Source organism: Vitis riparia, chromosome 14 (assembly GCF_004353265.1).
Source record: "Vitis riparia cultivar Riparia Gloire de Montpellier isolate 1030 chromosome 14, EGFV_Vit.rip_1.0, whole genome shotgun sequence".
Taxonomy (NCBI): domain Eukaryota; kingdom Viridiplantae; phylum Streptophyta; class Magnoliopsida; order Vitales; family Vitaceae; genus Vitis; species Vitis riparia.
The window spans coordinates 26,054,105-26,126,193 of record NC_048444.1 but is presented as its reverse complement, the minus strand read 5'-3'; the positions used below and the strand labels follow the sequence as shown (position 1 = coordinate 26,126,193).

Below are 72,089 nucleotides of genomic sequence, written 5' to 3'. Positions count from 1 at the left end.
AACAGTAATATGGTAATCCAACGGTCATATTGCTCACAATTTTTTATCCAATGGCCAAATTTGATTTTCAACAGTAAATTAATGTTCCAACGGCTCTTTTGGCCCAAATTTCTTCTATAAATAGCCCAAATTTCATCCATTTCATCCATATTGGTTTCATTCTTCATTTGCTCTCTCATTACTCCAATTTTTATTAAGGTTGCTCAATTATTCAATCATTTTAAGGTATGTTTGTTTTAAATTGTAATTAATTTTGTTTGCAATTGTAATTAATTCATGTATTTTCAATTAATTAGTATGTTTGCAATATGAATGGTTTAATGCTATTTTTATATTCAATTGTAATTAATTTTTATATTTTTATTGAATTAACTCAGGTTAATTTGATTATTTAATTATAAATTGATATGTTTATTTTAGATGATTATTTGTGATTTATTTTCACATTTAAAATTAAATTAAACTAGTTAACTTAGCTAAATTATTTAATTAATTTAATTAACATGAACTAGTATATTTTGAATATGAAATATGTTTATTTAATGTGTACAAATTATTGATATTTAATGAAATGAAGTATTTTATGTGACTTTATAATGAGAACAATTACAAAATTAATATTTTTTATAGATCGACATGATATAATTACATTTAATATCGTAAATTATATCATATGTATATAAAAAATTTCAATAAAACAACTTTAAAATGTCTATTATACTTCTAATTATATTATTATAAGAGTTTCCTTACATTTTCATGAGTTTTTAACAATTTTAAGCCTATTGATATTTTTTTCCAAAATATCCGCTGATATATCTCTAATATATCCATAAAATCGGAGTACCTATATATCCGTGATTACCGATATTTTCATCATTGGGTCTAATCGATAGCATTAAATTTAACAATACAAAATTTTTATTAAGTATAGAGACAACAAAATATTGCCTTAAGTGCTAGAACACTCTCCTTGAGCATTCTTAAAAAATCTCCTTTTTTGGCCCATTAAATCTATGCATTAAAGTGAAACCAATATATGCCATTTTTGTTGTCATTATTCAATCAAACGTACTCAATTATACTTACCTAAACAACACTAAGTCAAAATCGATGATTTTGAGTCTTTGAAAGTTAGTGTAAACCCTAAGAAGCACGGAAAGTGAATCTAGTAATACATAGAATAAAATTATGAACCTAAATTAGTTAATTAGCTAACAATTTATCTTATTGAAAATTTTATGACAAAATATTAAATATGATAAAAGATAACGAATCTAAGCTGGTTAATCACCTTGAGGTGAAGGGGGGAGGAGGGGTTAATTGAGTGATGGTTAATTTTGCAAACTATTAAAATAAATTAAAGCAATTAACCATATCACTAGATAAAGATTAAATTATAGGTACAAAAAGGGAAATACAAATGCTATTTATAGTGGTTCAATCCAAACACCATTCTATGTCCACTTTTTTCAAGCTTCAATTCATGGAGGGTTTCACTAGCTTCAAAGGCTTCAACCCGAGACTTCAATATCTACAATTAAATTTCAAGATTAGAATGGACCTTCACAAATCACCTCAAGTTACAAAATTCACTCGAACAATAATCTAGCAAATTTAGAAGTAAGAATGAAGAACACTCAATCCTAGTGAAACAAATTAATTAATTTGTCTGGTGCACAATACTTTGCAAGTGAAAGAATGAATGCACTTGAGAGCTTTGAAAGAGGGTAAACAATTAAATACTAAGGGTCTCTTGTAGATATATGCTCTTAAAAATCACAACTTGAGTTCAACTAGTTGATCAACCAATTTGACCAAATATTGACTAGTTGGTGGGGACTAAGAGTTCAACAAAATTAAGCAACCCAGATTGAGCAACCAATTCAACCAATCTTTGATCAATCAAGGTCATGCTCTAACCATTTAAAACCAACTTATGGAGCTCTAGGTGAACAAAGGGGCAGCTTGATCGATTCCCTACTCCTCAACCTATTAATGCATTTTTGTAGATTTGAGATCATATCAAGATCAGGAACCCCTAAGAAGGCTTCCAAATCAACTTATAAACCCTTTAAATATGTTTTTTTTTTTTTTTTTATAAAAAAAATTAGGTTAGGGTTTATCAAAAAACATGAAATCATTCAATTTTAAAAACATATTTAATTTAAAACTATATATAAGAGGATCATTTTAAATTGTTAAGTGCACGAATAATTTTAATTGACTCAAGTGCATCAACAAGAATAATCTTATATTGGTTGATAGTGTCTAAGTCTTTATTAAATTTGATCATCCATAGAATTAACTTGAATTACCTTTAATTTATTGAAAACATGAAAAAATTAATCTTGATTGAATCAACTTATAAACCCTTTAAATATGTTTTTTTTTTATAAAAAAAAATTAGGTTAGGGTTTTTTAAAAAACATGAAATCATTCAATTTTAAAAACATATTTTATTTAAAACTATAAGAGGATCATTTTAAATTGTTAAGTGCATGAATAATTTTAATTGACTCAAGTGCATCAACAAGAACAATCTTATATTGGTTGATAGTGTCTAAGTCTTTATTAAATTTGATCATCCATAGAATTAACTTGAATTACCTTCAATTTATTGAAAACATGAAAAAATTAATCTTGATTGAATCATTAGTACGATTAAATCTGTTGTGTTATCGTTAAAACTCGATTACGAGAAACTTTGAGCTAACAATCTCCCCCATTTTTATGATAACAAACCTGGCTATCTAGGGAAGAAACTCCCTTTAATTACATGCATAATCAATAATGAAAGTAATTAATTGAAAATTGATAATGACCTAATTAAGCACAAAGCAATAAATAATAGCCATTGTAAAATCAAAATGAAGTATGCATATGTAAACCAAAATATCCATCAATATGGCATCCAATCTATAAGTCCAAAACATGATCCAAAAAGATAATCATAATTAATCAAAAGATGCCAATAACAATATCCAAAAGTAAGCTAAACATGTCTAAACTATGATAAGCACATACAAAATATATACCTAGATATGCTTTTAAATGTATCTACCCCTTTGGCAACATCAAAATAAGGGGGAAAAGATTATGGCTCAAGGCTGAGGAGGCGGGAAGACATGCTAGGTTTGGATACAAACGGAGACGTCCTCAAGTTTGCCCTGAAGCAGATCAAATTGCCCCTGGAAGTGAGTGGTCATGACATCCTAGTACTAATCATACATGTCTCCAAAGATGAAAAATGATGGTTACTCACCAATGAAATCTCCTCAAGCCATGTCCCAAGTGAGCCAACAATGTTGCTGATCAGAAGTAGGTAGAGCAAATATTTGAGAATATATGGAGGGGGGTTTTGAAACCTTTAAGTGATGAGATATTCCAATTGCTTCTCCAATTGACAACCACTACAACTCTCTTCTTCCTTTTATAAATAGCCATTTTGGGAAAATGAAAAGAAGAAAAATGAAGTATAATAGAGCAGGAAAATCGAGTAGATATAGGAATAAGTATTCTTCATTTCTTCCTCCAGAATTATAATCTTATATTTTCTAATTGTGTTTTAATGTTTAATTTTCAATTTTATCCTTTTGTTTGGTACCATGAGCGTGTGATTTTTTGGTTTTAGGTGAAGTGAGCTTAGTGCCGCACGAGCTTAGGAAACGACTAAGTCCGTGACATTGGGCTCGTGTTCCATTCATTAAACCTAAGGCAAATTGGGGTAAGGACCAACACCTTCATTGCTACCATCATGCATGTGTGGCCATTGCATGATCATAGTTGGTGAAGTGATGACTAAGGTGTAGAGTCCTAATGAGACTTGATCAATCTTGTGCCATAGGATTAACCGTGGGGTTGAGAACTCTTATAGTGACACCAATCATAAACATAGGTTACAAACTTCGTAAACACAAAGCTTGACCTAAAATTTGTATCTGGTGTCTTGAAGGGGAAATGAGCAGAGAGTATGAAAGCTCTATAGTGTGGCACCTATCCAAGATAGGTTCATAAGGAAAAAGGCCTAAAGCAAACACAAACCTTAACCATTGTCTGTTTGTTTAATTTCCTGATTATTCAGCTCCTAGACCTTAAAATTCACAATAAAAAAAAATACTAAAAAAAACTTCTCTTCTAACTCCTTAAACTAGCTAGTTTCTCATTCACTTTTTTTGGGTTCGACTAGCCAAATACTTGTAAAGCATTGTCAATTAAAGTCCTTACACTTGGGACACTAGTCAACAATAAGAATACAACTATGAGACGCATGCATTTTTTGATGCCATTTCCATGTGGAAGTGATGCCAACCAATTCAAGAAGCGTTTTCGATCTCTTTCGTTTTTAGTTCAACCTCTTCTAGTTTTAGAAGTTGAGTGTTTGAATTTTTATGGCTAAAATGGACTTTGAAGACTACCTAGGTTGCTTTCATGCATGTAGGTCATTTTCCATCATGGACCAGTTGACCAATTTCAAAGAAAACGAGGTTAAAAAGTTTCACCAATGTTAGGTTAGAAGATTAGGATGAGAATGTTGTTTCATTCTTCTTTGATGGATTATCATTTGAACAAACTATTTTTTTAATCTAAATTGTAGAGGCCGACTTTATAACATCGAATCATATGAGGTCCTTGATTTCCTTGAATGCATGGTCGAAAATTAATATTTTCGGGAACCAAACATACCTTTAATCTTTAAATGGAAGCTCACTAGGTTTGGCTCCGGCGACCGCTTCTGTATGTCCTGGACTTTAGCTCTTCAAATTTCTGATCCAACAGATCCTGCATGGATGTATGCACTCCCAGCAATGAGACGAGACTTTTTTGGTGCAAGGCTAGGGCTTTCCTACCACTTCTGTTTCCTGCCTTTTTGCTTGAGGGAATTCTTATTGGATGACTTTTTTGGTGCAAGGCTAGCTAGTCTTAGTTTGCTGCTATTGTGGGCTGGTATTTGACTTGGATGGAATGTGGTTGACCTAGTTGAATTCTAATATATTCATTTTCTTTTTCTATCGGTTTGATCTTTTGGGTCAATGCAGTTGAAGATTCTGCATACACTATTCATTCAACCAGGCTTCATTCTCCTTTTTGTTACACAATATTATTATTTTGGTATTCATATATCAAGTAAAGTTTTTTTTTTTTTTAATTTTGTCGATGTCTTAAATTTGGAAATTTATCTGTCTATAATGAAAGAGCCGAATAAACCAAAGTTTCATGCTTGGTTTTGACATAAGAACGTAAAAATGATGAAGTATCGACTATAATTCTTTGTATGCAAGCAAACAAGCAACAACTTTCGAGTTAGCTCATGATCTATGACCACCTTATCCTTGCTCTAAACATTTGGAAACGTTTTTTATCTTCTAGAAAAGGAATTTCATACATATTCCAATTAATTTGCCAAGTTGAAAATTCCATTCGTCAGCAAGATTTTCAAACCCAGGAAGCAGCGTGGTAGATCCAGAATGAGGTCAAAACAAAGCAACAATGATGCTTTCACATGATACCAAGTGACCGTTACCAAAAACCCTGAACAAAGACAAAGAAAAAAAAAAATAGTAATAATGGATGTAGTCACCTACCAATGGCCAAGAAATTTAGAATGGGTGCTCTATCATTTTTAAAATTTTTTTTTTTGGGTTGTTAAAAACTTGACTTTGAAGAGAAAAAAAGCCAAATAATGTTGTATGATAGCTATGGTTACACATAGTCAATCAATTCCTCTAGAAGCTTTGACTTTTCAATTTTTTTTTTTTTTTTTCAAATTGGCTTTGTGGTGGAGAACTATAAATGAACTTCAATTACTACAACAACCAAAAAATTTCAAACTTTGTGGTCAAACTTTGTGGCATGTAGGCAACCTACCATCAAAAGTGATGGTAACCCCCATTTAGTGCTAGGATGTTAAAGCCCAAAGGGCCATTTGGACATGTGCATGCCCACATGCCTACTTTCCTATTTGAATGGAAAATGATGTGTTTGTTCATCTCTTCCTTCGATAAATACTATCTATAAATACTATCATATATATATATATATATATATATATTATATTTATTTAATGCTTTTATACTTAACAAAAATAATGAAAAAACAACAATTTTGTTGATTTAGGTGTTATTTATTTTTTTGATTTAATTTTAAATAGAACTTAAAACTAAATGATGCTTAATAATGTTAAGTATTAAATTGTTTGTTTTTTAATATTTTATTTGTATTAAGCATTAAAAAGTAAAGAAAATTTAATAAATTATTTTTAGTATTTAGAAAAAGTAAAATATTTTGCTTTTTTTTTTCTATTTAGTTAAAAAAATTAAGAAATAAGTAATAAATTAATAAAAAGTAAAAAAAAAACAAACAATTTGAAATCTTAAAAATAAGTTGTAAAGCAAATAACACTTTAATCTTTGAACCATGTTAATTATATAACTGTTGAAGTAGAGAAATGATTATTGAGAAACAATGACTTAACTTTTCCATTGATTAAGAATGAATATATATATATACAAAATTTAAAACACAAAAATAAGAAACAATTTTAGAATTAGGGGATTACAACAAAAATAGGAAATAATCCTAAAATTAGCCCAAAATACAAAAATAGGAAACAATTCTAAAATTAGGGAATTACAATAAAAATAGAAAGTTACAACTAATTATAAGAATTTGAAAATAGAAAAAAAAATCTATTGTAATGAATTCTCTAATAATAACAATTGTATGTCGTAAAGCAAAGGTATTACAGATTATAAGTTTAATGGTTTACAATAAGAAAAAAAGAAGAATTATTTTATTAATTCCAGTTATTTATGAGGTGTTTAATAAAACTTAATACTTATTACTTAATAATTTAAGTTGATTTTAAGTTAAATTGTATTTAAGTTACTGACTTAAAATTTATTACTTAATTCTTACTTTAAGCATTAAAGTTGTTTAATAAAATTTATTTTAATTGATCAAATTGGTCTATTTATTTTCATAAATTATAATTAGGGCAAAGAGAGTTGAGTAACAATGGAAATCGTGAAGTAGCAAAAGAAATCATAGAGGTAATTAAAGTAAATAAGGATAAAAAGGTAAAATGAAGATGTGAACTTAAAAATAAATTAATTGTTTTATTTATTACTTAAAGTCGTGTTTTTACTTTAAGTCATACCATTAAATTATTTTATCAAGCATATTTGATTTACTTAATAACTTGAATTACGTTATGAGTAAAATGAAGATATGAACTTAAAAATAAGTTAATTGTTTTACTTATTACTTAAATTTTTTTTTTTACTTTTTAAGTCATACCATTAAATTATTTTATCAAACATATTTGATTTACTTAATAACTTGAATTAAGTTATGAAATCAATTTAAGTTATTAAGTTGGTTTACCACTTAGTATATTAATTGAATAATAAGTGTTTTAAAGTAATTAAATGTTTCATAGGAGAGAGCAGGAATGAAAACTCTTTTTTATTTTTTAAAAGTAAAGAAAATGAAAACAATTGGGGCATGCTTTTGACAGTAGATTTTCAAAAATAGATATAATTATTAGACAATATTGAAAAAGTAATAATATAAATATTTAAAAGCTAAAAAAGAAATAACGATGCTGAAAAATAATTATTTCTTTTTCACTGCCAAATCTATATTATTACACCATATTGAAAAATTAAAAACATAAATATTTAAAGGGTGAAAAATGAAAATTCTTTTTTTTCTTCTTCATTGCCAAATCCACTCTGGCCTTTTTTCCCACTTGCATGTTTATATTAAATATTGAAAATCATATATTTTTTTTTAAATGACGAATTTTGGAAAAAAGTTAGGTGAGTAGTATATATATAAGAAAATATTATTTTAATATTTTTTTTCCTTAAGTCATATCTGGCGTTTTTGGAAAGTGTCAATGAAAGAAAAAATGTATGATTTTTTTTTCCATATTTAAATACCATTGATAATGGTAAGGAAAAAAAATGGTAATGAAAATGATTAGGGGAACGAATTAAAAAATTTTCCTTCCTGCAAAACTTTTTCTTTTTTCAGGGACAAGTAAATCAAAGAAAATTTGCTTGAAACTTTTCAATAACCAAATATAGTCATAATATTTCTAATACAACAACAAGAACTACCCCTTCCTTCCTAGATTTTACATGAACAGGCATTATAATGTGTGGAATAGGATAACGGATTAGACAATAGTAAAGAAAACTTAGAGACAATATTTTTCATAATAGTAAATGATGGATGACCTAGTCTAGAGTGCCACTCGGATGAAGTGGTCTTAATACTGGAAAATGCAAGCAACGGTGAAAAGGTAATAGAAGGGAATGTAGTTGACCACTCATATACGCCATCCTTAGGGTCACCCATCAAAAGGATTGCCCCCGTGTTTAGATTCTTTACCTGAAAAGCAGAGGGTGGGAATTTAATAGAAACATGGTTATTTGTGCAAAGTTGATAAATTGAAATTAAGTTCTTTTGCATGGAAGGGACGCAAATGATGTTTTGTAAAGTAAAAGTACGAGAGGAAGTAGGTATGGTGGTAGAACCGGTATGTGTGATGGGAAGGGTCGATCCATCGCCAATCATGATATCATCAAATCCTTAATGCGAGGCTATGAAGAGAGAGATTGTTCAAGTCAGACGTAACGTGGTGAGATGCTCCACTATCCAATAACCAAGTAGGAGTAGTGTTGTTACTGAGAATAACATGATTGGCTCGTGGTTGCCAGGGTGTGGAGGGACAATATCCCTGAGTGCTTGGAGGACGAGATGTCGGGGATTGTTGATTAGTGACAAGTTAAAACATCGGGCATCGCTTGACAGTGTATCCTTGAATACCGTATGCTTGACAACGACCCAAATAAGGTTTGGGTTGACGTTGATCATGAGGAGAAAACGCAGTGGTAGGGCCTGGTTGTTGTGGAGTGGTGGCTGGTGGACGCCAATTTGGACGATTCCGAAAGGCTGTGGGATTTTCCGTTCCTGGTAGTGATAGAGGAGATGGTTGAGCGATTTGAAGAGATGCTTATTTGTTCAGAAGTTTCTCATGGAGCTTAACAAAAGAAATTGATGTGTCACGGGCATTAATTGAATCAATGACGGATTTGTACTCATCACTCAGTCCTTCAAGAACCTGATCAATAAGATTCTTATCATCAACTGGCTTCCCCAAAAGGGCAAGTTCATCGGCATGAGTTTTTATCGTCTGCATATATTCACTAATTGATTTTGAGCCCTTGGTACACTGCTTTAATTGTTCCTTCAATTGTTTAATATGACCACGAGATGGTTTGGCATGGGTATTGGCTAAGGTTTGCCATGCATAAAGGGAAGTGGTGGTGCGGGCAATAAGCGGTTGTAGTGAAACGGAGATAACACCAAGGAGAGCGTTAAAAATGAGACGATCCTGACACTTCCAGGTTGTGTACACCAGATTTCGGGATTCAACACCAGTGACGGTGACGGTGGGTGGTGGTGGAATATGAGCGCCATCAATGAAGTGATGAAGATCATAACCTTTAAGAAGATATTGGATTTGAAGGCTCCATGTGAGATAATTGGTGGATGACAATTTGGTGATATTGGAGAGATTGATTGTAAGGAGGGGATGTTGAGGATCTTGGGAGTTTTGGGTGGTGATGGGATCGTTGGTGGAAGAGAAGGATGCACCGGAAGCCATTGAGGAGAAGGGAAAAAAAAATAAAAAAGGAAGAAAATACGCCTAAAAAGATTAGGCTCTTGATACCATGTTGAAGTAGAGAGAAGATTATTGAGAAACAATGACTTAGCGTTTCCATTGATTAAGAATGAATATATATACATAAAACCTAAAACACAAAAATAGGAAACAATCTACCTAAAACACAAAAATAGGAAACAATCCTAGAATTAGCCCAAAACACAAAAATAGGAAACAATAATAGAATTAGGGAATTACAACAAAAATAGGAAGTTACAACTAATTACAAGAATTTGAAAATAGAAAGAAAATCTATTATAACGAATTCTCTAATAATAATAATTGTCGTAAAGCAAAGGTCTTATAGATGATAAGTTTAATGGTTTATAGTAAGAAAAAAAAAAGAATTATTTTATTAATTTCACTTATTTATGAAGTGTTTAATAAAACTTAATACTTATTACTTAATAATTTAAGTTGATTTTAAGTTAAATTATATTTAAGTTATTAACTTAAAATTCATTATTTAATTCTTACTTTAAGTATTAAAGTTGTTCAATAAAATTTATTTTAAATGATCAAATTGACATATTTATTTTCATAAATTATAATTAGGGCAAAGGGAGTTGAGTAATAATGGAAATTGTGAAGTATTAAAAGAAATCATAGAGGTAATTAAAGTAAATAAGGATAAAAAGGTAAAATGAAGATGTGAACTTAAAAATAAATTAATTGTTTTATTTATTACTTAAAGTTGTGTTTTTACTTTAAATCATATCATTAAATTATTTTATCAAGCATATTTGATTTACTTAATAACTTGAATTAAGTTATGAGTAAATTGAAGATGTAAACTTAAAAATAAGTTAATTGTTTTACTTATTACTTAAAATTGTTTTTTACTTTTTAAGTCATACCATTAAATTATTTTATCAAACATATTTGATTTACTTAATAACTTGAATTAAGTTATGAAATAAATTTAAGTTATTAAGTTGGTTTATCACTTAGTATATTAACTGAATAATAAGTGTTTTAAAGTAATTAAATGTTTCACAAGAGAGAGCAGGAATGAAAACTCTTTTTTATTTTTTAAAAGTAAAGAAAATGAAAACAATTGGGGCATGCTTTTGACAGTAGATTTTCAAAAATAGATATAATTATTAGACAATATTGAAAAAGTAATAATATAAATATTTAAAAGCTAAAAAAGAAATAACGATGCTGAAAAATAATTATTTCTTTTTCACTGCCAAATCTATATTATTACACCATATTGAAAAATTAAAAACATAAATATTTAAAGGGTGAAAAATGAAAAATTCTTTTTTTTCTTTTTCATTGCCAAATCCACTCTGGCCTTTTTTCCCACTTGCATGTTTATATTAAATATTGAAAACCATATTTTTTTTTAAAAAAAAATAACGAATTTTGGAAAAAGGTTAGGTGAGTAGTATATATATAAGAAAATATTATTTTAATTTTTTTTTTCCTTAAGTCATATTTGGCGTTTTTGGAAAGTGTCGATGAAAGAAAAAATGTATGATTTTTTTTTTTTCATATTTAAATACCATTGATAATGGCAAGGAAAAAAATGGTAATGAAAATGATTAGGGGAACGAATTAACAAATTTTCCTTCCTACAAAACTTTTTCATTTTTCGGAGATAAGCAAATCAAAGAAAATTTGCTAGAAACTTTTCAATAACCAAATATAGTCTTAATATTTATAATACAACAACAAGAACTTAACAGAATAAGAGATTGGAAAATTCAGATATCTTATTGAAGGGATCGATGCAATATATACAGCTAAAATCATAACAGAGTTGCCTAGTCTTAAGCCTATATACATGGAAATATTAAGCTGGAAAAGAGAATATACAAAAGAGATAAAGTTTGTTATAACAGCTGTAGAGAACAAGTCAATTGAGGATGTGTCTATCTGATATGCCCCCTCAAGATGGAGCTCGACATGAGAGGCCAATCTTGTCCCGAAGAAACAGAAAACGAGCTCTGGGAAGTGACTTGGTGAGAAGATCAGCAAGTTGATCTGTGGAGGATACATGAGCAACTCTGAGAATGCCTTTCTGAACTTGATCACGAATGAAGTGGAAGTCGAGAGCAACATGTTTCATTCTGGAGTGAAAAACAGGATTAGAACACACCTGAGTTGCCCCGACATTATCACAGTAAATGACTGGGCAAGTAGGTAGTTGAATACCAAGATCACACAGCAAGGAGGACACCCAATTTAGCTCAGCAGCTGTATTTGCAACAGATCGATATTCAGCTTCGGTAGATGAACGGGCAATGGTTTTCTGCTTTTTGGAGCTCCAAGAGATAGGATTGCGACCAAGATAAACAATATAAGCACCTGTGGAAGAGAAGTCATCTGGGTCGCCCGCCCAATCAGCATCAGAGTAGGCATGTAAGGCATCAGAGAATGCATGTAAGGATAGAGGAGAATCACAATAAATCTGAAGGCTATGATCAGGAGTACCACAAAGATAACGAAGTAGACGCTTAACAAGTGTCCAGTGCTCAGTTGTGGGCGTGTGCATAAACTGAGATAGCTTGTTTACAGCAAATGCTATGTCAAGTCTTGTGAGAAGCAGAAATTGGAGACTTCCAACAACTGCTCGAAATTCCGTAGGATCAGACAGTTTATCCCCTGAATGCAGTGAGATTTTTGTACCTGGTGGAAGAGGAGTTTGAACTGGTTTAGCCTCAGACATGTGAGTTCGAGCAAGAAGATCAAGTAAGTATCGACGTTGAGAAAGCAGGAAGCCTTGCGAATTGGGAATAATTTCAACGCCAAGAAAATAAGAAAGTTTGCCAAGATCCTTAAGAGAGAACTTGTTGGCGAGCAGATGAATATACCGATTTACCAAGTGTTCATCATCCCCAGTAATAATAAGATCATCAACATAGACCAGAAAGTAAACAAGGTGTTCCCGGAATTTAAGAACAAAGAGTGATGTATCAGCATGGGAGTTTGTGAACCCAGATTGAAGGAGAAAGGATCTGAGTTCTTGATACCACGCTCGGGGAGCCTGCTTTAGACCATAAATAGCTTTCTTGAGCTTACAAACATGTGATGGGGAGTCTTGATCAATGAAACCTGGTGGCTGAGTCATATACACATGCTCAGTGAGAGTACCTTGTAGGAAGGCGTTATTAACATCTAGTTGACGAAGTGTCCAGCCATTACTGACAGCAACACTGAGAACAAGTCTGATGGTGGTAGGCTTGACTACCGGACTGAAGGTATCATAATAATCAATGCCTGGGCGTTGATGGAAACCTTTTGCAACCAAACGAGCCTTGAACCTGTCAATAGAGCCATCAGAATTACGTTTAGTACGAAAAATCCATTTACAACCCACAACATTTTGACTAGGATTGGAAGACACTAGTTCCCATGTCCCATTCCGAACAAGAGCATCATATTCTTCAGACATGGCCTTGCGCCATTTTGGATCTTTAAGAGCTTGGGTTGGTGTGGTGGGTTCAAGATCAAGAGGTTTGGACAATTGGATGTGAAGATTGAGCTTTTGAATAGGTTTGCGAATGTTGTTTTTGGCTCTAGTTTGCATAGAATGGTTTGAGTTTGTGGTGTGGTGGTTTGGTTGAGTGGTGGGTGGCAAGGAGTTGGTGGAGGGCAGCTGATGTGGTTGGCTTTGGTTGTTGGCGGGGCTGAGATGAGAAGTAACAGGTGCAGAAGCTTCACATTGGAGTTGCTGTTGAGGATGAACTGTAGATGGTGGTACGAGTGCTGATGTTGTGGTGTTGATAGGAATTAGTGGGGGTATCCAAGTAGAAACAGAGATGGAGTCAGGTCGTGGAGCTTGTGGAAGAGAAGATTTAAAAGGAAAAATTGATTCAACAAATCTAACATGCCTAGATACAAAAATTTTTGATATGGATGGATCATAGCAGAAATAGGCACTTTGAGTTAGAGAGTACCCGAGAAAAATACATGGCTTAGAACGAGAGTCAAGTTTATGGCTAGAATAGGGGCGAAGCCAAGGATAGCATAGACAACCAAATATTTTGAGCTTTGAGTAATTGGGAGGAGTACCAAAGATTTTTTCATAAGGGGATAAGAGATTTAATGTTGGAGTTGGCATCCGATTAATCAAGTAAACGGCTGTGGCAAAGGCATTAGACCAATAAGGCAAAGGAATAGAAGCATGAGAGAGAAGGGTGAGACCTGTTTCAACAATGTGGAGATGGCGCCGCTCAGAGAAGCCATTGTGTTCGGGGGTGTGAGGTGGAGTAGTGAGATGAGAGATACCATGAAAAACAAGAAAGTTAGAGAGAGAAATGTATTCACCACCATTATCAGAGTACAAGGTATGGATTTTTTGATTGAAGTGTTTTTCTACAATGGCTTTAAATCTTATGAATATGTCTTTGACTTGGGATTTTTGTTTTAGAGGATAAAACCAGATATATTTAGTAAAATGATCAACAAAAATTACATAATACTTAAAGCCATCATAAGAAATAATAGGTGATGTCCATACATCTGAATAGAGTATTTGAAGAGGACGACTAGAATTAATGGTAGAATTGGAAAATGAGAGTTTATGACTCTTATTGCAATGACATGCGTTACAAGAAAAATGTAAAAGGCTAGAAGATGATAAAGCAAGATTATTTGTAGAGATGACATGCTTTAAAATAGGAAAGGCAGGGTGTCCCAATCGGTGATGCCATTCTGATGAGCTGGTTTTGGCACTGGAAAAGGCAAGTAGAGGTGATGATACCGGCCACTCATACACACCATCCTTAGTTTTGCCCGTCAAAAGCGTTGCTCCTGTGCGAAGATCCTTTACAAGAAAAGAAGATGGTAAGAATGTAATTGAAACATTGTTGGAGATACAAAGTTTGGAAATTGAAATCAAATTTTTTTTCATGCTAGGAACACAAAGAACATTGGTTAAGGAAAATTGAGCATTGGAAGTGTGGAGAGAGAGGGAACCGGTATGTGTTATGGGAAGTCCTGTGCCATCACCAATCATAATGTCGTCAGAGCCATTGTATGGTGCATGAATAGAGAGATTGCTCAAGTCGGAGGTGACATGATGAGAAGCACCACTATCCAATAGCCATGTTGGGGTGTTGGAGGTATTAGCAGCAAAGTGAGCTTTTGGTTGCCAGGAGGAGTTTGGCGTTGCTGTACTGGTGTTGGTGGATGTCTCAATTGGTATTAATCTGAAAGAGGGACAGCGCTTTGCTGTATGTCCTTGAATTCTGCAGATTTGGCAGTAGCCAAGATAAGGCTTTGGAGAGCTGCGATCTGAACGTAAACTGTTAGCGCCAGTGGGTGTAGGGAATCGATTACCAGAGGTGGGCGACGGGCGCCAGCCCGTAGTGCTATTGCCAGGATTGGAGGGTGGACGCCAGCCTGTGTTGTTTCCGGAGGAAGAATTAGAGTATGGCAGGTTTCGTGACCCAGAGTAGGCACGATTGGCAGGATTAGCAGAGGCAGGGAAGTAGGATTGTTCAGTCTTTGTGGTGCTTTGAAGAGAAGCTTCAAAGTTGAGAAGCTTTTCATGAAGTTCATCAAAGGAGATTGGAGTATCTCTAGCTTGAACTGCCCGCACCAATTCTTTGTAGTCTTCACCAAGTCCCTCAAGAATCTTTTCTGAGAGATCTTCATCATCAACAACTGCTCCTAGGATGGCAAGTTCATCAACCCGAGCCTTGATGGTCTGAAGGAATTCAGAGACACCCATGGATCCCTTCGTGATTTGTTTTAATTGATTTTTCACCTGCTTGATTCTTCCACGCGATGGTTTGGCATATGTATTGGCCAATATTGTCCAGGCTTCCCTTGCTGTTTTTGCTCGAGCAATAAATGGAATTATGGTGGGGGACAGAGAACCAAGAATGGCATTGAGAAGGAGTTGGTCCTGCCTGATCCAGAGTGTATGTGCTGGATTTGGTGTAGTGGTTCCTGGAAGAATTGTTGTTGGACAAGGATGTGATCCGTCAATGAATCCTAGAAGATCATACCCAATAAAGAGAGTCTGAAATTGTAGTTTCCAAGATACATAGTTGGTGGAGGTAAGCTTTAATGGAGTTTGAGCTGCAACATTGATGCTGATCAATGTGCTATGAGGATCGTTTGTGTGATGAATGGTGGTGTTGGCCCTGGTAGTCATTAGAAGAAAAAAAATAAAAATTTAAGCTAATGCTCTGATACCATAACAGAATAAGAGATTGGAAAATTCAGATATCTTATTGAAGGGATCGATGCAATATATACAGCTAAAATCATAACAGAGTTGCCTAGTCTTAAGCCTATATACATGGAAATATTAAGCTGGAAAAGAGAATATACAAAAGAGATAAAGTTTGTTATAACAGCTGTAGAGAACAAGTCAATTGAGGATGTGTCTATCTGATAGAACTACCCCTTCCTTCCGAGATTTTATATTATGATTGAATAATATTATTACCTGATTTGAAAGTCCTTGATTACTTTGACTAAACTAATATTATTAGTAAAATAATTAAGTCACAATTTATTAATTGATAGTAACATCATTTCTTTGTTTGTGCAATGAACCTATCGATTTCCATGGCTTCTAGAATTTACTATTGGTTTGCCCATAAATCTCATTTTTATTGGATGTGACATTGGTAAAGCTATTATTATGGACCCATGACAATAAACAATTAATAAAATTAAGAATTTTCGCACTTGATGACATTTTTACATACTATAAAATGTTTAAAGGTCAAATTTGCAACCATTTAATCAAAAGAAAAAGAGCAAATCACCCATCATAAGAAAGCTTATGAATAAGCTTTAAGGACTATAATTGTAATTATTTCCCATTCTTGCATTTAGTGTTGATTGTTGTGCCAACATAAGTGTCAATGTAAACATATTAAAGGTGAAACATAAATATAAAACAAACTATGTATAAGATACATGAGGTTTGAATGCAGTTCGAACAATCATGCATATTTTCATAAATGATAGAGAATATTTCATTATATGATAAAGAATATTATAGAGGATAAAAAATTAGATATATTTACCAAGCCCTTTTGTATTTCCACTTTGAATTGTGAACTCTTTTATTTTGTGTCTCATTTTCCTCCTATCTACACCCTAGTGAGCCTTCTAACTCCATGTGGTGTCTCTCTCTTTTACTTCGTGTCTCTATTTCCTCGCATTTACATCCTAGTGAGCCCTCTAACTCCATCGGGCGTCTTTCGCTTTTTCTCACATCTCTATCCTATTTTTCTTTCATAATTTTTTCTCTCATAACCTAAAATATTTATAGAAATATTTTCATTAACTTTTCTTATTCTATAAGGAATTTAATTACAAAGTTAAGAAATATTCTATATAATATTCCTTTTATAGAAAAAAAAGTATGCCCAGAATAGGAATCTGAGATACTTTCCCAATAGTTATTGTTGTCAATGACAATTACCTTATCTTGGCATCACTTATGGTTTAATGAAAAAACATAGCATATGGTAACACAAAAATGGAAGTTGCCCTATATATATATATATATATATGGAATGGAAGTAGGCCCAAGAAGAGAAAGTTTGAAAATTTTGGGCTTGTACATGAGGCCCAAAGTTCTCAAGACATGAAGAGCCCAGTCAGTTTCCACAACCCTAAGCTTGGCTTTAGCCCATTCCAACTAACAAGAACCATTCATTCGATCCTTGCATTATTAGTCAGTGGAGGAGCAAGAAATTATTTTAAAGAGGGGCAAAGAGTGATGAAAGGCTTATTTCAGAGGGAGCAAAATTTAATAAAGTTGCAAAATCCAGCTCAATGATAAGCATATTTTGCCTCTTATGAGAAAAATCGAGCCGTTTGTAATATTTTTTAGTGGGTAAATGCTCTCTAGCCTTATTTGGCTTGCCCTTGCCTACTACCATCTCCTAAACATGCTACCAATCGAAAGTAGGGTTGCACTTTGGATGGGTCTAACTTTCTAAACCCGTATCAAACCTAGAGTTCGAATTGATGTGAGCAATGATTGAATGGGCTAGGAATGAGTTTGGGTTGGAAAAATACTAATTCAAAAATAATAGGATTGGTTTGGGTTGAAGCCATGGGCAACTCCTCGAAACCATAACTTATATATTATCATGCATTTATTATTTTAAAATTATATTATTTAAAAATATAAAAATATAAAAGGATATATAATAAAAGAAATCTATGTTTATAAATTTTTAATTATAATATATTAATGAGTTTATCATGTTTATTTAATATTAAAATTTGAGTTTGGTGGTTGTCATTTATGTCAAAGTGGCAACTAAAGATATGTTTTATGATTTTAAGACTCATTAATCACATATTCATAACATGCTTTATATTTTATAATTACTTTTATAATTTTAAAATAATTATTTTATTTATTAGAATTCGATTTGTTTTAAGGCTTGGTGTGGATTAGGGATTCTTAATCCGACTTCTGATTAGATTTGCAAGGATTGCATCTTTTGATTGATATGGATGAAATTTTCAATCCTCCCAAATTGCACCTCTAATTGCATGCATACGATTCAAAATATTATTATTATTTTACATTAAAAAAAATATCGTCCATATTTTATTAATTACCTCTTTTATAACGTCTCCATGTAGACACAACACACATTGGAGGAATAGCTTTTGCTTTCCTTTTACTCAAAGGTTGCTTTATTTAATAGAAGGAATGGTGCAAAAAGGTTGTAATTATAAGGGATGATGGGCAACAACCCCACATTAGATCTTGCTTTTGCTTTTGCTTTTGCTTTATGAATTATGATTTAGAAAACACATCTCTATTCCAATGTCAACTTCAACTTGGGGTCCATAAAAACAAGACATAAGTGCCCCAGTGAACCTCTCTCAAGGGTACCCTATCTCTAGGCCTATATTGTTTGGAGTTTTGTTTTAATGACAGAGGCATCATCATTAGGGTCATAGTCATTATGATCAATTGGTAATTAGTGGACTTCATTGGGCCCATCTTTTCACTTTTACCCTTAAATACTTGTGAACTCTTTCCTAAATCTATTGGTTAACAGAAGGGGGCTTCCTAAATAGATGAATGGGCCCTAGGCCCATACATTGATACTGTTTGTTTCCCAAGAAAAAAATAGGGACCTACTGCTGTTTTCCTCTTTTTGTATTTGGTGGTAATTGAGGGGTTGGGCTATTTTGGACTGGGCCATTACAGTATATGATAAGGACCCGACCCGATCATATTTCAAGTCCATTTGTTGCGACACTTGGGAAATGGTAGCTCAAGAAATGATCCCTAGATGGACATGTAAAAAACTTTAAAATTGGTGTGTGAAAGACCCCAACATAAGCCGAATGATGAAAAAAACCCCCATTAAGTGGGTGCACTATGAGATGATTAAGTCTTATTACGAGTCTTGAGATGGTTAAGTTTGTAATAGTGTGTTTTGAATCATCATATAAAAAATAATAAATTTTAATTTAATATAATTGATTGATTTTCAGATGAAATAATTAAAACATTTAATCCAATAACTGCTATCATATTCATATTTTATATTGTGAAAAAGGGTAAAATAAAATTGTCATATTAAATAAGTAAGATAAAATTATAATATATTTGAAAGGGTTGAAACTTTATATTATAGATTTTTTTTAAAAAGTAAAAAATATTTATATTTTTCAAAATTATCATGTGAAGAGAGAAAGTTGCTTAGGGTTTGTTTGATAATTATTTTTTAAATTAGTTTTTTGGTTCTCGAAAAAAATTAAAATCAGGAAAACATGTTTAACAACTAAAAATTGTTTTTTTGTTATTAAGAACATAGAATATTTATTTTTAGAGAATATTTTTTAATTATTTTAAATTGTTGTCACTTGTTTTTTTATAACTGTTTAAAAAAATAATTATATAAATATATAGAATGATTAAAAATAAAATATTAAACCTTTAAATTATTTTTAAAATATATTTAAAAATATTAAAAATAAGTTAAAAATATTTTAAGTTTTTAAATAGACTTTTGTTCTTAAAAAACATATTTAAATAGCAGTTTTAAAAAATTATTTTTAAAAACAGTTACCAAATATAACCTTATTTTATTTATTTTATTTTATTTTTTTTCTTTTCTTTATTTTGGAGTACCACCTTTTTAAATTGGAGGTATAACCAAGAAATGGACAAAAAAAAAAAAAAAAAAAAATGCAAAGAAATCTTCACTTAAAAAATGTATGTTAACAAAGGATGTCGGCAACTCCAAAAGTACATAAGAATAGATCAAAGTAGTATTTGAAAAAGCATCACACATGCATTGATAGTTAAGTGAAAGACAAGAAGATTACAATATTTTTCTCACACAATTCTTTCAAAGAATTGAACCCTTCACCCTATATCTTCTTACAAACTAAGAATGACATGATGATAGGGAATTAGGGACTACGTCTAATCACTTCAAAATGACAACTACCATGACACACATATCAACCAATTGATTTGTTTCACCTATCTTTATCTTTTCAAAAAAATAAAAAAAAATAAAAAATAAAAAAATTTAAAACTATAATTTATAAACATAATTATTAACATAAAATATAATTTATAATAAAATAAGAGACATTTTATGATGTCGGTATCTTAAAATAAAAGTAAAAAAGACATTTCATAAAAAAACAAAAAATGATGAACACGTTCATAAGATGTTATTTTATCAATTATGGCTTGTCGTGGGATTTACTCTCACTTATACATGGAGTAATTTTTTTTTAATAATAATAATAATAAACAACAAATTGTTAAAGGTCAAACCCTTAATCCTTCAAAAATTGGGATTATGATATTATGCTAATTACTAATAGATAAATTAGGGAGTGATAAGCCAAAAAAATTAAGAGATGGGAAAGTTTGAATTCAACTACCAATCTTACAAAAATCAGGACCCTAATATCATGTCAAACTCTCAAATCGATTTGGAAGTATAATTTATTTAACATCAATTTAACAAATAAATAAACAATAAAATTTAATCTTATCATCTTCTAGGAATTATACCTATGGCATATCAATCAATTCAAAAGTTTAAGCTCTACTTTATATAATTGTTTCATCAAATTAAGTTGAGTCAAAAACTTAATATTAGATCGGTATCTTTTTAATTGTCTGAATCATCCTGACTTGTCTAATAATTAACAAGTGGTCAAAGGCCAACCTCCTAATCTTTCAAAAACTGAAATTATGATATCATATTAATTACTAATAGATAAATTAGTATATAACGCACCAATAGGAATGATGTTACAAAAATCAAAACCCTAATGTCATGTCAAATCCCAAAATGAATCCAAAATTAGGTGTAATTTATTTGATAATGAGCCCATGATCTTCAAAAAATCAAAATGAGAATTTTGCCCAAATCCGCCATCATACAATCAATATCTCTTTCATTTTCACCACCCCATGAGTCCACGACCCATCGCTCTCACACATAAATTCCAAAAAAAACTTGCACGGCTCAATGAAAGCAACCTTTACCGTCGAACGAATCGAAACCACCGTGGAGATAAAAGGCGGTTTTATTGTGGGGGTGGTGGCCGCCGCTGTTTCGAGAAAACAAAGAAATAGCTGCACTGGAGGCCGGGTTGAGGTCTACATCATGTACGCCACGTGTATGGCTCAGAATTGTCCCATTTGGTGCTTGTCCAAATGCATCAAGCCAAAATCCTTTATGTCAAATCCAACAGTTGATCATCAGTAAATATTGAATTGAATGATTTATTTATTTCTGTGTTTGAACTTTAAATACATTTTTTTCTTAAGGAAAAGAGTGTGTGAATGAGATTAAAAAGGACGTTGATGATGAGTTTTTTTGCATGCATGCATGCATGCACATGGGATCTTCAGAATCTTGACTTGTGATTTGCTGTCATGTTTTTTTATTTATTTAATTATTTGAACATGTTTATCACTTAGGGTTTTGAAAATATTTTATAGTCAAACCATGGGTACTTCAACACTGTTTGCACCTTTTTTTTTTGTTAAATAGTTTTCTCTTCATTAAAATTTAAAATATAAAAATATATCTATTATTTTTAAAAATAAAAAATATAATATTTACAGATAATATTTTTAGTTATTTTTATTTATTTTTTAAAGAATATTATAAGAAATAATTATATAAACAAGTTAAATGATTTAAAATAAAACATTATATATAAAAATTATTTTTTAAAAAAATAATAAAATAAGTTAAAAATATTTTAGATTTTCAAATAGATTTTTATTCTACAAAAATTAGAAAACAGTTATCAAATAAGCATTTAGTAATTGAAAATAGATTCATTACTTTATGAATGTTTTTAATTTTGAGAATCAATTAAAAATTGCTATTATATTTTAAAAATAAATTTATAATTTGACAAAAAGACCAAATTTAAATTTTTTTTTATATATTTGGTTGTTCTTCTTTATAAATATTTTGAAAATAAATAAAAAAAATCTTGAAAATAATTTTAAAATCACTTTTTTAATGCTAAAACTTATCAAATACCTTTCTTTCAAAGAAAGAAAGAAGTTTCTTTTCTTTATATTGAAAAAAAATCTTCCTAAAGATAACATAGGGAAGTCGATTCTACCTTCTTTTCTTGATAAATAGTACGAATTTTTGGCTTTTAGTTTTGAAAACTTGTCTTTTTAGATGTAGTACTTCAATTTTCTTGATCAATTTCAATAAAGGTCTCACTTTTCGCTTAAAGGCAAAATTTCTCAAAGAAAATCATTGAATCTTGTAATAATTTATTTGACCATCAATATAAAAAATCTCCATAATAAAAAATAAGTAAAATATGTTTGATAATCAAAAAAATTATTTTTTGTTTTTTGTTTTTAAGAAAAAAAATATAATATTTTCAGAAAACATTTTTTAGTTGTTTTGATTTGTTTTTTAATGACTATTTTAAAAAATAATTATATAAATATTTTGAATGATAAAAAATAAAGCACTAGACATAAAATTTATTTTTAAAAGATATTTAAAAATATTAAAACCATGATAAAAACATTTCAGTTTTCAAACAGATTTTTGTTTTATAAAATATTATAAAACGATTTTCAAAAACTATACTCAAAAACAGTTTTTAAAAAATAATTATCAAATAGGTCCTTAATTTCTCTATAAAGCATATGATATTCAGAATTAACCTAAATCCTCTCATGGGATAAGAAAGAAATGAAGAGGTGACTAATAAAAAAATTATATTAAATTGGGGGAAATGAATCTTTACCATTTAACAAAATCCCAAAAGCTTATCCTTCCAAGAATAATGAAAAATAAATAAATAATTATGTGTCTCATGTAAAAAAAACTATACTAATCAATTCAAGTGGCTACAAAAGACAGCATGGACCCTCATAAGTTGATCATTTTGTTCTGAAGGAATCAGCCATATATTTAACCAAGGTCCACAAATTCACAAGATTGGGTTCAATGACAGACATCTATTTATAGTAATCGATGTGGGAACTTGCAAATCTAGCGAGAAATCCAATGAATAAAAACAATGGTTAAGACAATAATGGTCACAAATTAAGATCAGGATTGTTTAACTAATCGACCGTATGTTACTGCAAATGTGTTGCAGATGGATAACGTAATTTAATGATGGAAGGGAACCCAAAATTAATTAATTAACTTAATGATTTGTTATGAAGAATATATGAGGAATTTTAGGAAATATTTTGAGAAGAAAAAGATAGAGAAGTAGGAAATTCAATGGAGAGATCGAGATGTCTCTTGTCACATTTTGTAGTACATTATTTTGGTTAAGAAACAATATTTTTGGTCTTATTAAACCCGAGATTTACGCGGTTAATTGAATCTTAATTGCAAGCTATAGCAATTCCACTGACCCTAATTTTAGCACAAGAAGTTCAGTTGAATGATTTTATTCTTGAATGCATCCTGGTAGGTGGTACAAGCTTGTACACTGGACACAGTGTCGGCACGTGTACAGGGTTGGAAGCAATGAGTAGCTTTTAACATGTTGACAATATTAGATAATAATGGCTGTCAAAGAAAAAGGATGGGAGTGAAGAATAACACTGGAGAGAGCAAAGCCTTGAGGAGAATGTGATTGGTAGTGGGATGAACTTTATGCTGTCGTTGATTCAAAAATAATTAAGCAAAGGTATGTGGGGTAGGGTGGCGTGAGAGATGTGGGGAGGTTGATGCATAGATTTGATATAGCTTTTGGACGACAATGATTTTGCCCATTAAGTAGTTAGGATGATAAATCTTAGAAAAAGAGTCTGAAAATTTTGCCTTTTTGAAATGGGTGAATAGGCTTCAGCATCGACATATAAAGGCTTGGTTCAATGCTAGTGTAGTTTGTTGAATAAGTATTTTAATATGCATACTGTCACCATTTTCTGTGCTGCAATACAAGCTGTGAAAGAGAGAGAGAGAGAGAGAGAGAGAGAGAGAGAGAGAATAAAGTATGGATTTTGAGACCCCACATCAACTTGTTCCCACATGAGGAAAGGATTCACTGCAATACGCTCTTTATATCTCTCTCTCTGGCGCTCTCTCTCTCTCTCTCTCTCTCTCTCTCTCTCTCTCTCTCTCTCTCTCTCTCAAACATTTCTGAGCTTTTCTGGGTTTTCACATGTAGTAGGTATAAAAGAAAGGACTCTCTCTAAAGACCACATACCAAGATGGCAGGGCAGAAAGGGAATGCATGATATATTTAATGATACATCCATTTTTCTCAAAACATGAGAGAGAGAGAGAGAGAGAGGTGCAGTATATTGTACATACATCTGCACTATATACATTTTGTTTATATTATGTCCTTGTATCATAATCACGGGGGAAAAAAAAAATACACCCTAAGAATTGGGGAAATGGAATTTTCATGGCTGCTTTTGTGGTTGACCACTTGCCATCAAGACTAGGGTTTGACATGTAAGAGATCCAACAGAACAAATTGAAAACCAAAATGAATGATTGTAGCAATTTCTTTGCTCCCACCTGACAAAAACAATAAACACATCAAACATCCATGCAAGAGGAGGCCTCATGCCTCAACTTGTTGTAACCATAAAGTTGAAAAAAAGGCAATCTGGTATGCTATATATGGACCTTCCTTTCTCTTCCATTCTATGTAGTTTCATTTTCAACGTTTGTACTTGGAAGAATGTCATGTAATTTCATCTTTTATGTATTGGTTAAGAAAATTACCAAAACATCTATTCATGGAAATATCAATAATTTACTTTGAATGATTGATTAACCGATGATTGATTATATATATCTATCCAGATCTGTTGAATTCGCAGATGATGAGACTGAGACAATATTTCCACTGTCCTCCAGGTTCTAAGTGTGAATTCTATTACCACATTGATATGGGAATTCTGTCTCTGATCATCAAGTACTACTGTTTGTCTTTTGCTTTTGTAGTGTCTGTTAATTCCTTTCATATTTATTTTTCCCATAGCAACTTGCAGATTCCACTTTGTAACGATCCTGCAGCACATTTTTGAGCCACACCTTAGCGTCACAAACAAGGTTGATTCATTCATAGCAGTACTAGCCAATCAATGATTAAAAAATATGTTCCCTTAATTAGGGACATGGTAATCTCTTATGGTCGTGATATTTGATAAGACTACCAAAGAAATTGCCTCCAGCTTGCTCTTTCTTCATGTTTTAGGGGCCAGGAGTGACCTATCTTAGAGTCAATATCCTTTCTTCATTAAAATAACGAGAAAATTACGGATGGATTGATTAGCTACTCCTACTTATGAACGTGTGCGTTACGGGTATTAGCAGTACTATGATTGTGAGTGCTAGGAAATGAGACTTTTTCAGATATGAACCGAGCTTTGGATACCTTCGATCAATGGTGGAAATGGAGATGGAATGACAAATTGCAAACTAGTCAAGTCTCAAGTCTCAATTCCCTCCATAACTGCTAGCTAGCTAGTTGTGATAGAAAATTGTGGCACTGTAACTAGCCTTTTGAAATTTTAATTTGACTTAAAAAATTGGAACTGTAGATATACTCGTGGCTTGAGATTTGACTATGGCTAGGTGATGAGCAGCTAGCTGTTCTACTTATCAACCTAGGTAGTGGAACAATTCCCTTGTAGGTAAAATTCTTACATGCTACATGGTGGGAACACATATTGCTTATAGTGTGGGATTGTTACAATTAATAAATAATTTGGTAGCTAGGCAAGGTGGTGTATTTAAAACATACATTGAACTTGTAGAGATGAATGGTGAGCTGTGACACATAAGAACCTTAATGAGCCAAGTCGACGATTTCAAGAAGGGGACAAAGCCTAAAGTAGACCAGAGGGATATTGTGTCCACCATCGTCGGCAACAACAAAATCTAAATCCTTGAAATCTATTTGTTTCCATCTGCACCTTGACCCGAAAATGACAAAAGTTCTTGTATGCTTTGCATGATACGATCAATCCAAAATTTCTCCATCTTCAAACCCTACGCCGATTGATGGACGACGGGCCACCTGCACCAGTGCCTCACCCAATCCAAAGAGACCGTGCCACACGTTTCAACCTCACACCACACGCAAACCCCTTATGTCATTTAGCGCGTCATTAGTGTGATGAAAAGACACACATCGACTTGGATTAATACAAAAAGCTAACTTCTCATTCTTACTAATTGTTAGCTTTTTAATTTTAATGAGTTGGTCTAATGAAAATGGGCGATGTAACTACATCAATCCCTACCAATAAAAATCACAATTAGACTCTTTACAAATAACAGAAGTTTTCAGTGTCTCCTAGCAGTGATTCAAAGTCAAGTTGCTAAGCATCCGGCCATTTTTTTTAAAGTTGGTAGGGGAGGGGTTGGGGCAATTTTCGAATCAGGTTGCTCATGGTGGGGGAGGGGGGGTGGTTAGGGCAAATCTTGGAAGTGTTCTGAAGACCAACCGGCCTAATGCCTAACAATGCGCCTAGCCCTAACCACTGCAAGTCACGAATCTTTTGAAGCCATGAAGTGCCCGATATCCTTGGATCCTCCATGAAAAAATGCAGATATGGCTGTGGTATGATCAACTAGGTCAACTGCGGATTAATTACGACATATCCTCTTTGTTCCAGTTCAAAAATCAACCTTTTTTCTCAAACAATAATCCTTATTATATATGTAAAGAACACCAAAATACAACTGCATTTGTGCATGGCCACAATCCACATGAGTTTTGGACAGATTGGATGTAGAGCTTACTACAATTATTCACAGGCTGCAGCCCTGATCGACCAGCAACATGCTATCAATATTCCCTAAATACAATTAGAATATCACCCTAGAGCTTATCATTTGACAAATGATATTGCACAGCAGTCTCTTTGTTTGATCCCTTCGATAAATCTTATTCGTTCAGATGTTAATTTTGAGACATGCATGCAAAATTTGACCAACTCTCTAGCTATTTCACCTTTTTTTAGTGCTAATTTCTACCATTTAACATCCAAGATATTGAGTTGACAAGCTTTTGATCAATTGATTCATTCCACAATTCTGAAATTCTTTTGCCCTAGTTTATATATCCAGTCTATGTACCAATATTCCCTCTAAAAGATGTTTATTACTGTCTTTAATCAGGGTTTACTTTTCTCTCTAATTTTGATCCATGGATGTAATCATGCGTGGACTATTTTTAGTTTTATGTTTAGGGAATAAGGCTAGTTTCCCAAAATTATCTTCTAGGCATTCTAGAATGGGGACCATATCAACAACATACATGAAATGGTAGCAAAAAATGTCACTAGCTACAGTGTTCTGATTAGATCTAATTTTCAAAGAGTAATTAATTACTAAAATCATATTAGTTGTGACATGGATGCTCTTAGTTTCCTACGAAGAAGGTCTAGAACATAACTAAATCTAGAAAAGGAAAGGTCAATCCAAAATGAGTTGTACTCTATGGTTAATAAAGACTTAATCGTCATCGTATCTCTTTAACAATGATATTTTTGATACATTCAAACTAGTGCCAGTTGGGTCTAATTTTTCTTTAATGACTTTAGATTAGTTGGTGAGAAATGATAACATTTTTCAATAAGAAATTAATTAATGCATGGCCCCTTCCACGCCTGTAAATAGCTCTAACTGGTCACTTACTCATATATAGCAATAATTTATTCAAACTAATTAAAGTTTTATTAGTGAAAAATAAATAAAATTTGATGTTAGTATTATCATAAGAAACGAAAATAAGAGGTAGAGCTGACAATAATTCGAATTTGAGTTGAACATATATAGTTTGTGAGGTGCTCAGCTTACAATAAAGGGATAAAATTTTGGTAATCTCTTTTAAGAGAAAAATTTATGTGGCTCTGGCTATGTTCTTTTTGTTATTAATTTAGATAGAAGTTGTTTGTTTTTATTAATGTTTAAATACCATTGATTGTTAAGTTATTTATATATATATATATCTCTTTATAAAGGATTCCCCATGGCCTTATGGAAAATTTGTTAGCCTATAATGGATTGGGAGGTGATTTTTTTTTTCCTTTTGTGGGGATTGTCACTCGAAGGAGGTTGTAGACATAATCTCAATGCTACTTTCTTAGCTCTTCTTCATGATAAGGGAAGGGCAGTGTCAATAAGCTTCTGACTAAAGCGTTGAGAAGATGGTGTCAATTTTTCAAAATGCCTTTATGGGAGGCATATAGTTGATTGCTAATGAGGTGATTGATTCGAGAAAGAGAAGCTCTAGTTAGGTTAGTTTGCAAATTGGATATAGAAAAGACTTATGACCATGTGGATTGGAATTTTATCATTTCTTTGATAGAAAAAATGGGTTTTGGTGTTAAATAAAGAAAATAGCTTTACTTCCATGTCTCTTTTGTAAGGATGTCAATTTTAGTTAATGGTTGTTGTCTAATCGAGGGCTGAGTAGAGAGAGTTTATTCATTGCTTCAAGGTTAGGGGCAAATGAGAAAAGGTTTTCAAATCTCCCACCTTCTTTGGATAATACTTTTCTTTTTTGTGAGACTAATTTGGATCAACTAAAATATTAGAAGTATATTATTATTGGCTTTGAGGTTGTGTTAGGTTTGAAAATTAATTTAAAAAAAAACACTAAGCTTATTTCAGTGGTGGATGTAGAGGAAATGGACAATTTGACTTTTTTGCTAATTTGACTTTTTTGCTAAGGTGCAAGGAAAGACAGTTTCCTACTTATTGTCTCAATTTACATTTGGGAGCATCTCATAAGTCTTTTGTTGTGAGAGATGTTGTCAAGGAAAGATTTAGTAGAATATTGATCTCTTGAAAGAAGTAATATTTTTTTGAGGATAGTAGATTAGTTCTTACTAAGAGTATCTCTTGAGCTTACCAATCTATTTCATGTCTCTTTTTGTTATTCCTAAGAAGATGAAAAATAAATTTGAAAAGATTCAAAGAGTTTTTCTAAAAGGAAATCTTTGGAAAGGCAACAAGATGCAATTGGTGAATTGGTATAAGATTTGCAAGGAGAAAAAGTTTGGAGGTCTAGGTAGTAGGAGATTGGAGATTCTCAATTGGGCATTACTTGACAAATGGTTGTGGAGGTTTGTTCTTGAGCAGGAAAGCTTATGAAAGAAGATCATTAAAGGGAAACTCGGGGAAGTGGAACGGGGTAGATCTCTTGTGAAGTGAAGGAGTCTTTTGGTATGAGTCTATAAAAAGATATTAGTAAATGTTGGGAGGATTTTAGCCACAAGATAGTCATCTGAGTTAAAAATGGTGAAGGACAAAATTTTTGGGGGACAATTAGGTGAGAGAAATCAAGTTGAAAGAAGTTTTTCTTTTGTTGTTTGGTTTGACTTTTCATAAGAAAACCACAATTGTAAACTTATGAGAAAGGAGAAGGTAATGAAGGTCTGGTGTAGTTTAGAAGAACCTTCTAAGATTGGTAAATGGAAGGTCTCTCAATTTGAGGAGCTTATTTATACCGTGAAAATGCAAGACGTAGGAGAAGATATATCTTGCTTTGGAAAGAGGGTAGGAAGGGTTCTTTTAAGGTAAAGTCGTTCTGCAGTTCTTTGTGTGCTAAATCTAAAGTGGAGTTCCCAACTGAAGAATCTCATGCTCCTATGAAATCTTGTTTGTTCATTTGGGAAGTAGTTTAAAGGAGGATTTTAACTATTGACATATTAATGAAGATATGATGGTTGATAATTAGTAGTTGTAGTCTTTGCAAAGAGTTAGAAGAGTCTATTATCCATATCTAGATTCACCATGAAAGGACAAACGGGTTATGAATGTTTCTCTTAGCAATCTCTCATATGAAATGGGTATTTTCAACGATTATGAGAAATTTGCTTATTAAGTGGAAGTTTAAGGGATTGAATAAGACGAGACATCACTTTTGGCCAATGTTTCTCTTCTGTTTGTTATGATGTATTTGGAAATAGTGTAATCATCGAATCTTTAATATAGAAGAACTCTCAAATTAGAGGTTAAATCAAAACTTCATTAAAGCCCTCTTGGAATGGATAATCGCTTCACTAGATTTTGTGAATTCTGTCTATGCTTGATTACCTAAATAGTCTTAGCTATGGGAGTACTAGAATATTTCTAAATTTTTAAAAATATCAAAATATATTACAACAAGAAAAAGCTTATGACGATTAATTATGCAATTAATAAGAATTATTGGTTGTGGGACAACAATTAAAGTTTCTAATTATTTCTTTAAGAAAATAGAATAAATTTTCTTACTATTTTATTAGTGGTACATATCTAACCCAATGAATTTATGACAGAATTTTAATATTTAAAAATGAGAAGGAAACCTAACTTTTTGTTTTTGTTTTTGTTTTGATATTAATCAAAATTATTTCATTCTAGTGAATATTTAGATAAGTACATGTGAGTTTCATTTTGGAGTTTCAATTTAAGAATTTTTATTTGAATAAATGATAATTGATTTATTTTGGTTTTATTGTATTTTGAGAATTTGAAAATTGAAAAAATGTCCTAACAAAAAATTGGTTATATATGTGATTGAATAATCTATTGAAAATTTATGAATTTATTTTACATTTATTTTATCCAAATTAGTTTATTCTTATATCATTGCTTTTGTTTTTAAATAATTATTTTTTAAAAAGTTTTAAACTTAAATTTGTTTGAAAAATAAGAGAAAACATGGTAAAAAAAACCTATATTAGTTATATTTAATTTTTATGACAATTTTATCAATTTATTGAAAATTCATGTTTTAGTTCTTGGTTTCAATTTGAGTGAGAAATTCATTTTTTAGTTCTTATATTTTGATTGAAATTAAAAAATAAAAAACAAAAATTTAGGGCTCTTTTTCCTTTTTTCCTTTTTTTATTTTTTTTAACCAAAAAAAATTATTATTTTTTTATTAAATGAATAAGACTCTGTTTGATAATGATTTTAAAAAATATTTTTAATTTTTTTAATATTTAAAATTTTTTATTTTTTTAAATATTAAAAAAGATTGAAACACTTACTAAATTTATTATCACCGACTCTCAATTAACATAAAAAATCTTCTTAAAAGTTTTTCTTTTGCCTCCCCTCTACCTATCGAATGTCATCCAAATAAACTAAAAGTAAACAAATAATCTTTGACTTTAAGGGCAAACGTACATTTATGGATGGAGATGGATACGGATCAATCCTCAAGTGGAGATTTCCTTAACACAAAGCAAACTCCAGTAGATTTAAGATAATTTGGGAGTGGTTGGTGACTTGGGATTTTTTTTGTAATCCCCGAGAAAAGGCTAGGGATGCTATTATTATTATTTTAAAAAATTTTTATTTTAAATGAAATGGGGTTTTTCATTCTTCAATAATAAACAAGGAAAAGAAAAAGTTGAAATGTGGGATCCTTTTCACTTTTTCAGATCTTCTCTACCTTATCGAGTAATACATGGGTTTGAAAAAGTCACATTGAGACTTCACATGTATAAAAGTTAAATTCAAAAGATACTTAGATTTTGTTCTACTTTTTAATGATTAAAAGCTCTTTTTATACTTGTTGAACAAGTTAATTAATACTCTTATTAGCACTACTATTGAATTATCTAGATTATCAATAACAAATTTTGTATATTAAGATAGAAACTTTTGTTTATAGAATGGATTCCCAAAAAAGAAAAATTATGAGAATGTGCATTCCAAAGAGTTTTAATTAGGGTTTGTTTGAAAATTGTTTTTTAAAAATACTCTTTAAAACATAAAATAGTGTTTAATTTTGCTCAATAGACTTCTGATTCACGAAAACATATTTAAAATGTTTTTATAAAGAATAAACAAAAATATTGTTTTTCACATTTAAATTTTTATAGAAAATTTTATTTTAAAAAAAATATGTATATTCTTAGATCGTGTTTTGATTATCTCATCTGAAAATCAATTAATGTTCAATAAAGATAGGTTAAACTTTTTATGACATTTCACATCACCACGGATATGTTCTAAGGGTCATCATTTGGGTGACTCATCCTTAAACTTAAGAGTAACATTGTTGCATCCCAATAAATATTTTTAATAATCATTCTCAAAAAATAATTTTTGAGAATTGTCACAAAAAATATAACCAAATTGACCCTGAAAATCCATCAAAACAATACATACCATGGTTTGGCACTTTCACTAAATTTAATTCATTAACAATCATTCTCCAAATTTAGAATCACTTGCTCTTCAAATCTAAGTAAAAACATTTTCCCATAAACCTCAAACCGATACATGATATAACAAAAGCATCTGATCATCAGGACACATGAAACAAGAGAAAAGAGAGAGAAAGTGATTGGCCAAGGAAGAAAAGTGAGAGAGTTATTGGGAGGAGGGCATTTTGCATTATAAAACTGTTGAGAAAAAGGGAGAGTCTTTGCAGAAATGTTGGGAAAGGGAGAAGAAGTCATAAGTCGTATAGATTATTATTGAAGAGAGAATGGTTTGGTTGTTTCTATTGTCACATGGATCATGGATTCTCTCTGCACTATCTCATACAACTATGTAAAAAGCCTCTCTACATCTCTCACTCATCAACTTACATATTTAATATTTGCATAGAATCTCTGCATTGACAGCCTTTTTCTTTTCTCCCCTCTTCCCTTCTCCATATGTATGTAATTTTATATAGTTATATTGTGTGGTACGTCCGACAGTATTATTAGCAAATGACTGAATGATAGCTTCTCTATTGTGTATACATATAAAAGCTTTTTGAAGGGGCTGACTCAGGGACACCTATTTCTATTGCGCGTGTGACACAAGCCACAAGCCACAAGCCATGAACCCTAGCATTGATCCCAATGCCAAGGACATTCACCATCACATGTTTCATTGTTAATAATTTGATTCCATCTATCTTCTCTCTTTTTATTCAACATTGGGAAGATAATTTTCTTTTTGTTAAAATATTTGTGGGAAGTGCTGTACATGTTATTTTAAGATGACAGTGATTTTTTTTTTTTTTTTTTACCTTATTTTTATTACATTCTTTTAGAATTGTTTTTTAGTATTAATGATCATGTGTTGTGTTCATGGGGTAAAAATGATGATTTATCACTTTTTTTTTTTTACATTTGTTTTATAGTATTAATGATCATTTGTTGTGTTCATGGGCTAAAAGTGATGATTGAATTGATGCATTGGATTAGGAAGTGGGGGAGGGGGGAGGAGAATTCCTATTGGTTGATCATTTTTGTGTTGTGTCAAACCTTAACTATTAAATAAATAACACATTATATAACTCATTTAATAATCTGATCCTCTTATTTAATAATCAAGTTGAGTTATGTTTTATATGTGTCCATATAATTAATGTTTTAACTAAACATGTTTATAACTCAATTAACCTACTTATTTAAAAAAAATATATAAAATGAGTCAAATGTAAGTTAAATAATCTAAAAATATAATTAAATTAATAATGGGATTACTAAATAGGTCGATTCAAGTTAAATTTATGTTATAAAGATTCATATAAAAATTACCTATTTATTAAACGGGTTATGTAGATCGACACAAATTGACCCATAGTCATTTATACTCAACCAAAACCCACAAAAATCGTGTTGAGTTTGTGTCGTGTTAACGAATCATATAAAACCTTGCTACCCCTACATTGGATAATATATCTTAATATTTAAAAATAATATGATTTAAATTATATTTTATTTAGAGGTGCATTTGTAGTGTTTTTATGTGAAATGTTTTTAATTAAAATATTTTTTGAATAATCACCCAACCAATATTTTATTTTTAATAAAATATTATGAGTGATTTTTTTTACCCTTTTAGAATCCTTTTTGAATTTTTATGAATGACAAGTGCTTTTAAATTTTATCAATTCACTTATTAGTATAACCATGCATTTTCTTTACTTTTTCGTCTACTACCATTCTAAACTTGAATTAAGCCCATTAGCAATAATTTTATTAATTAAATTTATGACTTAAAAAGAAATAATATAAAAATTGAATTTTTTATTTATTTATAAAAAGTCTTTCATATAAGTTAAATAAAGTTTTATAACACTAATATTATATTTTAAAAGTTATAGTTTTAATTTTGATTTCTAATTAGTAAAAAAAAAAAAAAAGGAATCATCTTATATAAGACCTATAATAGTTATCAAACTCATAATCCATTCACAATTTTTTAAGCATAAGAAATTGAAAATAAATGAGCGATTACTTTAGAGGGAAAAATATATATATAATAAAAAATAAAAAATCAGTGCCAGTTGTGTTTACCAAAGAGGGAGTATGTGGGTTTTTCTACTTGAGCAAGTGTCTCTCTAAGCATCAGTGAATCATACTATGTACATGTATAATTTTTTCCCCTGAAAAATTGTATAAAATTTCACGTGCAGATGCTGTAGAGAAGGGCTGATCAGAGGGCTTTAAAAAGCTAGATTTGGGCATCCAAAAAGGACCCAAAGGGCTTGGTTTTTGTGGGTGGGAGAGAGAGTCCCCCTTGATGTGGGTTGATTCTAAAAACAGAGCTCTCATCAACTTCTAGAGATAGAGAGAAAAAAAAATGGCACTTGAAGCTGTGGTCTTTCAACAAGACCTGTTTGGTTATAATGGCAAAGATCTTTACAGCTTGTTTGGGGGGAACTGGAGCTGTGAATTTGGCCTTGAAAAGGAGGATGAGAAAAGTTGCTGCTTTGACACTCTTGAGAGCCAAACAGAAACAAGCCATCATTATGAGAATTGGAATTCTCCTTCTCAACCTCCTCCTCCTTCAGTAGTGCCTCACTTGAACGAGTGGCACCATCACAATTCATCCCCAGAAGGCCTAATCCCAAAACAAGTTCCGGAATTTGATTCCACTCTTCCGACCGCCACATCATCTTCCTCTCGCCCCAAGAGACGCCGATCCAAGAGCAAAAAGAACCAAGAAGAAATCGAAAACCAGAGAATGACTCACATTGCAGTCGAGCGCAACCGCCGCAAGCAGATGAATGAGTATCTCTCCGTCCTCCGCTCATTGATGCCTGAATCCTATGTTCAAAGGGTATCTGTCTCTTTTCTTTCAGTTCCTTTATATATATGTATATCTTTTCAGGTATTTTTCTGAGTGAAGTGTTACTATTACTGTGATCTAGGGTGATCAAGCGTCTATCATAGGAGGTGCGATCAACTTTGTCAAGGAGCTTGAGCAGCGCCTGCAGTGGCTCGGTGGTCAGAAAGAGAAGGAAAATGGCGAGGCTGGAAGTTCCGCACCCTTCTCTGAATTCTTCACTTTTCCACAGTACTCAACAAGCTCAACTGTGAGTGATAACTCGGTGTCCATGGCGGATACTGTGGGTGGAAACCAGGCGGTCATTGCTGACATTGAAGTGACCATGGTGGAGAGCCATGCCAACCTGAAAATAAGGTCGAGAAGGCGGCCGAAGCAGCTGCTGAGAATGGTGTCCGGATTGCAATCCCTGCACCTCACAATCCTCCACCTCAATGTCACAACCATTGATCAAACTGTGCTTTATTCTCTGAGTGTGAAGGTTAGTTAAACATACAGTTACTTTTATCTTCCCTCATTTTATGTTCAAATTCAAACAAGAACACCAAAGAAGAAGAAGAGGAAAAATTTTCTTTGCAGGTAGAAGATGACTGCAAGCTGACTTCAGTAGATGATATTGCCACTGCTGTGTATCAGATGCTAGGTAGGATTCAAGAAGAGGCTATGATAAATTGACAAACCCTCTAATTCTCCACTGTAATTCCTGCTTTTCCTATTTTTCTTTTCTTTTTTTACCTTCATTTATGTGGGTATTTTTCTCTCAATCTCTTTTTGATTAGGAATCTTTTGTATCTGACATTGTTTATTGCACCCAATGTTTCTTTCTTTCATATCAGTTGAGGACTGTTTCTCGATGTGGGTTTGGCCTATTTTGGAGGGGAGGGGGGGTTGCATTTTTCTCTTCTTTATCGTGTTTCGCTATTGTTTTCATTGTTTGTTTCATAATGGTCACATGTTCCCTCCAGACCAAGACAATTGTGGTAGACTCAAGGCTTCATTCAAAGAGTAGAATACATTGTATATGAACCACTTGGATAGTGACATATGTTAGTTGGGATTATTAACTTCTATCAACTCGACCATATCTTCTTCAATCATGGGCATATTCTTGTATGTAAATCCAAATCTGTCAATTCCCTTCTTGATATTTTTAATTTTTCTTTAGTTTCTATTAGGGTTTCAACACAAGTTGAATTCTTCCAAATTGAGAAGGTGAACAGCATGTAGTAATTAGGCAAAAGATTAAGATTAATTATTGATTGTCACTACCAAGGCCATCAATAATTTCTGGATTTGACTCATGGTTTTTCCCTTTTTCTTTTTGAGATAGCCACAACTCACAAGATCAGTACTGTGAGAATCAGGATTATTTATTTATTTTTTAGTTGTCTGAAAAGTTTAAAGGAGAGCTATCAAGCCAAACTCTGAAAGATGAGGTACAAGAGAAAGCTGCCATGAACAGTTTTGGAAGAGCTAAGCTTTCTCTGCAGCATCTCTATACTTGTAACAGTACATTGAAAACTATGTATCCTTATCATGACCCAAAAGACCAAAGGGAAAGCCAAACGCAAGATATCATGAATATTCTTTCTTCTCTTCAAAAATATTTTTCGTAACTAGAATAGAAATGATGATTTATGTATATGACTTCAAATCAGAATCATTCACATTTTGAAGATATAATTGGCCCCATGAAGTTGTACTATGTTCTGGGGTCGCCATCCCTAGGCAAAAGCCGACATGCTGTGGGGCTTGGGTGTCTTTAAGAGTTGTAAAAGGCCAATAAAGTATGTGATTAAGAATTGTTGAAGCGACAATTGACAATCATATATGCATTTCTTTCTTTTTTTTTTAAAAAATCCAGTTTGCTAGTGTAATACTGTCACAAACTTTCCAGTTGTTTTCTGCTTTTACATTTTGAAATTGTTCTCTAAAGTTCAAACCTCTCAGGCTGAATTAGTGATCAATCAAAGGGTTGATCCAACTGAGCTAACCCGGAAAAAAATTTCAGCTTGATTTATTAATAGGACGATTGAAAGAAGAATACAATCTCATTATGACTTGATCTGCAGACACAATGATGAGAAAGGCAAGTAACTTGTAGCATTCACTGAGTAAATAAGAGAACAGTGAGAGGAGTCTCACAGAGACATGTGCCTTGTGCAGCTATATTCTTTTTGTGACAAGACGTTAATGGTTTGTTTGGTTGCTGAGAAAAACAGAGGAAAAGAAGAAGAAAACACATTACAATTATTGAAATCAAGTTTGAACTGTACATGCAAGATTCCCAAATATCTTACTCCATTTTGCTTATGCTGGACTGCTATGCCGCATTGTGAGATGATGTTGCAGCTATGCACCTTAGTGGTGTAGCCTGTCAGCGGAATTCTAGCGTGGGTGTTTGATTAAGTACACTAAAATTAAGGTTGGTAACTTAGTATTGAAAAGATAAAGTGAGCTGGTTTCGATTTTCTTAGCGCTTTTGTTGCCAGCTCAACATAATTGAGAAGTGCCACTGTGGCTGAATGAATGGGAAATGAACTAAAGAGGATGTTCCCACTTTATACTTTTACACGTGGACCAATTATTTGAGGACTCTGGTTGCCATGTCAAAAAAAAAAAAAAAAAAGATAAGATCATTGATGTTTGAAATGTTGAATAAATTCAACCATGCCCTAGGGAGTATTGTTTTACAATGTTGTCTTTGTTTTTTAATTCATTTGATGAGCTTTCACATGCATTGCAGAGTGGTCTAAACCCTAGGTGAACCAACTCATATTCCTTGATGGCAAAGTATAGGAACTCTAGGGTTTATTTTGGAAGATTCCAACCCTAGACACGCTCTCCCATTTGTCATTACCTTCTTGTTTCATAGCAAGAAATGATTCCACCACATCTCTCTCGTATATTATTAATGACTTTTGGTAGGAAAGGAGGAACATGAAAGCTCACATTCTTTAAGAGCAATTAACAAACAAAAAAATGTGAGGTGGTCTTGTTGTATTCCTAAAGAAGCAGGAAGAATACAAAAAGTGACAGGAGATTAGGGTTAGGTGATTAATAAAGTCCAAAAAGTTGTGAAGAAATTAAACTGCAGATGATGGCTTGCTTTGATCAAACAGAATAAAGCACAAGATCAGGGGAAAAGTTAGTAACAAAATAATGCCCCTCTTACACCCAAACAGGAAATCATAAAGAAAAAAGAGGATGTACTCAAAGAAGGATCTGTGAATCTACATTCTCATAGGTCCCATAAGATCGATTGAACCGACTACAAGTCCGGAATTGTTTGATGACATAGTTCCGATCATGCATAGTTTCTGCAAAGGATTTTGAAAAGTTATACTCGTTAAGATCAGATTGATCCATTGCCTTGGGTTATTACGTATGATCCTAAAGGCCATTCAAATGGATATGATATTAAAAGAAAATAATAATTAACAACCAGAACTGTAGGCATTGTTTTAATGATGGGGTTATGTTTTCTTGCTAAAGGTTGGGTTTTCTTTGAGTATGGAGAAAGTTAAGATGCCTCAATGATTAGTATGACATAACCTGGTTCCCTGTAAAATATACACGAGTTCAACATTTTGTACAAATTAAAGTCACAAGGTATACAAACCCGACATTTTGTCACTATAAAATCAGTGTCAAGATCCTCAAAAGTACTGGTCCAAAATGTGTTCGCCCTTCTACATTTCTGCACTAAAAGAAGGATATGTGATTTCACTCTCATAGGTCCCATAAGACCAATCAAACATACAAAAATTCTGGTTTGATGACATGGTTCCAATCATGCAATTTGAATATATACCTACACTTTTTTACAAAAGTTGTACCATTGCCCGATGAATCTGACTATAAGAGGTTGTTTAAATGATAAAACCAAGCTAATTTATATGGCTTAAATAATGGAGTTATGTTTCCTAACAAAAGGCTGAATTATCCAGTAGGGAAGCAAGCTAAAATGTCTCAACGATTATGAGTCTTTCATGCACGAGTGTCAATTTTGACATCATACAATGATACGAGTCGAAAATGACACAAATTATATCGATTTTAGGTTAATATAATAATGTTAATGTTATAATTGTGTCAACTAATATAACCCGTTTTATAAATGGGTCATGTTTAGGTTTAACATGCAAATCATGTTAACGGGTTATTTGTGTCAATTTATATACCATCTAGCTTAGCCCACTTATAAGATGGCTCGTGTCATGTTGGTCGTATCATGTACCAGTCATGTTTGTGTGGGCCATTTAAACAGGTCATAATCTACATCAATCTGACACAAATTCGACATAACATGACCTATTACCACCTGTACTTTGGTGCCTATGCCATCGAATCTCAGCCCATGGTAAAACAATATCTGCTATATAGTTGAGTAGTTTGCATGTATTTATATGTTTTAAGGTATATATACCGAACATTTTGTCACTATAAACCAGTCAACATCCTCAAAAGAGGCCCACAACTCGCTGTCTCCATGCAATACTGTTGCCAGCATTCGAACTTGTAACACAAAACAACATGATCTGGCGAAGTTGGATTTGCAGTGAATATGGCAGCAGGGTATCCAACAATATTACTGTCATAACCTGGGATTTCATAATGTGCTTTGTGAGAGGGTTTCGCAAGAAGAACAACATAGATCCACAATGACCAACATTGTTCTAGCTACATGCTTTTACACAACCCACTTTACCATATATAATGGTAGCCAGGGGTCATAAGAAGGGTCATCCTTATGCTCTAGAGGAAAGCTACAAGGAGACACTTGCCTTAGTAAAAACTGATTCAGCATCTGTAGGTATATGGCATCGAAGACTTGGACATCCTGACTTCAAGTTTTTATAGGTTTTAGAAAATAAAAATATTATCAAAATTTCAAATTGGATTTTCAAGAAAAATGTTTGTTCCAGTTGCCAATTAGGCTAAAGATGCAGACTTCCCTTCGATGTTTGTAGTTCTATTTCAAAGGTTCTTTGGACAAAATTCAATCTGATTTATGAGGGCCAACCCCTGCTATTTCAAATCAAGGTTTCAGATATTATGCTATATTTGTAGATGACTTTCATAGATTTACTTGGCTATATGCCCTAATCAAAAAACTTAATTCTATGACTGTTTTATTAAGCTTCAGAAACTAGTGGAAAATCAGTTTGACAGAAAAATCAAGTGTTTTCAAGGTGAAAATGGGGGAGAATTTACTTCTGCTGCTTTTATTAACCATCAAGCTCATCATGGCGAAGTTCAACAACTTTCATGTCCTGGAACATCAGAGAAAAATGGAGATCCAAAAGAAAACATAGGCATGTGGTGGAAACAAGGCTTACCACTAGAAACTAAATGTGTCTACATGTCATGACTTTTTATTTTTGAATAATTTTGATGAACACTCTTTTCTTTATGCTAATAAATCTCTTTTAAGTATTGAAAATCGATAGGTTTTGTACAAGCTTTCTAGAAGAAAATGAATGGCTTCTCATACCTTAAGAAAGCATAAAGTTGACCAAGAAAAACATAGTAACAATATAGATGCTCAAACTGAAAGTCAAGTACCAAAAGTAAGAAGGGAGGAAGGCATAATCCTCAAAGGCTTGATGGTGATCTTTTCATAAATTTGGATATTCAAAATCCAAATAATCAAACCACTATAGAAACTATTGAACAACCAAGCTCTGCTATTGGCAATGCATAATCAGGAACTGACATTACTCATCCCAGATCACAAGAAGGAGGTTAAGAAACAATCCAGAATTGGGGAATGAGATGGTCTTTGCAGCAACAAAAATAGACATAACTAAGAGCCAAAAATTCTTGAAATAGCTTTGAAGCTCAAAAATTTGGTTGAAGCAATGAAGGAAGAGATCAAGGTCTTATATAAGAATAATACTTGGATTCTTGTTGAAGAAGATGAGATTCAGAGAAGGCCTGTCTATTCATTTTATGTATTGTATAAATTTATATATGATTTACATACCAACTAGTGTACAAAATATTGAAAAACATATATTATTCAAACAACTATAAAATGAAAATTAGGAAATTCTAACTTTATAGAATGTTGCCTACCCCTCAAAATGTTTTTCTCTTTTCTTGCTTTCAAATTATTATGCAAACAATACCCATATCACCATAAAGCTAACACGTAATTGATACAAATGTAAATGTATAAAGAAACAAGAGAAACTAGAAAACATGCTAACCCCATGTAGGAACCAAGAATAGGAAAGAAATGATCATATAGAATTTTACCCATAGATCCATGAAAGCCCAAGAAAGAAATGCCTTAAGTAGAATTCTACGCATAGATCCAAGAAAAACTGGTAGACCAAATTCCAAATAAGCATTAGAAGACATTCCGAAAGTAATAAAATAACATTAAACCCCAACTAAAGAAAGAAAAGAAGAAAAGAAATAACAAAAGAAGATTTGGAGCACTGCAAAGATGATTGAGGAATGATAAAGAGAAATGCAAGTGTTGACCCAAGAGAGGATGACTCAACTAGAAAATCAGTGGAAGCAAAAGCCGCCACCCACAAATACAAAATTTTAACCATACACATTTAAATTCTTTTCCAACCCAATGGTTAATGCCTGGAGGGTTTCCAAGATTTTAGTAAACTCAGTTTGCTATTTTTCCTGATCCTCCCTTTTCAGCTCAAACTGGGTATCCAAGCTATGATGCCGAAACAATTCTACATGAAAACTTCAAAGCAAAAACATACCTTACTGGCAATGAAAAATAGTCAAGGAGCCAATCTTGAAGGAAACCCAACTGGAAGAAGACTCTAATTTCTATTGTTGGATGAGCACCTGTGAAAATAATTGAAAAACCAAAGTTGATTAATTCTTATACTAAGTGTTTCAATATTAATTTAGTTGAATTTGTTCCAAGCATAAAAATTATGAATATTGCTATGTAAATACCTCTTTAATGTAGAATTCTCCTTCACTTTGGCCTTTGGGATTAAACATGATTCTATTCTTAAGGGATCTCCAAAAATCGAAGTGCTTGCTTAGAGGTATGAACTAAATAGTAGGAAGTGCAAATTGGACAAGATTTTGGACAAAAAAACCAATATTTGAGAGAGTTAGAAAGAAGATCATGTCCATCTCTTGTCTTGAAGTGAACTATGCTCATATGTCAATGAGATAGAATAAGCTGATCTTGTCAAAGAATCTTAATGATGGAATGGTGGAGAGGTGTGTGTTTTATGGACATGAGGAAGAGATTGGTTCTTCTGATTTTCCTTAAAAATCAAAATTCTAAGTCTCCTTGTAATGAAGATGACAAGTATCTAATCTAATTAATCTTCAACGATCTCAAATGTAGCTGTCATCATCAGTGTCAAAGATCAACAATACTTCTACAACCTCAATCCAAATCCAGTGGAATCATAAAGGTAAGCCTTTTAGACGAAATGTGATAAACATAGTTCCATAGGGAGGAAAGCTTTTGCAGAAGCCTCTAGTTTCTGTTCTTTGAGCACCTATGAATATAATTGGAAAGCAAAAATTATTAGTAAAGTTGAAAACTTTTGTAAAGGATTGAATACTAGTATGATCAAATCTATTCTAAGCATTAGAAACATGAATGCAATAGATGCAATTAACTAGCTAGAAAGGAATTCTCTTTCACCCTTACCTTTGGGAATTAAATGTGATTCCATTCTTAAGAGGTTTTCAAGAATCAAAATGGTTTGCTAGAGGTATGGATTAAAAAGAAGGAAGTAAAAATTGGCCAAGATTTTGGATAAGGAACTAATTTTTGAAACAACTCTACTAGTTTCTTACCACTTAGAAAAAGATTATCATATTACTATCACCAATGTTGAATCTAAAGTTTTGGATTTTATAATTATTGATTAATTTATGGTATCACTGTAAGTCGACAAAGAAAGATTGAAAAAGAAAAACCAAGAAAAATTAAAACAAGTTATGTTAACAAAGCCTATATAAAAGGGGGAAGAAAAAAATCTTAATAATAAAAGAAACCAAAATAATTGTGGTTATGTTTGTAGGTTTCCTTATGCTCAAGGAAATAGAGGAAGAGGTGGTTTCATTCATCACACAATGAAAGAATAAGCCAGGCACAAATCATGACAAAAAAAAAAAAAAAAAAAAAAAAAAAACAGAAAGAAAAAAAGAAAAAGATAGGTATGAGAAATCTAAAATTTAGTATTATAATTGTTAAACATTCATTATGGATATGAATATAGAAATTTCACTAACAAGTAGGAGCAAAACCAATTACTTCAAAAAAACAAAAAAATAAAAACAAAAAAACCCACTATATTGTTGGCATATATATATGAAAAAGAAAATGAGAAGAATATACATAACAACCATATATGTGGATTCAAAAGTATGTTGTGGAGATTGATAAATTATAAAATGATCATATTACTTTTTGATAAATGACAATGAGAAAATTGGATCTTGATCTTTTATTTTATTTTTAAATAGAAGGCAACAATTTGTTTCAAATCTCTATTCTATGTTAAACATAAAAGAAAAAAAAAATAATATGTTAAGTTTAGGCCAACTCTTTTAAAAAAGGTTATGATATCATCATAGAAAATTAAAGTTTCTTAACAAGAAATTAATATACTACTTTGATTGCTAATGTGCTCATGATGAGAAATAGAATATTCTTGTTAAACATTTAAAATGTTGTAAAATGGTTAAAAGGGCATGTAAATACTCTCTCTTACATTGATGCTAGAGATTTGGACATCTTAACTTTGAAAAATTCAAATTATTGAGAAATAAAAAAAATGTTAAAAGAAATGTCCTCTATGGATTATTAAGATAAATTATATGAAGAAAACTTGTTTGGAAAACATTTTTAAAAAGTTCTTTAAAGAAAGCTACTATAAGAGTAAAAAAGTCTCTAAAACTCATTGATGCATTTTATGATAAATATTTTTTTTATTCTTTATTAATCATTTTAGTCAATCTTGTTGCATTGTTTGAAGATTTTTTTTAAGTATTTAATGCTTTTAAGAGTTTAAAGAATTTATTAAAAAATAAAGTGGTTACAATATAAATATACTAAGATCCCATAAAGGATGCCAATTCACATCAAAATAATTTCAACAAAGTTGTGAAAATCGTAGGATTCATTAGTCTTTAATGTTTCATACTCTATAACATAATAGAGCAATTGAAATTTCCTCTTATTATGACATTAAGAAATGTCTAAAGAATTTTATGAAGAAACAATTGATTGTATATTTATTTTTTCAATTTCTTCTCCCAACTTAGGTGTATGGAATAAATTAAGCACCACAATAAGTATTGAATGGATAGAAGGAAGATATTTTACATTTGAGAGAGCTTGGAAGCATTAGATATGCTTATATGCCCTATCAAAAGAGATTAATTTAGATACAATATTCGAAAATATATTTTGATAGGTTATAAATCAAGGTCAAAGGTTACAAGTTCTACTATCAAAGCAATGGAAATATCATCATTAAATGATTTATCAAGTTTAATAAAAAAGAAAAGGAAATTCCATTGCCTAAGATGACAACTATGAGACTACTATCCTATTTGAGAAAGAAGAACAAACTTAAGAAGGCTTGCAAGAGTTTATAGTCCTTGTTGTTATAGAATTTTGATTATTTTCTATGTCCATTTGTTCATTAAATTGACAATTATAATTACAAATGAAAAAAAAAAAAACAAAAGAAAAATGACTTTTCTTGATATCACATTAACAAAATTTCTTTAATTTTCTTTTTTAGACTTTTCTTTTCCTTTATTCTTTCAATAAAAAGATCTTGTCTCATACCTTCTTAGAAAATTAATAACTTCAATTAAAATTTTAAAAATTCTTATTTACTCTCTATTTTTTTTTTAGTAGTCACTTATTTATTTAAAAAACTAAAACCAAGGTAGATATAATTGTATGATCATCTAATTACCATGTCTCCACAAACAAGAGACCCTCTAATAAGACTCTAAACAGGACAAGTGTTTTGTTGAAAATATGTGACATACATATAAACACAATATAGGAAATAAATTGATGAAAACTACATTGATCTCATCAAATATTCATAAAATATGTAAAGGACCCTCTGACAAGGTAGCCATTAGAGTATGATTTCTGTGACAGTAGGGGCCCCCTTGATAAATATTTGGCGTACATAAAAATACAATATAAGGGAAAAAAGAAAAGAAAAGAAAAGAAAACTACATTGATTTCTTCAAATATTGGTAAAATATATATGCATGTACGAAACAACATAATGCAAAATTAAGAAAATTGAGAAAATGAACAAGAAAAAGTAAAGTTGACAACAAATATGATATCATAATGATATAATATATCATAATGCCAACAAATATGATATATTATATCATTATTTTATTTATTTAATTCTATTTTTCATTCCATTTACTACTAACAAGCTTATAATTTTAAATAAGAATTTGACAATTTATTGCGGAATAATGAGGTGCTTAAAATAAAATTGTAAGTTTTATACCCCTTTCTTCCGACTCCACTCATGCCATTAAAATTTTATCTCCAAGCACCTAAACTGATCATGAACAAAATAAAGATCCTTAAAATCAAATGTCAAGAAAACTAATAATCACATATAATCTATGTAAAGTATTAATTTCCAAGTAAATATATGATATATAAAATTCAAACACCTAGGTGTGGGTGTCATTCACTAGTTCACCAAAGGAATTGCCAAGTGCTTTATAAGCCAACCATAGGTTGCAAACCTGAGTATATGTGTCAAGTTATATGCCAAAAAGAATGGACAAAATAGGGAGGCATTTGCTACTAAAAGTTAGAATAATGATTTTATTTTCCTTAGTGGAGATGTAGATCCTAAGAAATGGTCATACCTTCATAATTAAACATGCTATAAGAAATAGGAAAAATGTCAAAACTAGTACGGCAAAATGTTTCATAATCTCCCTAGAAATTACTAATTTTAAATAGATATTGGGAGAATGTAGTACAAATTCTAAAAGTAGAATTCTGCAGATCCATTATTGCTAGAACTTAAGATAAAAAAATATATGGATAGATATCACTATGAAGGAACAAACTAAAAATATTAGTGTGAATTAGAAATTTAAAGTGTTTTTTTCATTAAATATTTCTCAAAATAATTTCATACAAGATTTAAACTAATCTAATCAAATAAAAAACCAAATACCTATAAGAAATTAGGGAAATTTTACAATGAATTTAATTTTTCAGAAATTTAAATTTATACTTAATTCTTACAATCAAAATCATACATGTTACCCTTTTTGATTTTTTTCCCCAACCAAACAGGCAATCCTATTATGAAAAGAAAATTGAAAATAAACTACAAGAATGAGAAAATGATTGTGAAGTTACCAATCAACAAATTTTTTAGAGCACATAAGAGATCTTAGCTTGGAAAACTTTGAAAAAGAGTTAGGAGCTTTACAAAGAGAGCTTTATTTTGAGGATGAAATGAGTGAGGGGTGAAACTCTAGGGTTTTATAATATAAGATAAGATTTTATAGGACACGAGCAACAATTTTTTGAGCATATAAGAGATTTGAGGGCTTGGAGAAGCTTTAAAGAAAAGTTAGGAGCTTCAAAAAGAGAGCTTCACATAGAGGATGAAATGAAGGAAGGGTGCAATTTTAGGGTTTTGTGGTATAAGATAGGCTTTTATAGGATACAATCAACAAAATTATTGGAGCACATAAGAGATTTGAGAACTTGGAGAAACTTCAAAGAAGAGTAAGGAGATTCCCAAAGAGAGCTTCACAAAGAAGATGAAATGAGGGAGGTGTGCAATTCTAGGGTTTTGTGATATAAGATAGGCTTTTATAGGATAGCTAATTTACATCTACTTCCAAATGAATACAAATAAGTAATAAGTATAAGATTGACTAGAAATAGAAAATAATGATAATTTAATACACTTGTGTCAACATCAATGACCAATCAATTTTTTTTTCTTCTATTTTTGCTTGATTTAAAATTGAAAATTTAAAATGAGATTTGAATCAAATATTAAAAAGAAAACTCAATGTGAAATTTGAATTTGATAATTTTATTTTTACAATTATATTTTAAAATATACAAAAAAAAAACAAAACAAGGACGCTCTTATCCTTGGCGCTTTTGTAAAAAGTGTCATAGATATACTAAAATGTTGACGCTTGGGGCGCCTCTATAAGCGTCATTGAACTATAGAAGTTTAAAGACGTTGGCACTTATTTTAAGCATCATTGTATACAGATTTCAATAGGTGTCCTTGGCCCTAAAAAGCGTCATGTTCTTTCTTACATAGTATGTAATATATTTCCCATTACCTCCATATGATTCGCTACACCCGCCAAAAGACAAATGTAGCACCCAACAAGCCTTAGAAGACTAGTTGTGAGTATCAAAACCCTAAGCCTTCTCTCTCTCTCTATTGAAAAACCTTAACCTTTGGAAGAGTACTATATTCAGACTACAATCTACAAGTATTCTTAACTTGTTAGTAATGGAATCTCATAGATTTGAGTGGCAATGAAATCAAAAGTGAGGCGGGAGACAATTTTGGGGTGATATATCACATCGTGAAACAATGACGTGTAGTTGGGGGGTTTTCATTTTGAAGATCCTGCATCGATCTCCTCGGTGAAGCAGCCAGAAAATGTGAAGGTTTCTGTTCTAAGACCAACTCGAATCTGATCTACATCTGGTTAGGAAGATTTATTTTGGGGGTCAATGTGGTTCGAATCAAAGGACCATCCAGATAGAGGAGTCCATGGGTTGGAAGAAAAGAAAGCTTTATGGAGATGATGGTCACTCGAGGTAGCATAGGCATGGAAATTAGAAATCTTATTGCGAAAGGTAAAAAGTTTTAGCAAAAGTGAAAATTTTTAATTGGAAAGATTTCAGAAATTGGGACTCCGTGGATTGTGAATTTGTGACTTGAAGGTTGGCTCTTTGGAATGAGTTTTTTCATTTTTGTGGAAACAAATCTGCAAATTTTCATAATTTTATGGATGAATAATCCTCTGCATGTATAAGATCCTTGTAGGATTTGAAAATGTATCAAATTTCTGTCATCACTATAGTGGCAATTCCTACTTGTATCATGATTCTTGACTTGAATTCCCAAGTTTCCGACTTAGTTGGGGGTGTGGCAGTTCTGTTGCTGATTTATCTTCTATGTCAATAAGTAAAAGGGATGTTTGGTAAGTCTTGTATGGTATACGATGGAGCCTTTTCTATTGGTAAATTCACATGTTGTTTTTCCCATTGAACTACTGTTTTTCTCTCTTTATTTCTTTAAATCTAATTTTGGTTGCAATTTTGTGCATAGTATTTGGAACAGAGCCTCCTTGAGAGTTATTCATCTAGTTGAAGGCTTCCCTTTCTGGTATTTCTACTTTATGCTTGCTAGAAATATTTAATCATCAATTAACTATCTGAAGAGTTTCACTTATTAATGTCATTCAAAATATGATCCTCTTTCTTGTGTTTATCTGTTCTAAGCATAAGATTTTCCAGCATTAACCTTTGCCCTGTGCTAAAAGATTGCCATTAAACCATCCTAATGAAACTATCTAGAAATTAGGAATTAGTTTTTTATATAAAAACTGAAACAACTAGTCTTTGAATTAGCTGTCAAGAAAAGAAAAAAAGAAAAAAAAAACACAATTGCAATGCTTTCTTAAAGAGGAAAACATAAGCTAGGTATTCCAAAATGTGACAAAAATCACAAGGTCAAATTCCCATTTCAATCTTGATTCCCAACACCTCAAAAATGCATAAAACAGGAAACATAATGGAATTCTTTCTAATTTTCTTTTACTTGTTCTTTATCTAGTCTCTTATGGATGGATTTCTTTTGATATATGAGATTTGGGATTAAGAGATAGGTTGGAGCCCTATTTAAGTTTCAGTTTTTTGAGAAACTATCACAATTTGGAAATCTACAATCATTTTGTCTTTACATTTTTCTTGCTAAACATTGCAATAATCTGTTTTTAATTTTGCCAAAAGGCCTACAATTGATATGAAAAAAAAAGTTGGTATTTTTTTCTATGGTAGTGAAGAAGCATAAGAATAAGGGGCTTGAATCACTTGTATCCTGTAATAAATGGTTTGGACTGAATGAAGAAAAAATAAGACAAATTAGTGGGACCATGCTGGTATTTGACCTTTAGGAAAACACTTCAATGAATCCCATTTATCAAGCTCAAGATGCAGATAAAAATTCTGGTATTTGACCTATAGCCTCATGATTCCAATGCATGGACCATGCTCTGATTAAACATTTATTGTCTATGCCTCCTACAGGTCTCAAGGTGTAATAGGTTTTCTGCTCCTTCAATGGAGCCTATGAAGTTCTAAGACTGCTGTAGAAGGCTTGATCTCGAATTCAGGTGATGCACTCCCACTTCTCCAGTGGTAATGAAGATTATATCTGAAGTATAATATATGTGAGTGACCTTATTAGTATATATAGATGGCATCTTGTGATTTGTTACCTCATTGGTAGTGCTGATGTTTCTAATAGCAAACAATGGTTGATATAGTTATTTAAGAATTTTGATTTTCAATCCTGCTTGATTCCTAGAAGGAAACAGAAATGTCAGAGCAAAGCTAGCAAATCCATCACAATCTTTAGATCATTCTTGTGAACACTGATGCAAAGAGACTTTGTGGATTTCATTTTATAGATCATATCCACCAACTTGCATGTTTCGAAAGTACTATAATGAAATGAATTCTAATAAACCATAGCAAAGGGTTAAAATTTAATTGGGAAATCATATTTAATTTAGATATGCTCATTGAAATTTTGGCTTATTGCCATATGATGAACTTCTCTAGTGACCTTAATGAGCATCCAAGTTCAAGTCAATCTTCAAACCTACTAGGTGCAACTTTTGTAACTTTTTGTGATTAGTTTTTTTATAGATAAATTATAACTGAAATTCTCTATCATTCTTCCTTCTCCCCTTTTCTTCGATGAGCTACATAAGCACTACCTATTCTTTTTCTTTGAATAGACACTACATATCCTAAATTTCATTAGGAATTATCTTGAATCTTCCTGTTTCAGAATTTTTTGGCTCCAATGACCTATACTTTCTACCCTACTCAAAAGGTCTTAGGCTTTCTTGTTACTATTGTGGGTGATTCTGAAAAGGAAGGGAAATCTAATCCAACTTAACTATTTCTATCTAAAATGCATCTCATCCAAAACCAATAACAGGAAATCTCACCTAGTTGTTTACTTTGTTGCATTTTTTGTTAGATGCCATTAATGTAATTTTTCTTGCTTAAAAAAATAAAAATAAATTGTGAGCCACCCACCTCTCTCAAATTCTTTATTTCTAGAATTGATATACCCCTTCACAACTAGGGCATCATCAAGAATTTTTTAGCCTTTGAACAATTTTGCCATGAGTTTATAATGACCCCTTACCAAACTATATATATCAACAAACTTTTATGCTTAGATTTAGTTTACAGAAAATTTGAACCAAGTATAAGGAGAAAAAAAACATGAAAATGAAAATAAAGAAGTGAAGAAAAATATAATAAAAATTTAAATTTAAATTTTATTTTTGTGCCACAATCCTCCAATTTTCTTCCTCTAAAATTGTATAAATTCTCAAAGAAATTATTCTATTTCATTTTTCTTTATATCTTTGAAACTAATTAAATAGAAAATTAAATTGCCTTTGTATTATTTATTTTCTTTTTCTTACTATTTCTCAAGTTTCATATAAAATCTCATAAAAACTATTTATTTATTTTATTTAAAATTAAGTTTTCTCCTAAATAACCAAGTAATTACCCAACTAGGAGTCATACTTTTCATCACTTTCCCAACCAAGTGCCCAACTAGCTCATTTGCATTAACCAAATAACTATAAATCACATTTACTCAATTGGCCAATCTTCTTTAAAGCTTTAAATGTGTATGGATCCTTACATTGTACTAATCCAAATCCTTTCTTAAAGCTTTCATTCTTCAAACTTGTACTATTATGAGGTTCAATAAGAGTTATTGAGAATAATTTGCTCCTTGTTTCAACTCCTCTAATCTCTAACATCATTTTTTTCTTATTCCAAAGATTAAGGTTGGAAAAATCTAACTCCAAATAAAAAGTAAGTTCTATTGCCTTAGTTATAATAATTTCATAGTTATAATATTAAGTATGATTAAACCCAACTTAATGTTCATAGCTAATTGCTTTTCTTTCAAATTTTAAAGTCAAAACTTGAGATGGTTTTTTCTAAACATCATCATGCTTGTGAAGAAGTTGATTCATTGTTGCTTTCATAGTATAATAAAGGGTCACCATTCTCAACCCAACTACCTTCTCCTTCTTTTTCCTTGCTAATTTTACTCAGGTAAATTTTCATCTTGTTGAATTTATTTTGGGTTAGTTAATGTTTATGTCATGTTTCATTTATCTTCTTATTGTTTTGGGGTATTATGATTTGTCACTTTTAATTTTTGATGTTATATCATATTTGGAAATATATTACTCATAAATATATTTTTTAATTTTTACTAATGAAGAATTCAAATTAAATTTCCATTAACTTTAACAAATTGACGTTTCTCTCTATTTCTTAATTTGGGGGTTGCAACAATTATTTGGCTTGTTTTAATGATGTAGGAGATGAATGGGCCTTAAAGATTCAAAATACTAACTTAAACTGTACCAACAGTAATTTTGGCTTAGGAATTTGACAATGTCAGTGATTGATTTTCCATGTTTTTTTTCTATCCTGAATTGTAATTTTAGTTGAATGTTAATAGAAATATTAGGTGCCGTCACAACATCTTATCTCTCTTCTTCATGTTTTCATTTATTAATTATAATTTTTCTTTTTTAATATATTTATCTATCTAGTTATAAATCACTTTTCTCTTCCTAGCTTGGAAGAGAGAGAGAAAGAAATAATGAAAAATAGCAAGGGATAGAGTGTTCTACTTCACCATCTAAGAATGTGATGAAAAGTGAGTACAATTAAACTCTTGTTACTATTTTTATTATTTTTGAAATTTTTATGGCTATTCTCTTTTGATTGATCTAATTCTACTACTCCTAATTTACCATTCCTCAAGGCTGAATCACAAAGGCTAAATCACAATTTATTTATTTTTTTAATTTCTCCTTATATCTAGAATAAATTCATTAAAATTTGCATGACTGCTCTATCATTTATTTCAGAAAAACATTCAACTACTTCTTGAACTTTTAGGTTGAATATATATTTGGTTAATATTTAGTATTGTGATTGGGTTTCTTAATTATTTTCATTATGCAAGTTGTATTTTCCTTATTGACTATTGTATTACATAGTGTAGTTAGCTTATTAAAGTTTAAATGAGTCTAAATCTCCTAAGCTGTTATAACATCATAATAGTAGTTGCTCCTCCACTGCCTATTAGTAGCCTCTACATAGAAGAGGTGCATGTTAAAGTTTGACTTCTTACTATCTCTTGTTCTTGTTTTGTTTTAAGTATTAAATATTAATCAAATTGTTGCCAAAAGTTACTCTAGATGGCTTATTATTGACCACAACTAATACCAAGAGGGAAATACAAAAGTTTGACTATTCTATATATGGGTTCATAAATTTGTGTTCTCCTCAACAGGTTTGTATTTTTCTATCTTTTCTAAAATATTTGTTTATAATATTAATAAACAAGAGATCCAACTTTCAATATTTTTCAATAATATATCTTCATATTGTTCAGTGCAATGAGTTGCACTAATTAGACAAAGTGGCCTTCTATCAAGGATATAGGGGGGAAAAAAAACAAGGCTATCATTGTATATGAGAAGGAGTAGAAGGTAATGATTATGACAACTAGGAGTAAGGGGTTAACGGCTAATAAGATAGAATTCTATTTGTACTATAACTTTATAATTTAATTATTTACTTTTATGATTACATAAAATTTTTTATGATATCTTAAATCAAGCAATGTCATGTTTCATGGGTTTGTTGAAATAAAATATAAAAATAAGTCTATACTTCTTAGGATTTTTATCATACCTCATCTAAGTAAATTACAAGCTCCTCTTACTATCAAAATAAACAAAAATCAAAGGAATTGGAAAAAAATAAAATAAAAACTAGTTAAACAAAAAAAATATAAGAAATTAAAAATAAAATTTTGATCGTAACATAGTGATAACATGATGGTTTTCATTGTGTTTGGACCTTGGTTTTTCTTTTTTTTTTGTACATTATAGGACTTATTCTTGTATTCAATAATGCTTTAAGAGTTCACCATTAAATGTCCATACGGAGCAACCCTAACTCATATATACACTTTATAATAAGCGTTTAATGCATATTTATTAACTTAGAGCCTATGAGTTTATTAAAGATTTAATTTAACTGTTAATATATACTAAAAATACAATATTTTATCTCATAAAAACAAAATTTATTTCTTCTATGTTGTTGAATAAAAAATCAAACTTTTTAAAAAAATTTAAGTACATTTTTTTCCTTATTTTGGGGAAAGTATAATATGTTAGTTGAAATTGTAGTTAAGGTATTTTGTTGATAGAGTACGAATTTATTTATTTAGTTTCAACTCATTGGTCTCCTTAATGAAATATTTTGTATGTCTAGTTTTACTTTGATGAATTCTTTATGAGGTCTTTTTTGAAGTAATGCTCTAAAGGTGCAACATAGGGATGACAATGGAGAGCTTTTTATCTACATTAGAATAATATATTGTATTTTATTTTGAAAACTCTTCATAATATAATTTTTTTTTCTTATAATGAATTGAAAGGAGCACAATCCATGTATGTAAGAGGCTAATTCATGTAAGCAAACTTGATAACCTAAATTAATTTTGTGAAAGTTATACTTTCATTTATGCTTATTATTTATTGTATGTATATATAATTTAGATGTTTTCTACTCTTCCTTATTTTTATTTACAGGTTACAAAGGAAACTTGTTTGCTAAAAGAAGATAAACCATTGTGTTAAAGAAGGCGAAGTCAAAAACCATGAAGATTACATCAGTGAACTCATTAGGAGGTTGAACTATTCTTTTAAAGATTATGGTTTATTTTAGTAGTCTTGATACCAATGTTTGTTCTTATGTTAGAATTAGAAATTCTTATTGAAATATTTTGATATAATTAATAAGTTTGTGTAATTAATATATATAGGTGGTTACCTTAATTGTTTAAACTAGGTTCATGTATATCAATATTTGGATATATTTTAATTAATAAAATTCAATTTTATTTTATCGGTTGTAATTGTTTTTTAATTTAATTATATAAGAAATCAATTATTTTAATAATGGAATCAAAATATTAATTTTTTAATAGAAATTGTTCAAAGATGACGCTTTTATAAGCGTCATTGTTAATTAAAACTTGCATTTTAAAGTTACATGTTATATGTATGACGTATAATTTTTTTTTTTTTTTTGAGCTTAGAGTTATATATTATTATCAAAAATCTCATTTTAAACTTACATTTTTCTTATGTATTTTAATATTAAAGAAAGCCAGTACAAATGTGCAGATTAACATATATTGATTAATTTGTGATTTTTAGTCATATAAAACAAATTGTATCTGCTTGGTGTGCCATGCAAGCATGAAAAGTTCCACCTTGCAAAAAATGTTTCAACTTCTAAATTTTATTTCTATTCCATATTGACCGTATTTTTTTCCCATTTGTATCAACTTGGAAGTTCAATAAAGTTTTGTTGTAATGTATAGCTAAATATCATACCATATGATTAGAATGAGAATAACATAGAAGTAATTAAAATTCATTATAACCTAACAACTTCCATTCATATTGAATGTGGTATAAATATCAAATGAAGCCAGATTCTAAGAAATTTTTCTATAATAATTCCAAGGATAAGATGCCTAAAGTTTGAATCATTTGTTTAGAAAATTAGGAATGTACATTAGATCCATTATACCATAAAATGACTTTCTTTTATATCTAAATGCAATTCTAATACTTTATCTAATTCAAATATATGAGGACATAAAATTGAAAAAATTAAGCTGATACTTGATACACTTTCTATTTTTTAGTATTAAAAATAGAAATTTATACATAAATATTAAAACTTCTATACAATTTGTACACACACTCATATATATATATATATATATATATATATATATATATATATATATATTATGATATTTTATTTATTTTTATTATATTGGAATTTTCACGACATTTTCATTGTGAAGGGCGTTTGTTGGGAATCAAGTCAAGCCTCCAACATGACAAAAACTACCAACCACTTAGACTACTTGAATGTTTGATTTATTTTGCATAAATTTTATATACATTGTTTGTCTTCCTAAACTAATTTTAATTGTATTATCTTTAAATTTTATTTAATAAATTGTTAAAGTATAAAATAAGTAATAATCTTATAAATTGTTAAAATACACACATGGTAGATAAATCAATATTTTAATACTAGTAAATGTGTGTCCGGACGTGTATCTTATTGCTAAATGTTGTGTATTATATTATTATTTATTATTTATTATTATTTTCCTTAACAAAATTTTATTTAATAAATTGTTAAACTATAAACAAGTAATAATCTTATAAATGATTAAACACACACACACATTAGATAAATCATTATTTTAATAGTAAATGTGTGTTTGGTTCTATATCTTATTGGTAAATGTTGTATATTCTGTTATATTATATATTATTATTTTCTTCAACAAAATTGGCTTATTTTATTTTTCTTGAGTTTTTCGCCATATTTTTATGAGTTTTGATCAAATTAAGTTCCATTGATACATTTTATTGAAATTTCTATATGATATTTTCTTAAAATCCAACATTTGATATATTCTTAATTTCCAATATTTTTATCCTTTCCTAGCACTAAGAGTAGGCATCTAAGATTCTTTTTCGATTACAACATCAATCTCAAAAACCAAGCCAAACAAGGTTTTCCATGTTGGATTCCGAGCAATGGTTTGATATGCTATAATACGAATGATAACTATTCTACCTATTGACGTTTACTCTTTCCAAGACGCCTTTATTTTTAAACAATCAACATTGAAGATTTCTACTTGATCATTCCCATGAGGATACCTTGGTATCGAGTATCTATTTTTAATGTCTTAGGCAAAACAAAAAGACTTAAAACATTCATTATTGAATTGCAATCCATTGTAAAAAAATAATGACTCTTAGTTTGCTAAACCAAATTATATTTGTCCACTAGAATCAATTTACCTCTTATTATTGTATTTGTGCATAAGACTCCACCTGGAGCCACTTGATGAAATAGTCTATTGCTACCAAGAGGAATCATTTTTGCCTTGGGGTTTGATGCAACAACTTGACTATGCCAATTTCCGTTGAGGCAAACACCAAGTGTTGGGTATTGACTTCAACATTTCCATAGGTTGGTGTATCATCAAGGGAATCATATTTGGAAAGAGTTGTAAATATTAACAAATAAATGCATGTCATGTTGCATGTGGGGCTAGAAATAACCCTTTCTCATTGCCTTGTAACACATGCTTTCATGAATCTCCCTTAACATAGCTTGTTCTTTAATTGGGGACAAGCCTTTGAGATAAGACTAGAAAAAGATGGTCTATATTAGGTATCCTATATTAGGGGATACTGAGTTAAGTTAATCTTTATTTTATGTGCTTCCAACTTGTCAGTTGGGAGAACTTTATATTGCAAGTATTAATTATAGGTATACGTCAATTGTCCAAGCCATTTATTGTGTACACCTCCTTTGCCTTGGTTTCATGATCAAACTCATAACATAGATAAGAAATATAATCTATTGGTAGATGATGGTTATTGCAACAAGTTTTAGAGCATGTGAATAAGAATAAGGAGTTGGTGTCCTAATTATTCTCTTGACGACACTATTGTATTTCTATTTTGAAGCTAGCTTTAATTGATACTTTTGCATTCTAAAATTATTGACTTCAAACTGATCTAGTTTCTATTAAACAACTATTTAGGAATGACTTTGGACTCGTATATTTCTTATTTGCAATCCATGTGCCATTTTCAAATCCATAATGAATACCTTGTATTTAGCTTCATAAAATTTAATTAAGGCCTTAAAACCTATCTTGAGTGATTTTCTAAATCACTCTTTTAAGGTGGACTAAAATGACTCCAATATCTAATTTCTTTCCTCATGACAACAAAAAAAAGGGTTTTCACTATGAATTACTTTGTGGCTAAATGTTAGGATTATGTGGCTAAATATATAACAATAAAATGCTAAAATAAAAGTAAAAGTTATTATAATCCAAAAACATAATACATAGATCCAAAATTTGCCAAGGCTTATAGTGGATTCATCCATTGAGATGCATCAAAAGGGTTCATCAATTGTGAGTCTGTTTACTTCACCTATCTTTGCAAAAAATGATCAACCAACATCTAACTCTTTATTGCTCACTTATGTTTGTATTGGATATTGAACTCCCCCAAATTAATTGACCATCTCATCCTTTTCCCCTCACATATCAAGATTTTGCAACACTACCCTAAGTGTTTGTTTCATCAAGGTTGCCACTTTATGAGAATGGAAATAAAGTTGCAATTTCTTGGAGGCAATTATTGAAGTAAATAATATATTTTCCATGATCGAGTATCTTATCTTAGAGTCATGAAACAATTACTCACATAATAAATGGGCAAATGCAACTATTTATCTTCTTTGATTAAGACTACATTGAAGGCATAATTAGAAGCCCATAAGCAAGGCTTCCTTCCAATCCTCCATTCACTCTAAGCATTTTTTTTTTACTTAGAAACATATAGAAATGCAAACATCTATATAGGCACATGAAAATAAAACAACTTATGGAAACAATTAGATAAGTTAATTGTTAGACATCTCTAATGGATTGTAGTGAGGGCATCTTGAGTATTGTTTTTATTTAGACTAGGTTCACATCTATTCCCTTCTGGCTAACTATATAGCCCAAAAATTCCTCACTTTCAAACACAAAAACAAATTTATCAAGGTTTAGTTTCATTCCAAAAATTTTCATTATTCAAAGCTTTCTTGTAAGTGCTACTAGTGAAGTTCATCTCTAGTTCTGACCAACATATCATTAATGACCTCCATTGTTTTCCTAGAAAATGTGAGAGCATAGAGGTGACCATCCTCTGATAGGTTTTCCTATATATTTTTAACCAAAGGGCATTACCATTTATTAATAACTTCCATTATCGGTTGGAAAAGTTGTTGTCTCTATGTCCTCAATATCAATATACATCCAAAGTAGATAATATTTGGCCTCTTGTTATTGCATCAACTAGTTGGTTAGGCTTAGTAAAGCAAACACAATCTTTTGGGCATGCTTTGTTAAGGTCCATATTGTCAATCAAATTCTCCATTTCCCATTCTTCTTAGGTACAACTATTGTATTAGAGAACCAAGCAGGGTACTAGACTTCCTTGATAAACCTAGCTTTTAAAAGCTTACAAATTTCTTAACAAACTATATTTCTTTGTTCGAATGAAAATTTCTTGAATTTTTGCCACAACAGTCAACAATCAAGTGGTATACAACTATAGTAGGGTTCACTCCCATCATATCCTTGACATCCCAAAATGAAATAGATGAAAAAGACTTCAATAGTGTCCAAATCTCATTTCTCTTTCTCAGTTAAGATTGTGCCTAAGTTAACCTCATTTCTTTCTAGATACTTCACTGAGTTAACCTTTTATGTGTTCTTAATGACTATGAAAGTATCAATTTATTTCCCCACCATAATATCTACTTTCTATAATTCACATAACCCAATATTCATTTTCCTGAAAGCCCTCATCATGGTAGCTCCTAATAGCATCTCCTAGCCAAAGCTTGATCCCATGTGATTCCAATTACCCTTCGTGGAGTAGGAAAAAACAAATTTTGATGATACTTAGATGGTGTAGCTTACATAAGATGTATCCAAGTTGTATGAAAAATAACATTCTAAGTAGATGATGTCCACTACTGAAGATTTCACTATTACAATAGATGGTTCTACTCAGATAGGTAATGACCTCTTGGCAAGAATAGAATCCCTATTGAATCCCACTATAGAGTTGCTTTTGTTGTCAACTACGACTAGCCATATAGTGTAGTGTGGAATAAAACATTAGCAAAACTCCTAGGATCTATCAAAATTTGTTGTATTTTAGAGTTAGCAATTAGGAGTGTTAAAACAAGGGCATCATCATGGGATGGACAATGTTATCTTCAGATGTTCAAGAAAATATCAAGTAACCTTGTCTGAGTTGCTTAACCATTGTCATTCATACATTAAGTTCAACTTGATTAATTACTTCTTGTGTTAGTCATCAAAGATGTTTGTGTTCCTAATAATAGAAATATCTAATCCTTTGTTTAGTTATGAAACAAATAGCTCCTCTTGTTCCATTTTATGGAATTTGAACTTGTTTGTCTATAAGGACTCATCTCCTTCAAAAACAGTAGGAAGCACAAGGCTTTAGACTTGGAGAAGACTAAGTACTCTTTCGATACTATTGTTCACCTGTGCACCATGTCATGTAAAATGTGTCCACCTTCTTCATCAGCAATTGGATTAAATTGTTCCTATATCACAAGAATGAGATGGAAAAGTAGTTAGAAGGTAAATAATAGGTTGACTTAATTTAATGAAAAATGAGTACAACAATATCCACAAATTTTACTAGCAACTATAATGAACTTTATTTGTTTGAGTTAATAAACTTATATAGAACCTAGGATGAATCATCAGGGATATTCATATAATCGAAAGACTAATTAGATCTAGAATTTTACTAATGATATTCTAGTTTCATTTTTATATATCCTTATTAGTTTATGATGGGGTGTTTACCACTATGAACGGTGAAACATCAAGGACATTTTTAATTATCTAAGGCATATTATCCCTCTGTCGAACCATTAGTAATTGTTTAGGACTATAACACATAGTGTCTTGTTTTTGTTTATATAGGATACTAGAGTTCATTTGATTTTCTATAATGGGATGTTAAATTAACTTTAGATGGATTCTGAGGGAGTTAGTACTTTTATGGGTCCAAGCAGTCCTCACTATGAGCTTATATACCTTGTTGGCACAGGTTATGACAGTTAAATTGGTTTTAGGTTCACTTTTGTGCATAAAGACATTTTGCTAATTATGCAAGGTTGCACAAGGGTAAATGAACAAGGTTTCTGGATTAGACTAATTAATTGATTAATTATTAGGTTATGTTAGGTTAATTAATCAATTAGAACTTTTTTTGGGCTAGATTAAGTGACCTAAACCCTCAAAGGGCTTAAATCACTTAAGCCTATTAGGGAACCCTATAAATACTCCCTTAAGGGTTAGGATTTCCATAGCTCTTCCATCGAGTTGTCTTCCATTTCCCGAGAGAAAGAAAGGTATAGCTTCCACCCTTTCTTCCTTCCTCAGAAATATGCCATGATCAAGGAAAAGTCATTGGGCGAAAGATCATGGGTTTACAAGACTTTTGAGGACATCGATTTGATTCTTCAACACTTAAAATTTAAGGTAAGGTTAGTACTTTAACCCTAAAGATTAATTTTTTTATAAAATTTGTATTGTATCTATTACTTAGATCTAAGATACCAACAATTGGTATTAGAGTTTAATATTATAAGCATGCTTAGATTTTTATTTAGGGTGTGCTAACCTTTTTTGTACAACCTTGGTATTATCCCATGACCAAATAACACTTATATGTTTCTTTTTTATTATTGCATGTGTTGATTGAATTTGATAATTGTTTTCTTTCTTTGTTTCTTCATAACTTCGGTTGTAAGCTCCATTAAAGGAGCATAGGTTTTCAATTTTTCTTATAAAGTTTTAATATTTTCCATAGATTGGAAATAATCTCCATAATAGGAGCGTATGATTAAATTTTATGTTGTAAAGATATGTTTTTTATCATCTATTGAAAGCTACAAGAAAACAATTCCTCAATGATGTCAATAAAGATTTAATCTTTATTGAAGCATCATCTATGAAGTATCAAGGAGTTTAATGGTTGTGGAAAAGGAATAATCTTTCATTTGAGTTAAAAAAAAAAAAAAATCTTTTTTAGATCCATGCCAACACAACAATGTTCACTTTGACTCAAAATCGGCATTGTCTTCTGTGAGTTTCTTAGGGTAAACCACATATGGTTTCGAAGCATAGGAAGTCAAGAATCCAATGCTCCAAATGGTTCACAAAATTAGTATGTCCAATAACAATTTAGTTTTTAAATAGAAATGCATCAATTTTTGTTTCAAATCTCTATTATAAGCTAAAAATTAAAAAAAAAACAATATATTATGTTTTGGTCAACTCCTAAGAAAAGGATATGATATCCTCATAACAGATCAAAGTTTCTTAATAAGAAATTAAAAAAAAATCGTTAAAAGAATTACCTTCTATTGATTACTAAGATAAATTATATAAAGAAAACTTGTTCGAAAAATATTCTTAAGAAAGTTTTTTAAAGAAAATACTATAAGAGGAAAGAAGTCTCTAAAAGTTATTGATGCATATGTTGATAAACTTTTCCTAACTCTTATAGTGATAATAAACATTATTAGTCAAATTATTTGGTTGCATTGTTTGAAGAAAATTTGTAATTATTTATACCTTTAAGAGTTTAAAAGAACTTGTTAAATAAAGTGGTTACAATATAAATGTAATAAGATCCTATAAAGGATGCCAATTCACAACAAAATAATTTCAAAAATGTGTTGAAAACCATAGGATTCATCAGTCTACAATGTTCCATACTCTCTAAAACATAACATAGAATTTGAAATTTCTTTTTGTTATGACCGTGTGAAATGTCTAAAGAATTTTCTTAAGAAGGAATTGATTGTTTAGTTAATTTTTCAAATTGTTATCCTAATTCATCTATATTGAATAAATTATGCACCACAATAAGCATTGAATGGATGAAAGTAAGATATTTTACATTTGAGAGGGTTTGAAAGCATTAAATATTCTTATATGCCCAATCAAAAGAGATTGAAGTTAAATACAATATTAGAAAATATATTTTCATAGATTATAACTCAAGGTCAAAGGTTACAATTTCTACAATCAAAGTAATGGAACAATCATCATTAAAGAATTTGTCAAGTTTAATGAAAAAGAAAATGCTATTCTATTGCCTAAGAAGACAACTATGAGACTACTCCCCTCTTTGAGAAATATAGAAGAACAAACTTAAGATGGCTTGCAAGAGCTTATCATCCTTGTTGTTATAGAATTTTTATTTTTAATTATTTTCCATGTGCATTAGTTCATTAAAATGACAATCACAATTACAAAGGCGAAAAAAAAATGACATTTTTGGATATCACATAAAGAAAATTGCTTTAATTTTATTATTTCAATAAAGATATCTTGTCTCACACCTTCTTAGAAAATTAATAAATTAAATTAAATTTTAAAAAATCTTATTTTTACTCTATTTTTTAAGTAGTCTTTTATCTATTTAAAAAACTAAAGTCAAGGTTGATATAATTGTATGATCATCTAATTACTATGTCACCTCAAAGAAGAGGCCCTCTGATAAGACTTCAAAGAGGGTAGGTGTTTTGTTGATAAATATGTGACATACATATAAACACAATATAGGAAATAAATTGATAAAAGCTTATACGTTCATTTCATCAAATATTCATAGAATATGTAAGAGGCCTTCGAGCAAGGTAGCTATTAGAGTGTGATTTCCATGATGGTAGGTGTCCCCATGATAAATATGTGACTTACATATAAACAAATCCAGGGAAAAATAAAAAGATTAGAAAATTATGTTGATTTCATCAAATATTGGTAAAATATGCCTATTAGAAATAACATAATGCAAAATCAAGAAAATTGCGAAAATGAACAATATTAGAAAAACACTAAAGTTGTAGTGCATATGCCAAGGGATATGATATTATATCATCTCTTAATTTAAAATAAAAATTTGAAAATTTATTACAAAATAATGAGGTGAATAAAATAAAATTGTAAGTTTTATACTCTTTTTTTTCCGACTCCACTCATGCCATTAAAATATTGTCTCCAAGCACCTGAATCGATCATGAACAAAACAAAAGATCATTAAAAACAAAGGTCAAATAATAACATATAATCTATGTAAAGTATTAATTTCCAAGTAAGATACAACATATAAAATTCAAACCTCTAGATGTGAATGGAAATGATTCGCCTGTTCACTAAAAGAACTGCCAAGTGCTTTGTAAGCCAACCATAGATCGCAAACATGAGTATATATGTCAAGTTATATGCCAAAAAAAATAGATAAAATAGGCTAGTATTTGCTACTAAAAGTCTGAATAATGATTTTATTTTCCTTGGTGGAGAAGTAGAATCTAAGAAAAAAAACAAAATTTTCAAACCTATTTATAATCATATACATACATAAGAAGAAAAAAGTACATAGATATAGTGATATCTTCAAAATTAAACATGCTAAAAAATAGGGAAAATATAAGAAAAGAATAACAAAATGTTTTATAATAACCCTAGGAATCACTAAAGAGATATTGGGAAAATGAAATACAAATTCTAAAAGTAGGATTTTGCAGACCCAATGTTGCAAGAACTTAAGATTAAAAAAAAAATGGATATATATCAGTATTAATGAACAAAATAAGAATATTAGTATGAATTAGAAATTTATAGTATTTTTTCATCAAATATTTCTCAAAATAATTTCATAAAGGATTAAAACTAATATAATTAAATAAGAAACCAAATACCTATAAGAAATTAGGGAAATTCTATAATGAAATTATTTTTTTAAAACAAAATTGAAATTTATACTTAGTTCTTACTATCAAAATCATACATGTTAACCTTTCTGATTTTTTTTTTCTAACCAAATAAGCAATTCTATCATGAAAAATAAATAAATAAATAAACCACAAGATTGAGCATATGGTTGTGAAATTACCGATCAACAAAATATTTTGAGCACATAAGAGATCTAAGCACTTGGAGAATATTTGAGAAAGAGTTAAGTGCTTTACAAAGAGAACATCAAGTTGTGGATGAAACGAGTGAGGACTCCAGGGTTTTGTCATATAAGATAAGATTTTATAGGATACGACCAACAAAAATTTTGAATCACATAAGAGATTTGAGGATTTGGAAAAGCTTTGAAGAAAAGTTAGGAGCTTCACAAAGAGAGCTGCACACAAAAGATGAAATGAGGGTGGGGTGTAATTCTACGGTTTTGTGATATAAAATAGGCTTTGATATGATATGATCAACAAAAATTTTGGAGCACGTAAGAGATGTGAGAAGTTGAAGAAGCTTTGAAGAAGGGTTAGGAGCTTCCCGAAGAGAGCTTCACAGAGATGATGTAATGAGCGACGACTACCATTCTAGGGTTTTGTGATATAAGATAGGCTTTTATAGGATAATTTTACATTTGCTTCCAAATGAATACAAATGAGTAATAAGTATAGGGTTGGCTAGAAATTAAAAAAAAAAAAAAACGATTTAATACACTTTGAGACAACATTAATGACCAATAAGATTTTTTCCTTTTCTTTTCTTTTGTTCTCTCTTTGCTTGATTTAAAATTTAAAGTTTAAAATGAGATTTAAATCAAATATTAAAAAGAAAACTCAACGTGAAATTTGAATTTGATAATTTTGGGTATATAGAAGAATTTCATTTTACAATTATATTTTATAAGTAGTATATTAAAACTTGCATCTTAAACTTAGAGTTATATATTTTATATGATCTCATTTTAGACTTGCCATTTTCTTTATATATTTTGATATTAAAAAAAAAAACAACAACAATGCAAACGAGCAGTTTTACATTGTTTTGAAAAAGCATAATATTGATCAATTTGTGGTTTGTAGTCATGAGTAACAAATATTGTATCTGCTTAGTATGTCATGCAAGCATGAAAAGTTCCACCTTGCTTAAAATGTTCCAACTTCTAAATTTTATTTTCTATTCCATATCAACCCTTATTTTTTCCAATTTGTATTTTTTGTTGTAATGCATAGCTATATGTCATACTATTTATCTTATGATTAGAATGAGAATAACATAGAAGTAATTAAAATTCATTATAACCTAACAACTTCCATTCATATTTTGCATAAATGTTATATATAATGTTAGTCTTCGTAAAATAATTTTAATTATCTTATCTTTAACTTTTATTTAATAAATTGTTAAAGTATAAATAAGTAATAATCTTATAAATTGTTAAAACCACACACACACATAGTAGATAAATCATTATTTTAGTACTAGTAAATGTGTGTTCGAATGTCTATCTTACCGCTAAATGTTGTATATAATATTATATATTATTTATTATTAATTTCCTTAATAAGATTTTATTTAATAAATTGTTAAAATATAAACAAGTAATAATCTTATAAATTGTTAACACACACACACACACACTAGATAAATCATTATTTTAATAGTAAATGAGTTTTCGGTTCTATATCTTTTGCTAAATGTTGTATATTCTATTATATTATATTTCAAGAAAATTTGCTTATTTTATTTTTCTTGAGTTTTTCCCCATATTTCTATAAGTTTTGATCAATTTCAATTCCATCAATACATTTTATTGAAATTTCTATATGATATTTTCTTAAACTCCAACGTTTGAGATATTCTTAATTACCAATATTTTTATCCTTTCCTAGCACCAAGAGTAGGCATCCAAGATTCTGTTTGAATTACAACATCCATCTCAAAAACCAAGGCAAATGCGGTTTTCTATGTTGGATTCCGAGTAGTGATTTTATATGTTTATAATACGAATGATAACTATTCTACCTAGTGACCTTTACTCTTTGCAACACACCTTATTTATAAAAAATCAAGATTAGAGATTTTTGCTTGACCATTCCCTTGAGGATACTTTGGTATGAAGTATCTCTTTTCAATGTCTTAGGCAACACAAAAAGACTTAAAACATTAATCATTATTGAATTGCAATCCATTGTAAAAAAATAATGACTTAGGTTGCTAAACCAAATTATATTTGTCCACTAGAATCAATTTACCTCTTATTCTTGTATTTGTGCATAAGACTCCACCTCAATCCACTTGATGAAATAGTCTATTTCTACCAAGAGGAATCATTTTTTCCTTGGGGCTTGATACAACAACTCAACTATGTCAATTCCCATTGAGGAAAACACCGAGTGTTGGTTATTGACTTCAACATTTCCATAGGTTGGTGTATCATCAAGGGAATCATATTTGGAAAGAGTTGTAAATATTGACAAATAAATGCATGTCATGTTGCATGTGGGGCTAGAAATAACCTTTGCTCATTGCCTTGCAAGCTAGTGAATGACCTACCCTATGGACTGCAGACATGCCTTCATGAATCTCCTTTAACATGGCTTGTTCTTTAATTGGGAACAAGCCTTTGAGATAAGACTAGAAAAAGATTTTCTATATTGGGTATCCTATATTAGGACATACTGAGTTAATTTAATCCTTATTTTATGTGCTTTCAACTTGTCAGTCGAAAGAATTTTATCTTTCAAGTATTGAATTATAGGTCTATGTCAATTGTCCAGGCCCTTTATTATGTAAACCTCCATTGCCTTGGTTTCATGATCAAACTCATAACATAGACGAGAAATATAATCTATTGGTAGATGATGATTATTGCAACAAGTTTTAAAGGATGTGAATAAGAATAAGGAGTTGACGTCATAATTATTCTCTTGACAACACTATTGTATTTCTATTTTGAAGCTAACTTCAATTGATACTTTTGTATTCTAAAATTATTGACTTCAAACTGATCTAGTTCCTATTAAACAACTATTTAGGAATGACTTTGGACTTGTATATTTCTTATTTGCAATCCATGTGCCATTTTCAAACCAACAATGAATACCTTGTATTTAGCTTCATAAAATTTAATTAAGGCCTTCAAACCTATCTTGAGTGCTCTCCTAAGATGAGTCATATATCTAATTTCATTCCTCATTAAAACCAAAAAGGGTTTTAACTATTATTTACTTCATGGCTAAATGTTAAGATTATATGGCTAAATATATAACAATATAATGCTAAAAATAAAAAGTAAAAGTTATTATAATCCAAAAACACAATACATAGATCTAAAGTTTGCAAAGGTCTATAGTGGATTCATCCATTGAGATGTAGCAACTAGGAGTGTTAAAACAAGGGCATCATTATGGGATGGACAATGTTATCTTTAGATGTTCAAGAAAATATCAAGTAACCTTGTCCGAGTTGCTTAACCATTGTCATTCATACATTAAGTTCAACTTGATTAATTACTTTATGTGTTAGTCATCAAGGATGTTTGTGTTCCCAATAATAGAAAGATATAATCCTTTGTTTATTTATCAAACATATATCTCCTCTTATTCCATTTTATGGAATTTGAACTTGTTTGTCCATAAGGATTCTGTCTCCTTTAGCAGTAGCAGGAAGCACAAAGCTTTTGACCTGGAGAAGACTAAGTACTCTTTCAATGCATGTGTACAAGGCCTAGAAGTAACCCTACAAAAAAAGTTATTTATGGATGTCATATCGTCCATTGTCACATTTTGCTTTATGGAAATAAAATGTTGTCTTGTTAGGAAAAGAATAATTTGAAAATAATAATAATAATAATCTTAATGAAAAAAAAAAAAAAGAACTCTGAAAGGAGAGTATAGTCACCTGGCTTTGGTGAACCCCCTATGGTTCCACCAAAGGTAGTTCCACAACTTCCTTTTCCATAACTCGAAAGGTTGTTGTTGATACAACCTGAGAGCTACACAATAAGCAATTATTATTAGATAACTTACCAATCATAAAGAATAAAACTAAACAAGGTAGCTGCTTTTATACCTTGGGAGCTACACGTGGAAAATTTTTATTTATTAGAGAAGATAACTAAATAGAGAAACTAATTTAAAAACTTAAAAAAAAAAAAATCAAAGCCTACCAATGCCTTGGTAGTAGGCTTGGAAAATGGTTCTCATGTATCATAAAGGAAAATGGGGAAATAAATTCTCATGTATCATAAAGGTAGCTACTCTTACAACTTTGTAGTTGCACAATGGACAATTTTTAACCATCAAAGAAAACAACTAAATAGGGAAAGTGAGTACAACTAATTAAAAAAAAAAAAAAGATTAGAGCTTAGCAATGCCTAGTGTTAGCTCTTGTCTTTGCAAAAAGGTTGGTCTAGAGTTCCTATTATGGAAAAAGGAAGCCAAGGTAGTGGGCTTGGAGAAGGATTCTCATGTATCATAAAGGAAATAGGGATATAAATGCAAAATAAGCAAAACATTTAGGAAAAATTCTCACCGAATTGTTAATATGGCACAATACATGCCTCTAAATTCCTGCTCTCTCATCCTTTTGCTGAAAAAAAAATAGTATTCAATATATTCCTACACAATTAATTTCTCTTCCCATCAATAGATGAAAATAATTGAAAATAAAATACTATTGCTCGCCTGTGCACCATGTCATGTAAAATGCGTCCACCTTCTTCATCAGCAATTGGATTAAATTGTTCCTATATCATAAGAATGAGATGGAAAAGTAGTTAGAAAGTAAATAATGGGTGGACTTAATTTAATGAAAAATGATCACAAAAATATACATAAATTTTACTAGAAACTATAATAAACTTTATTTGTTTGAGTTAATAAACTTAGATAGAACCTAGAATGAACCATCAGGGATATTTATATAATCTAAAGACTAATTAGATCTAGAATTATACTAATGATATTCTAGTTTCACTTTTATATATCTTTATTAGTTTATGATGGGGTGTTTATCACTATGAATGATGAAACATCAAGGACATTTTTAATTAATTATCTTAGGTATATAATCCCCCTGCCGAACCATTAGTAAGTGTTTAGAACTATAACACATAGTGTCTCATTGTTGTTTATATAGGATGCAAAAGTTCATTTGATTCTCTATAGTGGGATGTTGAATCAACTTCAGAATTGGATTCTAAGGAAGCTAGTACTCCTATGGGTTCAAGTAGTCCCCACTATGAGCTCATATACCTTGTTGGCACGGGTTATGAGGGTTGGACTGGTTTTAGATTCACTTTTGTGCATAAGGGCATTTTGCGAATTATGCAAGATTACACAAAGGTAAGTGAACAAAGTCTCTGGATTGGACTACTTAATTGATTAATTATTTGGTTTTGTTGGATTAATTAATCAATTAGAACCCTTTGTGGGCTAGATTAAGTGACCTAAGCCTTTAGTGGGCTTAAGTCACTTAAGTTACTAGGGAACCCCATAAATATGCCCTTAGAGGTTAGGATTTCCAAATCTTTTCCATCGAGTTGTCTTCTATCTCCAGAAAAAAAAAAAAGATACAACTTTCACCATTTCTTTTCCTCCTTGGAAGTGTGCCATGATTAAGAAAAAGCCATTGGGTAGAAGATTGTGGGTCTACAAGACTTTCGAGGACATCAATTTGATTCTTCAACACTTGGAATTTAAGGTTTGGGAATATCCAAACCGAAAGTTAGTAATATAACACTAAAGATTAATTTTTTTATAAAATTGGTATTACATCTATTGCTTAGATCTAAGATGCCAACAATTGGTATTATGGTATAATACTATAAACATGCTTAGATTTTTATTTAGGGTGTGCTAACCTCTCTTTTACAACCTTGATATTATCTCATGGCCAAATAACACTTGTATGGTTTTTATTTATTTATTATTATTGCATTTGTTGATTGAATTTGATAATTATTTTCTTTCTTTGTTTCTTAATAGCTTCGGTTCTAAGCTCTATTAAAGGAGCATAGGTTTTCAATTTTTCTTATAAAGTTTTGATATTTTCCATAGATTGGGATGTACTCCATAATAGGAACATATGATTTAATTTTATGTTATAAAGTTATGTTTTTTATCATCCATGGGAAACTACAAGAAAACAATTAGTCAATGATCTCAATAAAGATTTAGTCTTTATTGGAGCATCATCTATGAAGTATCAAGGAGTTTAATGGTTGTGGAAGAGGAATAATCTATCCTTTGAGTTAAATAAAAAAAAAAAAAAATCTTTTTGAGATCCATGCTAGCACAACAACGTTCACTTTGACTCAAAATTGAGGTTGCCTCATGTGAGTTTCTTAAGGTAAGCCATAAATGGTTTTGAAGCTTAGCAAGTCAAGAATCCAAAGCTTCAAACGGTTCACAAAATTAGTATGTATAATAATAATTTAGTTCTTAAATAGAAGGCCTCAATTTTTGTTTCAAATCTCTATTATATGTTAAACATAATATATATATATATATATTATTCTCTGGTCAACTCTTAAAAAAAGGATATGATATCCTCATAATAGATCAAAATTTCTTAATAAGAAATTGCTATACTAATTTGATTGCTAATATGCCCATGACAAGAAATAAAATATTCTTGTTGAACATTTAAAATATTGTAAAATAGCTAAAAACACATGTCAATGATCTCTCTTAGATTGACACTAGAGATTTGGACACCTTAACTCAGATGAATTTAAATTATTGAGAAATAAAAAAAAATCATTAAAAGAATTAGCTTCTAATGATTACTAAAATAAATTACATAAAGAAAACTTGTTTGAAAATATTCTTAAGAAAGTTTTCTAAAGAAAATTACTATCAAAGGAAAGAAGTCTCTAAAAGTCATTGATGCATATGTTGATAAACTTTTCCTAACTCTTATAGTGATAATAAATATTTTTAGTCAAATTAATTGGTTGCATTGTTTCAAGAATTTTTTTAATTATTTAATGCCTTTAAGAGTTTAAAGAACTTGTTGAAAAATAAAGTTGTTACAATATAAATGTAATAAGATCCTATAAAGGATGCCAATTCACAACAAAATAATTTCATAAATGTGCTGAAAATCATAGGATTCATTAATCTTGAATGTTCCATACTCTCTCAAACATAACATAGCATTTGAAATTTCTTCTTGTTATGAATTTCTAAAATGTCGAAAGAATTTTGTGAAGAAGGAATTAATTGTCTAGTTAATTTTTCAAACTATTATCCTAATTCATGTGTATTGAATAAATTATGCACCACAATAAGCATTGAATGGATAAAAATAAAATATTTTACATTTGAGAGGATTTGAAAGCATTAGATATGCTTATATGCTCAATCAAAAGAGATTAAGTTAAATACAATATTAGAACATATATTTTCATAGATTATAACTCAAGGTCAAAGGTTACAATTTCTACAATCAAAGTAATGGAAATATCATCATTAAAGAATTTGCCAAGATTAATGAAAAAGAAAATGGAATTTCATTGCCTAAGAAGACAACTATGAGACTACTCCCCTCTTTAAGAAAGATCAAAAACCAAACTTGAAAAGGCTTGCAAGAGCTTATCGTTCTTGTTGTTATAGAATTTTTATTTTTAATTATTTTTCATGTGCATTAGTTCATTAAATTGACAATCACAATTACAAAGATGAAAAAAAAAAAATGACATTTCTGGATATCATGCACATTAAAAAAATTGCTTTAATTTTCTTTTTTAGACTTTATTTTCCTTTATTTTTTCAATAAAGATATCTTGTCTCACACCTTCTTAGAAAATTAATAAGTTAAATTAAGTTTTAAAAATTCTTATTTTTACTATATTTTTTAAGTAGTCCTTTATCTATTTAAAAAACTAAATTCAAGGTTGATATAATTGTATGATCATCTAATTACTATGTCACCTCAAAGAAGAAGCCCTCTGAAAAAACTTCAAAGAGGGTAGGTGTCTTATTGATAAATATGTGACATACATATAAACAC

At 30.6% G+C, this 72,089-nt stretch overlaps 1 protein-coding gene and 2 long non-coding RNA genes across 3 annotated transcripts; 2 read left to right on the top strand and 1 right to left on the bottom strand.

Annotated features, from left to right (window-relative positions):
* The first annotated feature begins 34,624 nt into the window (after positions 1 to 34,624).
* On the top strand, positions 34,625 to 36,314 carry LOC117929711 (transcription factor bHLH94-like). Its single transcript, XM_034850090.1, has 3 exons — positions 34,625 to 35,214; positions 35,306 to 35,701; positions 35,800 to 36,314. Exons 1-3 carry the CDS (start codon positions 34,735 to 34,737, stop codon positions 35,893 to 35,895), a joined length of 972 nt encoding a protein of 323 aa, XP_034705981.1. The 5' UTR covers positions 34,625 to 34,734; the 3' UTR covers positions 35,896 to 36,314.
* Positions 36,315 to 41,308: 4,994 nt separating this feature from the next.
* LOC117931145 lies at positions 41,309 to 47,018 on the bottom strand. The gene is made up of 3 exons (XR_004653985.1): positions 46,610 to 47,018; positions 42,160 to 42,722; positions 41,309 to 42,045 (listed from the first exon to the last, which is right to left on the bottom strand). It is a non-coding gene; the product is annotated as an uncharacterized LOC117931145 (long non-coding RNA).
* Positions 47,019 to 47,597: 579 nt separating this feature from the next.
* Positions 47,598 to 54,389, top strand: LOC117931104. Its single transcript, XR_004653980.1, has 3 exons — positions 47,598 to 48,623; positions 49,547 to 49,632; positions 54,187 to 54,389. It is a non-coding gene; the product is annotated as an uncharacterized LOC117931104 (long non-coding RNA).
* The last annotated feature ends 17,700 nt before the right edge of the window (positions 54,390 to 72,089 follow it).

Bases quoted from the DNA above. Each gene is read 5' to 3' on its own strand.
- LOC117929711 (XM_034850090.1), top strand. From the start codon at position 34,735: ATGGCACTTGAAGCTGTGGTCTTTCAACAAGACCTGTTTGGTTATAAT. The intron at 35,215-35,305 runs GTATCTGTCTCT...ACTGTGATCTAG, and splicing joins CTGAATCCTATGTTCAAAGG to GGTGATCAAGCGTCTATCAT. The intron at 35,702-35,799 runs GTTAGTTAAACA...TTTTCTTTGCAG, and splicing joins TTTATTCTCTGAGTGTGAAG to GTAGAAGATGACTGCAAGCT.